General features: G+C 44.7%; 1 long non-coding RNA gene across 1 annotated transcript; it reads right to left on the bottom strand.

The window, feature by feature from the left end:
- Positions 1 to 37617: 37617 nt before the first annotated feature.
- On the bottom strand, positions 37618 to 39039 carry LOC127326303 (uncharacterized). Its single transcript, XR_011745871.1, has 2 exons — positions 38578 to 39039; positions 37618 to 38456 (listed from the first exon to the last, which is right to left on the bottom strand). It is a non-coding gene; the product is annotated as an uncharacterized lncRNA (long non-coding RNA).
- Positions 39040 to 72089: the final 33050 nt, after the last annotated feature.

The following is a 72089-nucleotide window of genomic DNA, read 5'->3' on the forward strand; positions in this document are numbered from 1 at the left end:
TATGCGTTACCCTTTAAAACTTGGTCGACCCTGTACGGCCCGTGCCAATTTGGAGACCATTTACCATACACTGCATCCTTAGTCCCCAATGGCAATACAGCTTCCCATACCAAATCACCAACGTGGAACTCCTTTGGTCTCACCTTCTTATTATATGCGCGAGCTACCTTGGCTTTGTTCTCTTTAATTTTCTCAAGCGACCAAAGTCTAAGTTCCGTTAGATCCTCAATACTATCACTCATCAGGGTTGCATATTCTTCAGTTGTTAGATCATTCTGAAACGTAACACATCTCGACCCAGCCGTGATTTCCCAGGGCAACACGGCTTCTTGCCCATAGACCAGATGGTATGGTGAGGTTTTTATCGCTCCATGACATGACATGCGATAAGCCCACAAAGCCTCTGACAATACCTCGTGCCAACGTCTAGGGTGCTCGTCGACTTTCCTCTTAATCAGCTTGATAAGGCTCTGGTTGGACGCTTCAGCTTGCCCATTTGCTTGAGCATAGTATGGAGATGATCGGATCAACTTAATTCCCATGTCCTCGCAGAACTTTCTAAACTCGCGAGAAATGAAGACCGAACCTCCATCGGTCGTGATCGTCTGGGGAATCCCGAATCTATGAATGACATGTTCCTTCACGAAATTGATAACACCTTGTGATGCCACTGACTTCATAGGGACGGCTTCCACCCATTTAGTGAAATAATCTGTAATGGCCAAAATCCAATTATGGCATTTGCTCGATGGAGGATTGATTTTGCCGATCATATCCATACCCCAACCTCGAAATGGCCAAGGCTTGATGATGGGGTTCATTGCTGATGCGGGTACCGTCTGAATCTTCCCAAACATCTGACACGCTTGACACCCTTTATAGTACTTAAAGCAATCCTCAAGCATGGTGGGCCAATAAAACCCCGATCGCCTGATCAACCATTTCATCTTATGAGCCGATTGGTGAGTTCCACAGGCGCCTTCGTGTACCTCGTGTAAGAGCCGATTTGACTCGGCTGGTCCCAGGCATTTGAGAAGTAACCCTTCCAAAGTCCTGTAGAACATGTCATCTCCTATAAGGACATATTTCATGGCCTTGTACCTTATCCGTTTAGGTGCCCCCCGAGCCGGATCTGTCAAGTAATTGAAGATATCGGCTCTCCAGTCATCCGGTTCCAGGAACTGTACCTGAACATCGGCTCCACCTGCTACGTCCTTGTGGCCTGATGCCATCTGTGCGAGATCGTTGGCCTCGGTATTTTGCGACCTCGGGATCCAACTGAAGTTTATGTACCTAAATTGTGCCATCAGCTCACGGCATTGCATCCATAATGGGAAGAGCGACTCGCTCTCGCACTTGTATTCTTCCGTGAGCTGGGAAATCACCAATTTTGAGTCTCCAAAAAGTTCCACTGCTTCTGCCCCGGCCTCCAAAAGCAACTCCATTCCCTTGCGTATTGCCTCATACTCAGCGACATTGTTGGTGCAAGGGGTAGGTAGCCTGATGGAGAAGGAATATGTTGCCCCCCGGGGCGACACAAGTAGAATGCCGATGCCGCAACCCTCATCACAAGCCGATCCATCGAAAAACATGGCCCATGCACGCACAGACAGTGCTGCTATATCAGTGTTGATTCGTTCAGCAATAAGATCGGCCAACGCTTGTCCCTTGACTGCTTTCGCAGGCTGATACCGGAGATCAAATTCCGATAATGCAAACATCCACTTACCGAGTCGGCCTTTCAACACAGGAGCCGACAGCATATGTTTGATGACATCTGATTTGCATATGATGACAATTTCCGCTGACAGCAAGATATGACGAAGCTTGATTGTATTGCTCAATGAAGGTTTACAACTTATTAGTGCTCTACTACGGGAGGGGGTCTCCCCACTACAACTACGTGACATGCTTGAGGCGAGATCATTGCTTTTTATTTTTTGGGGCCGATCGCAGGGATCGGCCTTGCCACGTACGTCCATTGACTTTGCTCTTGCTACTCTGTCAGGCCGGTGGATAAGACCAGCCTCACCCCATTTTTTGTAGCTTCGATGCGCTCACATCCGTCCAAACTGACTCCGGAGATTGGCTCTTGGTCGTGTGCGTCCCAAATATTCATGCCAGCTATTGAGATCTCGACTGAGTCATCTGCATGAACGACCTCCACTTCATCTCCATCCCACTGTATCAGGCATTGGTGCATTGTGGATGGAATGCAGCAGTTGGCGTGAATCCAATCCCTCCCTAGCAGGACAGCGTAGGTGCTTTTGCTGTCGACGATGAAGAATGATGTAGGGATGGTTTTTCGGCCCACGGTTAGATCCACGTTCATAACGCCTTGCATTTCTGATGCTTGGCCGTTGAAGTCGCTTAGCGTGACGTTGGTTTTGATCAGATCTGCGTTAGAGCGTCCCAAACGCCGTAGCATGGAGTATGGCATTACATTGACTGCCGCTCCCGTGTCAACCATCATCTTGCTGACAGGCTGCCCGTTGATATAACCTCTTAGGTACAGGGCCTTCAAATGTTTGTAGCTCTTCTCTCGCGGCTTTTCAAAGATAATTGGTCGTGGGCCGCAGTCAAACTGTGCCACCGGCGCTTCTTCGATTCTTGGAGCACAAAACTCTGACGGAAGAATGAACACCATATTTGTGCCAGCCGATGCCTTCGCATCGGTTTTTATTTGTTTGGGGCGCCATTCTTTCTTCTGTGGACGCATCTCCGTGTCCAAGGTTTGCTGAATTTTCACGGCCAGATCGGGCCGCGCTTTCCTCAACGTGCGCAGGTATTGCGCCTCGGCTTCCTCCAAGCTACGTAGCCGCTGAACCCTACGCTTTTGGGAGTGACTGAGTCCATCAGGGCACCACCTTGGCCGGTGGTATCTATCTTCTTCTTCATCTTCTGAGTCCTCGAAATCTTCCCCTCGAGGTGACTCAGCTCGTCTATTCTGAGATGGGAGAGGCCCTAGACGTTTGAACACTGAAATCTCACCTGTGTCCTGATGTCTACGTTCCTACTCCTTTCCTGTAGACAGTGTTGGGCCTCCAAGAGCAGAGGTTTGTAGAACAGCAGCAAGTTTTTCCTTAAGTGGATGACCCAAGGTTTATCGAACTCAGGGAGGAAGAGGTCAAAGATATCCCTCTCATGCAACCCTGCAACCACAAAGCAAGAAGTCTCTTGTGTCCCCAACACACCTAATAGGTGCAATAGTTCGGCGAAGAGATAGTGAAATACAGGTGGTATGAATATATAGGAGCAGTAGCAACGGTGCCAGAAAAGTGCTTGCTGGCGCGTAGTGATGGATGGTGATATAGCAGGCAGTAGAAACGCAGTAAAACAGTAAACAAGCAGCGATAGCAGTATTTAGGAACAAGGCCTAGGGATTACACTTTCACTAGTGGACACTCTCAACATTGACACATAACAGAATAGATAAATGCATACTCTACACTTTTGTTGGATGATGAACACATTGCGTAGGATTACACGAACCCTCAATGCCGGAGTTAACAAGCTCCACAATTAATGTTCATATTTTAGTAACCTTATAGTGTAAGATAGATCAAAAGACTAAACCAAGTACTAACATAGCATGCACACTGTCACCTTCATGCATATGTAGGAGGAATAGATCACATCAATACTATCATAGCAATAATTAACTTCATAATCTACAAGAGATCATGATCATAGCATAAACCAAGTACTAACACGGATGCACACACTGTCACCATTACATCGTCAAGGTGAGGAATAGAACTACTTTAATAACATTGCTAGAGTAGCACATAGATAAATTGTGATACAAACACATTGCAATCATAAAGAGATATAAATAAGCACCTCACTATGCCATTCAACAGTGAATAAGTATTCTGTGAAATATAGCCTAAGAGACCCACACGGTGCACACACTGTCACCTTTACACACGTGGGACAAGGAGTCTCCGGAGATCACATAAGTAAAACTCACTTGACTAGCATATTGACATCTAGATTACAAGCATCATCATATGAATCTCAATCATGTAAAGCAGCTCATGAGATTATTGTATTGAAGTACATAGGAGAGAGATGAACCACATAGCTACCGGTACAGCCCCGAGCCTCGATGGAGAACTACTCCCTCCTCATGGGAGCAGCAGCGGTGATGAAGATGACGCTGGAGATGGCAGCGGTGTCGATGGAGAAGCCTTCCGGGGGCACTTCCCCGTTCCGGCGGCGTGCCGGAACAGAGACTCCTGTCCCCCAGATCTTGGCTTCGCGATGGCGGCGGCTCTGGAAGGTTTCTGTGGGTTTCGTCGAACGCATCAGGGTTTTCGATCCAGGGGCTTTATATAGGCGAAGAGGCGGCGCCAGAGGGTCGAAGGGGTTCCCACACCATAGGGTGGCGCGGGCCCCCCCTGGCCGCGCCGCCATGTGGTTTGGTGGGCCTGTGCCCCCTCCCTGGTGGCTCTCGGGTGTTCTGGATGCTTCCGGTGAAAATAGGAACCTGGGCGTTGATTTCGTCCGATTCCGAGAATATTTCGTTACTAGGATTTCTGAAACCAAAAACAGCAGAAAACAGGAACTCGCACTTCGGCATCTTGTTAATAGGTTAGTTCCAGAAAATGCACGAATATGACATAAAGTGTGCATAAAACATGTAGATAACATCAATAATGTGGCATGGAACATAAGAAATTATCGATACGTTGGAGACTTATCAGCATCCCCAAGCTTAGTTCTGCTCGTCCCGAGCAGGTAAAACGATAACAAAGATAATTTCTAGAGTGACATGCCATCATAAACTTGATCATATTGTAAACATATGTAATGAATGCAGCGATCAAAACAATGTATATGACATGAGTAAACAAGTGAATCATATAGCAAAGACTTTTCATGAATAGCACTTCAAGACAAGCATCAATAAGTCTTGCATAAGAGTTAACTCATAAAGCAATAATTCAAAGTAAAGGCATTGAAGCAACACAAAAGAAGATTAAGTTTCAGCGGTTGCTTTCAACTTATAACATGTATATCTGATGGATAATTGTCAATGCAAAGCAGTATAACAAATGCAATATGCAAATATGTAGGAATCAATGCACAGTTCACACAAGTGTTTGCTTCTTGAGGTGGAGAGAAATAGGTGAACTGACTCAACATTGAAAGTAAAAGAATGGTCCTCCATAGAGGAAAAGCATCGATTGCTATATTTGTGCTAGAGCTTTGATTTTGAAAACATGAAACAATTTTGTCAACGGTAGTAATAAAGCATATGTATCATGTAAATTATATCTTACAAGTTGCAAGCCTCATGCATAGTATACTAATAGTGTCCGCACCTTGTCCTAATTAGCTTGGACTACCGGATCATCACAGTGCACATGTTTTAACCAAGTGTCACAATGGGGTACCTCCATGCCGCCTGTACAAAGGTCTAAGGAGAAAGCACGCATTGGATTTCTCGCTATTGATTATTCTCAACTTAGACATCCATACCGGGACAACATAGACAACAGATAATGGACTCCTCTTTTATGCATAAGCATGTAACAACAATTAATAATTTTCTCATATGAGATTGAGGATATATGTCCAAAACTAAAACTTCCACCATGGATCATGGCTTTAGTTAGCGGCCCAATGTTCTTCTCTAACAATATGCATGCTTAACCATAAGGTGGTAGATCGCTCTTACTTCAGACAAGATGAACATGCATAGCAACTCACATGAAATTCAACAATGAATAGTTGATGGCGTCCCCAGTGAACATGGTTATCGCACAACAAGCAACTTAATAGGAGATAAAGTGCATAAGTACATATTCAATACCACAATAGTTTTTTAAGCTATTTGTCCCATGAGCTATATATTGCAAAGGTAGAGGATAGAAATTTAAAGGTAGCACTTCAAGCAATTTACTTTGGAATGGCGGAGAAATACCACATAGTAGGTAGGTATGGTGGACACAAATGGCATAGGTTTTGGCTCAAGGTTTTGGATGCACGAGAAGCATTTCCTCTCAGTACAAGGTTTAGGCTAGCAAGGCTATTTGAAACAAACACAAGGATGAACCGGTGCAGCAAAACTCACATAAAAGACATATTGTAAACATTATAAGACTCTACACCGTCTTCCTTGTTGTTCAAACTCAATACTAGAAATTATCTAGACCTTAGAGAAACCAAATATGCAAACCAAATTTTAGCATGCTCTATGTATTTCTTCATTAATGGGTGCAAAGCATATGATGCAAGAGCTTAATCATGAGCACAACAATTGCCAAGTATCACATTACCCAAGACATTATAGCAATTACTACATGTATCATTTTCCAATTCCAACCATATAACAATTTAACGAAGAAGAAACTTCGCCATGAATACTAAAAGCTAAGAACACATGTGTTCATATGCAACAGCGGAGCGTGTCTCTCTCCCACACAAGCATGATGTAATCCAATTTATTCAAACACAAACAAAAATAAGAAACATACAGACGCTCCAAGCAAAGCACATAAGATGTGACCGAATAAAAATATAGTTTCAAGAGAAGGAACCTGATAATTTATCGATGAAAAAGGGGATGCCTTGGGCATCCCCAAGCTTAGACGCTTGAGTCTTCTTGATATATGCAGGGGTGAACCACCGGGGCATCCCCAAGCTTAGAGCTTTCACTCTTCTTGATCATAGTATATCATCCTCCTCTCTTGACCCTTGAAAACTTCCTTCACACCAAACTTCTCATAAACTTCATAAGAGGGGTTAGTACATAATCAAAAACTCACATGTTTAGAGGTGACACAATCATTCTTAACACTTCTGGACATTGCTCAAAGCTACTGGAAGGTAATGGAACAAAGAAATCCACCCAACACAGCGAAAGAAGCAATGCGAAATAAAAGGCAGAATCTGTCAAAACAGAACAGTCCGTAAAGACGAATTTTTAATAAATACTTCCGTTGCTCAGATCAGAAAACGCAAAACTAATGAAAGTTGCGTACATATCTGAGGAACACGCACGTAAATTGGCATATTTTTCTGATTTTTATACAGAGAAAACAGCCCAGATTCGTGACAGATAGAAATCTGTTTCTGTGCAGAAATCCAAATCTAGTATCAACCTTCGATTAGAGGCTTCACTTGGCACAACAAAACACAAAACTAAGATAAGGAGAGGTTGCTACAGTAGTAAACAACTTCCAAGACACAAAATAAAAATAAAGTACTGTAGCAAAATAACACATGGGTTATCTCCCAAGAAGTTCTTTCTTTATAGCCATTAAGATGGGCTCAGCAGTTTTAATGATGCACTCGCAAGAAATAATATTTGAAGCAAAAGAGAGCATCAAGAAGCAAATTCAAAACACATTTAAGTCTAACATGCTTCCTATGCATAGGAATCTTGTAAATAAACAAGTTCATTAAGAGCAAAGTAACAAGCATAGGAAGATAAAACAAGTGTAGCTTCAAAAATTTTAGCACATAGAGAGGTGTTTTAGTAACATGAAAATTTCTACAACCATATTTTCCTCTCTCATAATAACTTTCAGTAGCAACATGAGCAAACTCAACAATATAACCATCACATAAAGCATTCTTATCATGAGTCTCATGCATAAAATTATTACTCTCCACATAAGCATAATCAATTTTATTAGTTGTAGTGGGAGCAAATTCAACAAAGTAGCTATCATTATTATTCTCATCAAGTGTAGGAGGCATAGTATAATCACAACAAAATTTACTCTCCATAGTAGGTGGCACCAAAAGACCACTATCATTATAATCATCATATATGGGAGGCAAAGTATCATCAAAGAAAATTTTCTCCTCAATGCTTGGGGGACTAAAAAGATCATGAAAACCAGCTTCCCCAAGCTTAGAACTTTCTATATTATTATCAACAATGGTGTTCAAAGCGTTCATACTAATATTACTACCAGCATGCAAATAAGATTCCATAGGTTTATTAATTTTCGCATCAAACAATCCATGTTTTAAATAAGGAAATAGAATAAGAAGATCATTCTTGTCCATTATGCCAAACTAGTGTAAACAAGAAACAAAAAGTTGCAATTGCAGGATCTAAAGGAAATAGCTTTCAGTACTTACGGCGCCGGGAAATAGCTTAGTAGCCGAGATCCGGAGTGTGAGTACCTTTTACCTTTCCTCCCCGGCAACGGCGCCAGAAAATAGCTTGATGTCTACGTTCCCACTCCTTTCCTGTAGACAGTGTTGGGCCTCCAAGAGCAGAGGTTTGTAGAACAGCAGCAAGTTTTCCCTTAAGTGGATGACCCAAGGTTTATCGAACTCAGGGAGGAAGAGGTCAAAGATATCCCTCTCATGCAACCCTGCAACCACAAAGCAAGAAGTCTCTTGTGTCCCCAACACACCTAATTGGTGCACTAGTTCGGCGAAGAGATAGTGAAATACAGGTGGTATGAATATATAGGAGCAGTAGCAACGGTGCCAGAAAAGTGCTTGCTGGCGCGTAGTGATGGATGGTGATATAGCAGGCAGTAGAAACGCAGTAAAACAGTAAACAAGCAGCGATAGCAGTATTTAGGAACAAGGCCTAGGGATTACACTTTCACTAGTGGACACTCTCAACATTGATCACATAACAGAATAGATAAATGCATACTCTACACTTTTGTTGGATGATGAACACATTGCGTAGGATTACACGAACCCTCAATGCCGGAGTTAACAAGCTCCACAATTAATGTTCATATTTTAGTAACCTTATAGTGTAAGATAGATCAAAAGACTAAACCAAGTACTAACATAGCATGCACACTGTCACCTTCATGCATATGTAGGAGGAATAGATCACATCAATACTTTCATAGCAATAATTAACTTCATAATCTACAAGAGATCATGATCATAGCATAAACCAAGTACTAACACGGATGCAGACACTGTCACCATTACATCGTGCAGGAGGAATAGAACTACTTTAATAACATTGCTAGAGTAGCACATAGATAAATTGTGATACAAACACATTGCAATCATAAAGAGATATAAATAAGCACCTCACTATGCCATTCAACAGTGAATAAGTATTCTGTGAAATATAGCCTAAGAGACCCACACGGTGCACACACTGTCACCTTTACACACGTGGGACAAGGAGTCTCCGGAGATCACATAAGTAAAACTCACTTGACTAGCATAATGACATCTAGATTACAAGCATCATCATATGAATCTCAATCATGTAAAGCAGCTCATGAGATTATTGTATTGAAGTACATAGGAGAGAGATGAACCACATAGCTACCGGTACAGCCCCGAGCCTCGATGGAGAACTACTCCCTCCTCATGGGAGCAGCAGCGGTGATGAAGATGACGCTGGAGATGGCAGCGGTGTCGATGGAGAAGCCTTCCGGGGGCACTTCCCCGTTCCGGCGGCGTGCCGGAACAGAGACTCCTGTCCCCCAGATCTTGGATTCGCGATGGCGGCGGCTCTGGAAGGTTTCTGTGGGTTTCGTCGAACGCATCAGGGTTTTCGATCCAGGGGCTTTATATAGGCGAAGAGGCGGCGCCAGAGGGTCGAAGGGGTGCCCACACCATAGGGTGGCGCGGGCCCCCCCTGGCCGCGCCGCCATGTGGTTTGGTGGGCCTGTGCCCCCTCCCTGGTGGCTCTCGGGTGTTCTGGATGCTTCCGGTGAAAATAGGAACCTGGGCGTTGATTTCGTCCGATTCCGAGAATATTTCGTTACTAGGATTTCTGAAACCAAAAACAGCAGAAACAGAACTGGCACTTCGGCATCTTGTTAATAGGTTAGTTCCAGAAAATGCACGAATATGACATAAAGTGTGCATAAAACATGTAGATAACATCAATAATGTGGCATGGAACATAAGAAATTATCGATACGTTGGAGATGTATCAGCATCCCCAAGCTTAGTTCTGCTCGTCCCGAGCAGGTAAAACGATAACAAAGATAATTTCTGGAGTGACATGCCATCATAAACTTGATCATATTGTAAACATATGTAATGAATGCAGCGATCAAAACAATGTATATGACATGAGTAAACAAGTGAATCATATAGCAAAGACTTTTCATGAATAGCACTTCAAGACAAGCATCAATAAGTCTTGCATAAGAGTTAACTCATAAAGCAATAATTCAAAGTAAAGGCATTGAAGCAACACAAAAGAAGATTAAGTTTCAGCGGTTGCTTTCAACTTATAACATGTATATCTGATGGATAATTGTCAATGCAAAGCAGTATAACAAATGCAATATGCAAATATGTAGGAATCAATGCACAGTTCACACAAGTGTTTGCTTCTTGAGGTGGAGAGAAATAGGTGAACTGACTCAACATTGAAAGTAAAAGAATGGTCCTCCATAGAGGAAAAGCATCGATTGCTATATTTGTGCTAGAGCTTTGATTTTGAAAACATGAAACAATTTTGTCAACGGTAGTAATAAAGCATATTGTCGTCGTGGCGAACGAGCAGATGCCATAGGATGGCTTAAGTTGGGGCCGAATGTGCGCTAGAGGATCCGGGGGAGGGTTTTGGTAAGGATGGGGTGAGTTCTGGATGAACTTGGCCTTGGCCAGAGGTGGAAGATGAACAGTATTAGGTCTCAATTGCTCATTGTCTATTGCTTGGTAAAACACACAGTACATCCATCCCGCGTATGGGGGATGCCCCCTCTCCTTATATAGGGGAGAGGGTGGCTTACAGGGGGAGAAACCCTAATGGCATCTTTGACTAGACAAACTACTTTTACAAAGCTACTTTAATCATGGATGACGCTGGGGACTTCTTTAATCAGGAACGCTGACGTCCTCCGGCTTCTTTCAGCGTCATCTCTCTCTTTGGCGCCAGGGCTCCGATTAAAGCCACTTTGCTTAGCTCATCCTTGTCTTCTTGCTCTGAAGGGAATCTTTGACCAGTCCTGCCGACGTGCTACAGTGGCCCTGGTACCGGTTTTCCGGTACCTTGCTCCGGTATCTTTGATCCGGTATCTTTGATCCGGTATCTTTGATCCGGTATCTTTGATATCACCGGTTGCCTTTACTCCGGTATACCCCTCATGGTATACCGGATTGTTTCATCCAACACTGTTGAACTCAGCCATCATAATCCGGTTTACTCTTCAATCCGGTATCTTATTCTTTTATCCGGTATCTTTGGTTAGAGACGACCATGTCCGGTATCAATATTAAACCGGTATCTTGATGGCTCATACCATCCGGTTTGGCATGCCTTTGGCATACCGGGGGTCATCCCCCCAACATTAGTCCCCGAAGCTGGTATAGTCCGGTGGATCCTACCCAACGGACCATGCCAGGTTCTATTTTCTCAAGGTACCGGTTTAAACCTTCCGGCGTCTAGTTGAAAACCTTCCGGCGTCTCTACTGAAACCATCTCATCACACCGAATTCAGCTTTGGTATACTTGCTCCGGTATCTTTGCTCCGGTATCTTTGCTCCGGTATCTTTGCTCCGGTAGCTTTGTTGTCAAAAACTTTCTCGGTGAAGTCGAGAATATGTGGGGAGCAGTGCCTGTCAGAGACATACGCACTGTTTCTGACGCGTCATGCCAGGTTCCCATTCCAAACGTACCGGATTAATCCTTCCGGTTTCCATTTAAACTCATCCGGCTCCTTGCTGAACCCACTTAGCTGAACAACCATCATTGAACACCTCCGGCTTCTTTCTGTCGGTTCCTTGGTCTTCAATGCTTGTCTTGACGAAGTCCAGAATACCCCGAAACTTGTGCCTGTGAGAGACATGCGCACCGTACCTGGCGTGCCAGCGTCAGGCTTCAAATCCTTCGTCTCCCTCGCGCAGTTAATGTGGCGCACCGGATCCATGTGACCCTTCCGGAACTCGGGCCGCCGGTTCCGGCTATGATGACAACGACTGTGTTGTGCTTGAGGTATTTACATCACTTACGTTATCTTGTGCTTTCTTTGTGGCGCCGATTTCAGCCGACTGGTAACCCTCGGTGCTATAGCACGTGACTTCCATTGGTGCCAAAGTCGGGGATCCTCCGGCTTCCATAGTGCAGAAGGCTTCGGCTTTTGATGCCGTAAGCGCGTGGCTCCGGATGCCAAGCGCCCTCAGGCCGAAAGAGGAAGAACCAGATTGCGGTCTCCTTCGGGTGAACCTTATCATCACAGCCTTCCGGTTTGCACCCTTGCATTTGCCCATACTGGCGCTGTCGCAAGGGAAGCCGGCGAGAAGGTCTCAGCGCAGCCGGGCCGGATCACTGAGCTCAACCGCGGCGAGGTCAACCTGGGCCCGCTGCTAGAAAACGCTGAGAAGTGGAACCAGGCGGAGTTGTCTCCGGCTACCCGCGGCCCGGGCAAGGACAAGCTTCCGGTCGTTGTTACTTCCGGTTCGCGGAGCACGGCGCAGCACTTGAGCCGGCTTACGCGCGTCGTCAAGGAGTTTGACACCACTTGGCACGATGCCAGCGGCAACGTGGTGGTAAGCCGCACACCTTAAACTTCAAAGCTTCATCTTTCAAATCTATGCCGGTTTTCAACTTCCCAGCTTATATGTACATCCTCCCAGTCCCCGAGTTTCGGGTTGAGAACGCAGTTCTTAGCGCGAAACTTTGCTGGAAACAAAAAACCGGCATAGCCAGTCCCCGAGTTTCGGGTTAAGCACACAGTACTTAGTGCGAACTTGCCAACTTTTTTTTTTTTTTTTTTTTTTTTACCGGTATATAGCCTTCTTGGGCGTTTACCGGAATAGATTTTGCCATCTTGGGCATGTTTGACATTTTGCCTTCTTGGGCTTGTCACATATCGGTGTATAGCCTTCTTGGCGTATGCCGGATTGAAATTTTGCCATCTTGGCATGTTTGACATTTTGCCCTCTTGGGCTTGTCACATACCGGTGTGTATAGCCTTCTTGGCGTATACCGGATTGAAATTTTGCCATCTTGGCATGTTTGACATTTTGCCCTCTTGGGCTTGTCACATACCGGTGTGTATAGCCTTCTTGGCGTATACCGGATTGAAATTTTGCCATCTTGGCATGTTTGACATTTTGCCCTCTTGGACTTGTCATATACCGGTGTGTATAGCCTTCTTGGCGTATACCGGATTGAAATTTTGCCATCTTGGCATGTTTGATATTTTGCCCTCTTGGGCTTGTCACATACCGGTGTGTATAGCCTTCTTGGCGTATACCGGATTGAAATTTTGCCATCTTGGCATGTTTGACATTTTGCCCTCTTGGACTTGTCATATACCGGTGTGTAGCCTTCTTGGCGTATACCGGATTGAAATTTTGCCATCTTGGCATGTTTGACATTTTGCCCTCTTGGGCTTGTCACATACCGGTGTGTATAGCCTTCTTGGCGTATACCGGATTGAAATTTTGCCATCTTGGCATGTTTGACATTTTGCCCTCTTGGGCTTGTCACATACCGGTGTATAGCCTTCTTAGGCGTATACCGGATTGAAATTTTGCCATCTTGGCATGTTTGACATTTTGCCCTCTTGGGCTTGTCACATACCGGTGTGTATAGCCTTCTTGGCGTATACCGGATTGAAATTTTGCCATCTTGGCATGTTTGACATTTTGCCCTCTTGGGCTTGTCACATACCGGTGTGTATAGCCTTCTTGGCGTATACCGGATTGAAATTTTGCCATCTTGGCATGTTTGACATTTTGCCCTCTTGGGCTTGTCACATACCGGTGTATAGCCTTCTTAGGCGTTTACCGGAATAGATTTTGATGAGTCATGATAGTTGGCCATCCGAGACATGCCGTGATTTGATATGGTAGCCAATGCCAGGATATTTATGATATGATGTAGGTGGTGATGCCATGATATCTTGGCTAGCCAGAATAAACGACGATCTGAGATATTAGATGATTCTATGATATTTTGGCAAACCAGAATAAATGGTGATCTGAGATAGTAGATGATGCCATGATAAACGGCGATCTTAGATATTAGATGATGCCATGATAAACGGCGATCTGAGACAGATTGTATGATGATAGTATATATGATGAGCTTAGAAGGTTAAAGGCTGTGATGAATTCTCATCCGAAAATAGTCATGCTAAAAGACAAGATTAGTCAATGCATATATATCATAAATATTTAACCTTAATAGCAATACTACGCATAGAAATGTCGGCCCGGCTTTGTCAGAGCCCCGAGTTATTTTTGAGGTTACTCTCGTGAATGGTCTGAATGTATACACGATAAATACTTACGTTGTATTGCTTGGAGAAGAGTCGAAGAAGATGTAGGCAAGCTCGGATTCTCCGCGACCAGGATGAGCCATATACCGGCTTTCATCTGCATAGGCTATGTCGGCAAACATATGCCGGTTTTTATATGTCTGCGGACATATGCCGGATTTGTATCTCGGGCCTTTTTTGGCCTGTCTACCTCGGCAGTGTATGCCAGATCTTTATTTTGGTTTATACCTCAGCTGACATGGTTATGTCAGTAATTGATATGTATCTCTTCTCAACCAGGATGCCCATATCGGTAGCTATTTTTTACTTTGCAGTGCAGCAACTGAAAGACACGCTCTGTTTCTTGCATTCATCTTTCTCTTCGTCACGTGGCCGAGCAGCCATCTCCCTTTAACCAGCTGACCTCCTTAATCGGTCAAAGAGCATAGCTGAACTCTAATTATTTTCCTCTTGCTGCTACTACTTGTCACGCAAGCCTTTTGTTGTTCTAACAAGCAACCGACAAGGCACCCTTTTCCTCTCTTTTTCTTTTCTCTCCGATTTCTCCAGCAAGTGAAAGCGAGCAGCTGAACTGAGCATGGGTGATTAACCCGCGCGGAGGAAATGGGAAGAACACGCGAGCCTCGGTAGCAGCAGCTTCCACCGAGGACGCATATGGCGACCTGGAGGGTGAGCTCGCGATGGACAGCTCAGCTGCGGACGACGCGGACGAGGCGGCAAGATGCCGCGGACGTCGGCACGCTTGGCCGGAGACGCCGGTTTGGAGCGGTGAAGGCGGCTCGCGCGCCGGGTAGGCGTGGACGTCGGCCGAAGGCGAAGCCGGTCACGCGGACGCCGGACACAGTCGTTGCCGGAGGCGAGGATGCCGGGCGACCTGGCACAGGCGATGCTCGACACGGTTGATGCCGGTGCGAGGACGCCGGGCGGCCTGGCACAGGCGATGCCGGACACGGTCGTTGCCGGAACGGCGAAGCCAGCAAGGTTGAAGATGTTGACTGCGGCGGACTTGGCCAGGGCGAAGCTTGGAGAGGGCAACGCCGGCAGGGGGCGCGGCCAGGACGGAGCTGCGCGGATGCCGGCGGTGATGTTGGCCGGGCCCGGATGCGAGGATGTCGGTGGCGAAGACGACACGAGGCCGCTTACGTGTTTGCCGGTCGCAGGCGAAGCTGGATGTGGTGAAGCCGGTCGGGGTGGAGCCGGTTACTGCAAAGCCGGTCAAGGCAAAGCTGGCGAAAGCGAAGTCGCCTACGGCGAAGCCGGCAATGGCGTTTACCGGCAGGGCGAAGCCGGTTGCAGCGGGAGCTAGGCAGGGGAAAGCCGGTCGCGGGGAGACCGGCGGCGGTGACGCCGGAGACGGCGATGCCTGCGAAACCGCGCGGACGCCGGGAGCAGCGAACAGTCACGGCCGTGCGAGCTGTTCCTGTCCATGAACGGAGAGAGCATCCTCTTTACCTTTCTTTTTTCTTTCCCCGGACGTGAGGCCCACCACTTAGCTTTTTCTCTTTCTTTTTCCATACTTTGACCGGTTGTCTCCAGTGAGATACGTGAGGCTGGCAGCGTGGCACTACGTGGCCACACCACGCCTTTCGTTTTTTGTTTTCTTTTTTCCTTACAGCAGGGCCCGCCACTTCCTTTTCTCCTTTGACTCTTCTTCCTTCTGCTAGTTTCAGTGTGGCGTGACAGGAGTGCAGGGCATCCGATGCCTGCTCTCTTTCAGTCAGGCCCCACCTCTTTATTTCCTTTTTCTTTCTTTACTTTTCTACCCACTTTTCGCCACAGCGCATCCGAGGAGCGCAGGACGCGGACCTGACTAGCCCGCCGGAGCGCGGCGGCGCCGCCATCAGCAGGGATCGATGCTGGGACAGGGGCCGTACCGCGCCGGAAAGAACGCCATGGACGCGGGCGAGACCAGCTGCGTGGACGATGTCGCCAGCGTGGCTGCCGGGGATGCGCACTGACGACTGAAATAGCAACGCCGGTGCCCTCGCGAGCCGTACGGGCGCGCCACGGGAGATGCGCAGATCGAGGGAGACTCGGAGGGGTAGACCGCGCAGGGGCCAGCAAGGGCTGCCGGAGGAGGGCGCAGTGCCAAGGCTACTTCGAGCCCGGGAGGACGACGCGCATGGAGCAGCATGGCTCGCGCATGGAGCATCATGGCTCGACGCGGGCCGCGCAGATGCTGCTAGTGGAGAACACAGGAGGAGTGCCGGCCGCACTGCCGATAGCGAGCCCCCGAGTCTATGGAGACATCAGCGAGGCCAGGGTGCACGACGGTAGAGTTGGTGCAGAGCCGACGGGCAAGCTAGAGGGATGGCGTGCATGCTGTAGCCCCCGCCCCCCGGGATTCGTTGGCGACGCTGCAGCCGGTGAGGAAGAGCCTGACGAAGCTGCCCGGCGAGCGGAACACCGCCACTCTACGCGAGGTGCTCGCCGGAGTTGGTGAAGAAGGTCCCGTCCGGATATGAACCCAGCAAGCGCAGCTGCTGGCCCCACGGTGGGCGCCAACTGTCGTCGTGGCGAACGAGCAGATGCCATAGGATGGATTAAGTTGGGGCCGAATGTGCGCTAGAGGATCCGGGGGAGGGTTTTGGTAAGGATGGGGTGAGTTCTGGATGAACTTGGCCTTGGCCAGAGGTGGAAGATGAACAGTATTAGGTCTCAATTGCTCATTGTCTATTGCTTGGTAAAACACACAGTACATCCATCCCGCGTATGGGGGATGCCCCCTCTCCTTATATAGGGGAGAGGGTGGCTTACAGGGGGAGAAACCCTAATGGCATCTTTGACTAGACAAACTACTTTTACAAAGCTACTTTAATCATGGATGACGCTGGGGACTTCTTTAATCAGGAACGCTAACGTCCTCCGGCTTCTTTCAGTGTCATCTCTCTCTTTGGCGCCAGGGCTCCGATTAAAGCCACTTTGCTTAGCTCATCCTTGTCTTCTTGCTCTGAAGGGAATCTTTGACCAGTCCTGCCGACGTGCTACAGTGGCCCTGGTACCGGTTTTCCGGTACCTTGCTCCGGTATCTTTGATCCGGTATCTTTGATCCGGTATCTTTGATCCGGTATCTTTGATATCACCGGTTGCCTTTACTCCGGTATACCCCTCATGGTATACCGGATTGTTTCATCCAACACTGTTGAACTCAGCCATCATAATCCGGTTTACTCTTCAATCCGGTATCTTATTCTTTTATCCGGTATCTTTGGTTAGAGACGACCATGTCCGGTATCAATATTAAACCGGTATCTTGATGGCTCATACCATCCGGTTTGGCATGCCTTTGGCATACCGGGGGTCATCCCCCCAACACATATGTATCATGTAAATTATATCTTACAAGTTGCAAGCCTCATGCATAGTATACTAATAGTGTCCGCACCTTGTCCTAATTAGCTTGGACTACCGGATCATCACAATGCACATGTTTTAACCAAGTGTCACAATGGGGTACCTCCATGCCGCCTGTACAAAGGTCTAAGGAGAAAGCTCGCATTGGATTTCTCGCTATTGATTATTCTCAACTTAGACATCCATACCGGGACAACATAGACAACAGATAATGGACTCCTCTTTTATGCATAAGCATGTAACAACAATTAATAATTTTCTCATATGAGATTGAGGATATATGTCCAAAACTGAAACTTCCACCATGGATCATGGCTTTAGTTAGCGGCCCAATGTTCTTCTCTAACAATATGCATGCTTAACCATAAGGTGGTAGATCGCTCTTACTTCAGACAAGACGAACATGCATAGCAACTCACATGAAATTCAACAATGAATAGTTGATGGCGTCCCCAGTGAACATGGTTATCGCACAACAAGCAACTTAATAGGAGATAAAGTGCATAAGTACATATTCAATACCACAATAGTTTTTTAAGCTATTTGTCCCATGAGCTATATATTGCAAAGGTAGAGGATAGAAATTTAAAGGTAGCACTTCAAGCAATTTACTTTGGAATGGCGGAGAAATACCACATAGTAGGTAGGTATGGTGGACACAAATGGCATAGGTTTTGCTCAAGGTTTTGGATGCACGAGAAGCATTTCCTCTCAGTACAAGGTTTAGGCTAGCAAGGCTATTTGAAACAAACACAAGGATGAACCGGTGCAGCAAAACTCACATAAAAGACATATTGTAAACATTATAAGACTCTACACCATCTTCCTTGTTGTTCAAACTCAATACTAGAAATTATCTAGACCTTAGAGAAACCAAATATGCAAACCAAATTTTAGCATGCTCTATGTATTTCTTCATTAATGGGTGCAAAGCATATGATGCAAGAGCTTAATCATGAGCACAACAATTGCCAAGTATCACATTACCCAAGACATTATAGCAATTACTACATGTATCATTTTCCAATTCCAACCATATAACAATTTAACGAAGAAGAAACTTCGCCATGAATACTAAAAGCTAAGAACACATGTGTTCATATGCAACAGCGGAGCGTGTCTCTCTCCCACACAAGCATGATGTAATCCAATTTATTCAAACACAAACAAAAATAAGAAACATACAGACGCTCCAAGCAAAGCACATAAGATGTGACCGAATAAAAATATAGTTTCAAGAGAAGGAACCTGATAATTTATCGATGAAGAAGGGGATGCCTTGGGCATCCCCAAGCTTAGACGCTTGAGTCTTCTTGATATATGCAGGGGTGAACCACCGGGGCATCCCCAAGCTTAGAGCTTTCACTCTTCTTGATCATAGTATATCATCCTCCTCTCTTGACCCTTGAAAACTTCCTTCACACCAAACTTCTCATAAACTTCATTAGAGGGGTTAGTACATAATCAAAAACTCACATGTTAGAGGTGACACAATCATTCTTAACACTTCTGGACATTGCTCAAAGCTACTGGAAGGTAATGGAACAAACAAATCCACCCAACACAGCGAAAGAAGCAATGCGAAATAAAAGGCAGAATCTGTCAAAACAGAACAGTCCGTAAAGACGAATTTTTAATAAATACTTCCGTTGCTCAGATCAGAAAACTCAAAACTAGTGAAAGTTGCGTACATATCTGAGGAACACGCACGTAAATTGGCATATTTTTATGATTTTTCTACAGAGAAAACAGCCCAGATTCGTGATAGATAGAAATCTGTTTCTGCGCAGAAATCCAAATCTAGTATCAACCTTCGATTAGAGGCTTCACTTGGCACAACAAAACACAAAACTAAGATAAGGAGAGGTTGCTACAGTAGTAAACAACTTCCAAGACACAAAATAAAAACAAAGTACTGTAGCAAAATAACACATGGGTTATCTCCCAAGAAGTTCTTTCTTTATAGCCATTAAGATGGGCTCAGCAGTTTTAATGATGCACTCGCAAGAAATAATATTTGAAGCAAAAGAGAGCATCAAGAAGCAAATTCAAAACACATTTAAGTCTAACATGCTTCCTATGCATAGGAATCTTGTAAATAAACAAGTTCATTAAGAGCAAAGTAACAAGCATAGGAAGATAAAACAAGTGTAGCTTCAAAAATTTCAGCACATAGAGAGGTGTTTTAGTAACATGAAAATTTCTACAACCATATTTTCCTCTCTCATAATAACTTTCAGTAGCAACATGAGCAAACTCAACAATATAACCATCACATAAAGCATTCTTATCATGAGTCTCATGCATAAAATTATTACTCTCCACATAAGCATAATCAATTTTATTAGTTGTAGTGGGAGCAAATTCAACAAAGTAGCTATCATTATTATTCTCATCAAGTGTAGGAGGCATAGTATAATCACAACAAAATTTACTCTCCATAGTAGGTGGCACCAAAAGACCACTATCATTATAATCATCATATATGGGAGGCAAAGTATCATCAAAGAAAATTTTCTCCTCAATGCTTGGGGGACTAAAAAGATCATGAAAACCAGCTTCCCCAAGCTTAGAACTTTCTATATTATTATCAACAATGGTGTTCAAAGCATTCATACTAATATTACTACCAGCATGCAAATAAGATTCCATAGGTTTTTTAATTTTCGCATCAAACAATCCATGTTTTAAATAAGGAAATAGAATAAGAAGATCATTCTTGTCCATTATGCCAAACTAGTGTAAACAAGAAACAAAAAGTTGCAATTGCAGGATCTAAAGGAAATAGCTTTGAGTACTTACGGCGCCAGGAAATAGCTTAGTAGCCGAGATCCGGAGTGTGAGTACCTTTTACCTTTCCTCCCCGGCAATGGCGCCAGAAAATAGCTTGATGTCTACGTTCCCACTCCTTTCCTGTAGACAGTGTTGGGCCTCCAAGAGCAGAGGTTTGTAGAACAACAGCAAGTTTTCCCTTAAGTGGATGACCCAAGGTTTATCGAACTCAGGGAGGAAGAGGTCAAAGATATCCCTCTCATGCAACCCTGCAACCACAAAGCAAGAAGTCTCTTGTGTCCCCAACACACCTAATAGGTGCACTAGTTCGGCGAAGAGATAGTGAAATACAGGTGGTATGAATATATAGGAGCAGTAGCAACGGTGCCAGAAAAGTGCTTGCTGGCGCGTAGTGATGGATGGTGATATAGCAGGCAGTAGAAACGCAGTAAAACAGTAAACAAGCAGCGATAGCAGTATTTAGGAACAAGGCCTAGGGATTACACTTTCACTAGTGGACACTCTCAACATTGATCACATAACAGAATAGATAAATGCATACTCTACACTTTTGTTGGATGATGAACACATTGCGTAGGATTACACGAACCCTCAATGCCGGAGTTAACAAGCTCCACAATTAATGTTCATATTTTAGTAACCTTATAGTGTAAGATAGATCAAAAGACTAAACCAAGTACTAACATAGCATGCACACTGTCACCTTCATGCATATGTAGGAGGAATAGATCACATCAATACTATCATAGCAATAATTAACTTCATAATCTACAAGAGATCATGATCATAGCATAAACCAAGTACTAACACGGATGCACACACTGTCACCATTACATCGTGCAGGAGGAATAGAACTACTTTAATAACATTGCTAGAGTAGCACATAGATAAATTGTGATACAAACACATTGCAATCATAAAGAGATATAAATAAGCACCTCACTATGCCATTCAACAGTGAATAAGTATTCTGTGAAATATAGCCTAAGAGACCCACACGGTGCACACACTGTCACCTTTACACACGTGGGACAAGGAGTCTCCGGAGATCACATAAGTAAAACTCACTTGACTAGCATAATGACATCTAGATTACAAGCATCATCATATGAATCTCAATCATGTAAAGCAGCTCATGAGATTATTGTATTGAAGTACATAGGAGAGAGATGAACCACATAGCTACCGGTACAGCCCCGAGCCTCGATGGAGAACTACTCCCTCCTCATGGGAGCAGCAGCGGTGATGAAGATGACGCTGGAGATGGCAGCGGTGTCGATGGAGAAGCCTTCCGGGGGCACTTCCCCGTTCCGGCGGCGTGCCGGAACAGAGACTCCTGTCCCCCAGATCTTGGCTTCGCGATGGCGGCGGCTCTGGAAGGTTTCTGTGGGTTTCGTCGAACGCATCAGGGTTTTCGATCCAGGGGCTTTATATAGGCGAAGAGGCGGCGCCAGAGGGTCGAAGGGGTGCCCACACCATAGGGTGGCGCGGGCCCCCCTGGCCGCGCCGCCATGTGGTTTGGTGGGCCTGTGCCCCCTCCCTGGTGGCTCTCGGGTGTTCTGGATGCTTCCGGTGAAAATAGGAACCTGGGCGTTGATTTCGTCCGATTCCGAGAATATTTCGTTACTAGGATTTCTGAAACCAAAAACAGCAGAAAACAGGAACTGGCACTTCGGCATCTTGTTAATAGGTTAGTTCCAGAAAATGCACGAATATGACATAAAGTGTGCATAAAACATGTAGATAACATCAATAATGTGGCATGGAACATAAGAAATTATCGATACGTTGGAGACGTATCATGTCCTCCTTCTGCCGTCTACATTCCGGGCAGTTGTCGATCGTAGGCAATCGGCTCATACCTGAATCCCAGCAGTGCTTAAAGAAAGGACAATCCCAGTGTATGTCCATGTCTTCCTGCTCTCTTGACTTCCCCTTCACGCGACGCTCATACCCTTCGTCGTCTCTATCATACCGACGGTATTTTCCATTGTCTACATCAGACCGACGATATCTTTCGTCATCTATATCGTACCGCCGGCGTTGATCGTACTGACGCTCATATTTGTTAAGGAGATGCTCGGAGAGTGGTCGTTGATACCGCACGTTTCTCACTTGTCCCTCGGTGATGTACCGTCTGTCATCATATCGGGGCCGGTCGCGTGGGCCGGCCTCCTCCCTTTCCTTGCCACGGGGGTGGCCGCTTCCTTCTTTATCCCTGCTATGGTGGTATACAGGCCCTGCCATGTTAACACTGAATGAGAAGTCTAGCTGACGCCTCGTGGATTGATTGTGCTCCACCATGTTGACGCCAGGAAACGGTTGCGTGTCCACCTTCATGGCAAACTGACCAAAGATCAAACGGCCTTGTTCTATCGCCGTTTGGATCTGCCGACACAACTCCTTGCAGTCATTGGTGATATGGGTGAACGAGTGATGCCACTTGCAATACGGTCTCCCGTTCATCTCTTGCGCCGTAGGGATTTTATGGCCTTCGGGTAACTTCAGCTGCTTTTCTTTAAGCAATAAGTCAAATATTTGCTCAGCTTTGCTTACATCAAAGTCGAACCCTTTTGCAGGCCCTTGTTGTTTCACCCATTTGCAGGACACGGGATCTGCCCCCCGAGCCCATTCAGCCACGGCTACTTCCTGGTCTTCTGCAGAGTCCCCAACTTCTTCTGCCTCGACCAGGCCTATCGGGCGTTTGAACTTGTCTTGGTACAATTCTGGGTGGCGCTGCTCATACAATGTTAATTTCTGAGCCATGTGCGCCAGTGAATTGTATTCCACTTGAAAAGCCAGATCCTTGATCGGCGCCGCGAGGCCCAACACTGCCAGATCGACTGCTTCTTTCTCAGTTAAACGAGCCGAATAACATCGGTTCTTGACAGTCCTGAAACGCTGGATATATTCCGACACCGTTTCTCCACGCTTCTGCCGCACCTGCGCCAGATCGGCAATGGCAGCCTCGGTAGCTTCTGAGTGATATTGAATATGAAATTGCTCTTCCAGCTGCTTCCACGTCCGGACTGAATCTGGTGGCAACGAGGTGTACCACCCAAAAGCTGGTCCTGTGAGGGATTGCACAAAAAACCTTACACGTAACGGGTCTGATGCTGAAATCATGCCCAACTGTGCCAAATATCGGCTCACATGCTCGATTGAGCTAGACCCTTCTGATCCATTGAACTTTGAGAACTCAGGGAGCCGATACTTGGGCGGCAGTGGAATCAAATCGTATTCGTTGGGGTACGGCTTGGAATAGCCGACTGTTCTCCTCTTTGGCAGGATGCCGAACTGGTCTCTCAAGATTGTACTGATTTGTTCCACGGTATTGGCTGCAGGGGCTGAGCTTTCATGATTCATTCCGGTGGCATATTTAGCTAGCCACGCCTGTTTATCGGCGTCCGCTCCAGAAATCCCTCCTGTTGCAATCTAGTTCGTGCGCGCCAAGTTATTGCAGTCCGGCACGTATGTGCACACGTATCCATGTGGGATCTCTTTAGGCGGCTCTTGCAGGAACTGGCAATCGCCAGGATCGCCTCCAATCTTGTAGACGACGTATGCCGGTGAACCCGGCGGCTCTGGAGCTGCAAACGCGAATGGCAGCTGCGGTCTGGTTTGGAACGGTATCTCTCCTTGGTGAGTTCCTAGGGCAGGCCCTGACGGAGAGTACTGATGCTTCATGATTTCCTGAACCACACGAATCGCAATGCGCTCGAAAGCGTTTACCAGGCTCTCAGAATGACGGTGTAGAGAATGAGCCACCATGTAATTAACTTCCTGGCGCAGAGCTCTGGTGCGTTCTTCTGAAGGGGTAGACAGATCCACTTCATCGAGAACGCCATCAGGTGAGAACCCTTTCCACCTAATGCCATGTGTACGGGTCCTCTCGAAAGAGCTGATGAGATCGGCTTCGAAGACAGCTTTAATCTCATCATATTTCTTCTTGTGCTCCTCAGGCAGTTCTTCGTACGTGATTAGTGCGTCCGCCATCTCAGCTGCAGATGTCGACGCAGTGGCTGTAGAATCTCCCACCGGGCGTGCCAGAATGTGTTGCCTGCCAAAACCCACCGGCGAGCAGCGACGAGCAACACGAAGAGCCGGGAGGCTCCCAGGACTGCTGGTGGGCCCTGGTCCCTCGGGCAACGGCCCGCAAAACTCCGGCACATGTCCTGGCATATGCGGCGTGCCACCTGACCTATACCTGGTCAGGAAGGTGATGGATTGCTTCAATTATTTCCTGCATGGCAGACACGTAAACATTAAATCCGAGCCTCGATCGGCTCTCAGGTTGCCCTGTGAATCGGCTCAAGGAGCCGATCGACCCATGGTTCGTATTGGATCTACAGTAACATGGGGGTCCTGCTTAATCAAAACCAAGTTAAATCGACCTACGACAGTCTAGGGTTTTCACCGCATAAACGGAACGTCCTACACGTAGTTGAGCCTGGTAGATACGAAAGATAACAGAAAACTGGTCCTAGAAAAGGCCTAAAAACCAACATAGAGTCGATTCTCGGAATATCTCCTCTAGGATCGGCAAACCATACCTTACGCACTACTGGATCATTCAACCCGTTTGCAAGGCCTAACCATGCGGATATCAAACTAATCCTTGGAGAACAAGGAACAACCATAACAGATCAGATCTACTAAATAAAGACCAAGCAAGTTGCTACCTTTACACCTAAGACAGGTGCCAAGGCAGCTAGATATGTAGGGGTAGCCTAAATAAGCAAACATATCAAAATAAGTATCGATGTTAGTCCCAACATATCTATGATAACAGTGTTACTCGCCATCAACAAGGCTTCAGTACGAGCAACACAAAACAACGAATAAACTGATACTGCCCAGATCGCAAGATGCGATCTGGGCAGCACGGCGCTTACCCGGAAGAAACCCTTGAAACAACGGGTGGCGATGCGCCTAGGTTGTGTTTGTTGTGAACGTGATCGTCCTCCTTTCTCAATAACCCTAGGTACATATTTATAGTCTGTGGACTTTCTATCTTTGGAATAAACCTAACTGTTGTACGAACCAAACTCTATCTCTTAATTCTAACTGAAACGTAATCTACCATAATGTACAGATACACGGACAATCTAGCCCAAACTCTCGCAGGAGGCCGATTCCGAAATACTTCATGTGCATATCCTCTAAGCCCATCTCAATTACGGCCCAACTCCCAATGTGGCTAAAATCCGGCTATAACAGGTATGGACCTGAGTTTGCTCGAGGCGTTCAGAGCAGGGATGGACCTTGATGCAGATGAACCACCTCCAGGTTTCATTGATGATTATTGGTTCGCCGAGCCTGATGACGATGACAAAGCATGCGGTCCAATTATGGATGGCGACATAGGCTACTGATCTATGTAGTAGTAATTGTGAGGCTAGCCTATTTGTAATAACTCTGTGTAATAGTGATTGTCCAGCTAGGTTATTTGTAAGAACTCCGTGCTATGTTTGAGAGAACTCTATGCTAGCTATTTGTTGCTTCCACTAATGTTCATATATTTGCATTATTGTTGCTTTCAGTAATATTCATCTACTTATATCTTTCTTGCTTTCAGTAATATTCATCTACTTATATCTTTGTTGCTTTCACTAATATTCATCTCTTTACATTGCGTACTAATAAACCACTCTCTTCATTTGTGTTTGTAGGTGATTGAAACATGCCGCCAAAAAAAAGGGGTGGCGGTCTTAAAAAGAAGCTCACGGACTTTGTAGGTGCAGGGTCTTCTTCGAGGGGGAGACGCCGTGGTGATGCCCCCCCTCCTAGCGCTCCTCCACCGTGGCCATGTAGGAAGAATGCGACGCGGACACTCACTCCTAGTCCTAGCCCCCCTCACGCAGCCGAGGATGATGATGAGGTGGAGGATGGGAGTGAGGAGGACCAGGAGCACCACGGGGGTGGGGTGGAGGAGGAGGGTGGGGAGTGACAAAGTATCAACTTGTCAATGCCTATGGATTATAGGCTAGGGTTTAGTTGGAAGTAGAGGGTAAGTAGATCTCGAAGGTTTCAGCCGAAAAGTACTCGACGATTATGAAAACTAGGGTTTGCAGACAATGATTCGATTGATTCTTCGTCCCTCGACTCCCCCTTTATATAGGAGGTGGAGCGAGGGATTCGTGCTATACAAGTTTACAGAGTCCGGGACGGTTTCTAACTCATCTCGCCAGATTACAAACAACACTTCCTATTACAACTCTATCTTTCCTTAGTAAATCTTGGGCTCCCGAATCTTCTTATTCTTCGGGTATTGGGCCTCCAGTAAACCCCGGGTACCATCTTCGGCAGGCCCATTTGGGATGCCTATGTCAGTAGCCCCCGAGATTTTGCTTGAATCGTAGAGTCAGGGAAAATCTCCACTGTTTATTTTTATTCGGAAGCTTTAACTTTTTTATACTTCTTCACATAAAATTCTATATTGTACAGGGATAATGGTAGTTGGGGCTAGTTCATCTGACGGATCAGGTACTAGTTAACTGCTCTAGTGGCAATCCGCAAAAACCTACTTCAAAATCACGTCCCTGGACATGATCTCGGGATACTGGTGTAAACTTCGACAGGTGCCGCTTAAGGTCTTACCATTCTGTCGAGTCCCAGTCAAATTTATCGGGTACCTAACGCGTCCGTTAGGATTTTTCTTCGTATCTGCTGATACGGATAAAGGTAGCAGAGCGCAGTCTTTGGCGATGCCACGCCCAGCAGAACGGATCTGGGGTCTTACCTTCGCAGATTTGCGGCATTCAGAAATTGATCGCAACTTCGGCGTTCTGAGAATATATTGTCGAGTGCTTTTCCGGCTGTTGGAATGGCACATTTTATCGAGTCACATATGACTTATGTTACTCTCCCGATGGGAGTATATGTAGAGTTAACTATAACTCGAAATATACTCTCTTGCTTTTCTATTTTTCCTTTGTTAACTTCATCGGGCACGCGAACAGCGTTCCCGATGGGAGTAGCCCCCGAGGCTACAACCAAGAACTTGTGCTTGGTTGTAGGCTCAATATTTTAGTCCACCTTGTCGCTATATTGTCATTATTTCCCAATATGATCTCTTTCTTCTTCTTCCCTTTTTTTTTAATCTCTCGGGTGCGCGAACAGCGCTCCCGATGGGAGTAGCCCCCGAGGGTTTCTTCTCCTTCTTTTTTGATTTTGTCGACTTAGTAGATCTCTCTGTTATCTCTTCCCAGAATACACCTGGCGGGACTGCAAGGCATTGCGACCCGATGTTTGCAAGAACGTCGGCTTCGTCGTTGCTCAATCTACTAACATGGTTTACTTCGCATCCATCGAACAACTTCTCGAGCTCGTTGTACACCTCCTTGTATGCCATCATGCTATCATTGATTGCGTCACATTGGTTCATAACTTGCTGTGCCACCAACTGTGAATCGCCAAAGATTTTCAGTCGAGTTGCTCCGCAGGCTTTCGCCATCTTCATCCCGTGTATTAGAGCCTCATATTCTGCTTCATTGTTAGATGCGTTAGGGAACGTCATCCGAAGGATGTACTTCAATTTGTCGCCTTCAGGTGATATGAGTACTACTCCTGCGCCAGCTCCTTCTAGTCTTTTGGACCCGTCAAAATTCATGGTCCAAGTTCTCGACAAATCTGGAGGTCCTGTATTTTGCAACTCCATCCACTCTGCGATGAAGTCCGGCAGAACTTGCGACTTGATTGCTTTTCTTTTTTCATACGTGATGTCCCGAGGGGAAAGTTCTATTCCCCAAAGGGAGACACGACCCGTAGCTTCTGGGTTGTTCAATATATTTGACAAAGGAGCTTCATTGACCACTATGATCGGATGTGCCGAAAAATAGTGACGCAATTTTCGTGCTGTCGTGAACACTCCGTATGCTATCTTTTGGTACTGCGGATACCTTTGTTTTGAGGGCGATAAAACTTCGCTAACGAAGTATACTGGCCTCTGCACGCCGTGGAGCTTTCCTTCTTCTTCCCTTTCGACAACTAGCGCCGTGCTCACTACTTGGGGCGTGGCTGCGATATACAACAGGAGAGGTTCCCTTTCTTTTGGCGCCACCAAGATTGGTGGTGTCGAGATTGTACGCTTCAAATCCTCGAAAACTCTGTCGGCTTCTTCGTTCCACTGAAATTTATCTCCTTGTTTTATCAAAGCGTAGAACGGCAACGCTTTTTCTCCCAACCTTGCGACGAATCTGCTCAAAGCTGCGACTCGCCCAGTTAGCTGTTGTATTTCTTTCAACTTTGTTGGCTTCCTCATTGTTACGATAGCTTGTATTTTATCGGGATTTGCTTCAATCCCTCTTGCTGAGACTAGGAAACCCAGAAGTTCTCCTGCTGGGACGCCGAAAGAACACTTCGTTGGATTCAGTTTGAGGCAGAATTTATCGAGGTTGTCGAAGGTTTCCTTGAGATCCTCAATCAGCGTTGCCCCCTTTTTTGATGTTATGACGACATCATCGATGTATACTTGCACGTTCTTCCCAATCTGTGTCGCCAAACACTTCTGCATCATCCTCTGATATGTTGCTCCCGCATTTTTTAGACCAAAGGGCATTGTTCTGTAGCAAAACACGCCGTAAGGTGTAATAAACGCAGTTTTTACTTCATCTTCTTCTTTCAATCTGATCTGGTTATAACCAGAGTATGCATCCAGGAAGGAAAGACGTTCACATCCAGCCGTGGAGTCGATAATTTGATCGATCCTCGGGAGGGGAAAGTGATCCTTTGGACAATGTTTATTGAGACACGTAAAGTCGACGCACATGCGAAGGACCTTAGTGTTTTTCTTCGGCACCAGCACGGGATTTGCTACCCATGTGGCTTCTGTAAATATCTCTTTTATAAATCCAGCTTCTTGTAGTCGATTGATTTCTGATAGCATGGCTTTGCGGTTTGGTTCCGAAAAACGCCGCAAAGGTTGTTTGATTGGTCTCGCTAGTGGATCCAAGTTTAGGTGGTGCTCGGCAAGTTCCCTGGGTACTCCTGGCATGTCAGCTGGACACCATGCGAAGATTTTCCAGTTCTCACGGAGGAACTCGACGAGCGCGCTTTCCTATGCGATATCCATGTCGTTTGCGATAGATGTCGTCTTTTTTGGGTCTGTCGGGTGAATCTGCACCTCTTTTGAATTTTTCTCAGTACTGAAAGTTGATTCTTTGTTTGGCCTCCCAACGTCTGGCAGTACGTCGTAATCAGTCATGCTTTTTGACGCCAAGTACTCAGCTTGCATCCCGAAAGTTTCTGACAACCGGTGGAAATCCTTGTCGCACTTATCGGCTAAGGCAAAACTTCCTTTGACTGTGATTGGTCCCTTTGGTCCAGGCAACCTCCACAACAAGTATGTATAGTGCGGCACCGCCATAAATCTAGCATATGCTGGTCGTCCCAACAGAGCGTGATATTGCGACGGGAAATCCACGACTTCGAACTCAAGCCTCTCGATTCTGTAATTTTCTCGGGTCCCAAACTGAACGTCGAGATTGATCTTTCCCAATGGATAACTTGGTTTCTCTGGTGTGATGCCGTGGAACCTTGTGTCTGTTGGTTTCAAGTTTGCTAAGGATATGTTCATCTTCCTCAATGTATCGGCATACATAAGGTTTAAGCTGCTGCCGTCTATGAACACTCGAGAAACATCAAATCCCGCGATAACTGCTGGCAAAATAAGTGCTGATTGCCCTGGTCGAGGAACTTGCTGCGGATGATCTGCTATTGTGAAGCCGATGTCTTGTCCTGACCAATTAAGGTACTCAACTGTTGGTGGAGGCATTTTCTCTGCCATAAACACCTGTCGTGAGATTACTTTCTGAGCTCTATTGGACGGCCTTCCCTTCTGAATCATCGACACCGCTCCGTTGGAGTTAGGATCAACATAGGGTGGTGGTGCAGGTGCTGCCGCTATTCTGAGCTGATGCCGATTGTCATCTGTAATCGCAGGAGGCGGCGGCAAGTGGATCTCACTCCTGGGTTCCCGAGGATTTCTCTGTGCTGCTCGCGCATTGGCGTTCTCTGCATACCGCAACATTGCCTGAAAATTTCGACAGTCCTTCTGCAAGTGCCCTGACTGTCTTTTGCCGTTCTTTGTCGAGGAAAAATGCATCTGGCACGGTCCGTTCATCATCTCTTCAGGGGACACGAAAGGTCTTGGGAACCTAGGCCCGCTATTTTGCCTGTTGCGTGAATCATCCCTGTTATCACCTCGCTGTTCACTGCTTCTCTGGTAATCATCTCTGTTGCTTCCTCCTGTATTTGTCCGAAAACCTGCGAAATTTGTCCTGGAGCGTCGTAGTTACGAGTACGTCCGAGGAAATCTTCGCCTTGGTTGATAGTTTCGACCGCGGTCCTCCTGCAGCGACCTGTGTCGTTTGTTGTGGACAGCGTCTTCTCCATCATCTGCCCATTTATTTGCTATCTCCATTAACGCGGATATTGTCTTTGGATTGGTCCTTCCCAAGTCCTCGACAAAATCTCCACGCCTGACTCCTGCAACAAACGCATCTATTGCTCTCTCGTCAGATATATTTTCTGCCGAGTTTTTGATGATATTCCACCTCTGGATGAACTTCCTCATTGGCTCATCTGGCTTTTGTCGACACGCTCTCAATTCCTCTAACGACGCGGGTTTTTTGCACGTGGATCTGAAGTTCTTGACGAACACATCCTCGAAACTTTCCCAGCTGTCGATGGATCCTGGGGCGAGTTTCTTTATCCAAGATCGTGCGGCTCCACTCAAGTGCACCTGGATGCTTTGCATGGCTGTTGCCCTAGTTCCTCTGTGAGCTTCACCGTTTCCAGGATAGTCGACTAGCCAATCCTCCGGATCTTGGAGGCCGTCGAACTTCTTGAAGTTATCGGGTAACTTGAATCCCGAGGGACTCGAGTTTTCGGACTCTCCTCGTAAAGCATGGCAAGCCACACATATCTTCGTCGTTCAACTCCGGAGATTGCCGATGATCCCTTCTGCTCTGCCGCGCTCTGTCGACTCTTGCTTGTGCGGCTGTGTCTCTTGCTCCACTTGGCCCTTCAGGTGCTGCCGCTGTTGCTGCTGCAGGTCGTGGACTATTTTGTCTTGCCGCTCCTTCGGGAGGCGTTGATACAAACGCTGTCCCCATAGCTCCAACTCCTGCTACCGCCATATTGTACAGTGTTTCCCTTGGATCACCTGGAGGTGGTTTAGATGCAAGGATAAAAGCATGTGTCGCCATATACCCAGCCTCTGGTGTCTTAGGGATGATGTTTCCTCTTGTATCTATCGACATAAAGGACATGTCGAGGTTTTGGACCAAGTGCTCTCTTTCTGCTTCGGGTATGTGTTGCAGCCTTGATCTTGCTCTGTTTCGCGCCTCCCGATGGCTATCACCCGTGGTTCTAGATTGTCGACTTAGATCTGCCCTTCTCCTGCTGGATGCAGAGGCTGCCTCCTTTCTCCTGTCCAACTCAGCTGTCTGTTTTTCCAATTCCCTGGCAGCTCGTGCGAGCCTATATTGATATGCTTGCAGTTCTTCTGGTGTGGCCGTGGTAGCCATTGGTTCTGTGCCGTTCATAGCTCTCGTGGCTCTGTCCCACGCTGCTTGTGACAGTTGAACTCTATCTCGCGGCTCTGGCCCGACGTATTTGTTGCCCAGGCCTTGTCGCAGATTGGAGGGATCAACGTATGGGTTTCCCAGACTGTCGAAAGCCTCAGATGTCTCCTCTTGATCTTCAATGGCGTAAATCTGATGATATTTTGTACTCAGATCTACGTTGGTTTGGTGACATCATCGTTGAGATTGATGAAGACCTTGCCCACTGTGAGAGATTTGTCGATGAAGTCGCAACTGTCGACATCGCTTGAGCCATCGCTTATATATGAGTCCGCAGATGACTCAAACGACATGTCGTTGAAGATCTTGGCGAGTTTCTCTCTTGCTCTGGTGCTGACGTAGCATGTCGCCGAGGTTTCTTCTTCTCCTGACTCGGTTGACGATGCATAGTTTGAAAAATCGGAATCGACCGCCGACGATCCCGACGAAATCGGAATCTCGACACGATACGATCCTTCCTTCTCGACGCGAAAGTGGAACCTTCCGAACGTCATCTCCATGGGCTCCGCCAGATACGCATATGCATCCAAACGGGAGGGTGGGTGAGGAACAAAATCGACAAGACCAGCAGCGATCTGTTTACCTCGATCCATTGTGTTGCTTGCGGTTGACGATGTCGAAGATCTTGAGCGTGCCATCGAGATCAGCTCCTTACGCCTCTAGTTCCCACAGACGGCGCCAATTGACAAAGTATCAACTTGTCAATGCCTATGGATTATAGGCTAGGGTTTAGTTGGAAGTAGAGGGTAAGTAGATCTCGAAGGTTTCAGCCGAAAAGTACTCGACGATTATGAAAACTAGGGTTTGCAGACAATGATTCGATTGATTCTTCGTCCCTCGACTCCCCCTTTATATAGGAGGTGGAGCGAGGGATTCGTGCTATACAAGTTTACAGAGTCCGGGACGGTTTCTAACTCATCTCGCCAGATTACAAACAACACTTCCTATTACAACTCTATCTTTCCTTAGTAAATCTTGGGCTCCCGAATCTTCTTATTCTTCGGGTATTGGGCCTCCAGTAAACCCCGGGTACCATCTTCGGCAGGCCCATTTGGGATGCCTATGTCAGGGAGGAAGAGCAGCACGGGGGTGGGGAGGAGGAGGAGGAGGAGGACCTCTCGGAGGATGAGGGTTTGGGGGACTTACCGTACGAGCCTAATCCAAACCTAGTTTGGGAAGCGCCGGTGGAGGAGCAGAACGTTGCAGCTGTGGAGAGGCTGAGGCCACGTGATATGAGGCCATATCAGCGTGGGAAAACACAGCTCCCCGCGCCGAAGGAGTGGCCCTACAGCCATGTTGTTCTAGTGCCCGCTAGAAGGAGGTACATGTTAATTTTGGCATTTCGTTATCGCAATTTTATCATTATCGAAATTATTATCACATACATATTGATGTTGTCGTTTCATGGTGCAGTTCGTTCACGTATGAAGACCCGTTGCAGAAGCCGCCACGTGGGTACGCGAACATCCTTGGGGGCCTACTTAGAAGGTATTTCCCTGGGCTAGTCGAGCTCCCTACTGGTGGCCGCGACGTAGCTTGGAGGTGGGCGCACTACAGGCTCGCGCCAGATCCTCTTGGGAGGTACCCCAGCTTGCAGGACGTGGTTGTTCACAAATTTTGGGTACGTGAATTTTGACTTCTTACCATTCATACACTCTCCTTGGTTGACAATAATTGCACTAATGCCCCTTGTTTTACCTATGTGCATGGTTGCAGAAATACTTCAAGAGGGCCGAGGGTAAGGAAATTGTGTGCGATGATGTCCTACACCAGATGGCAAGGACGAGGGTGACTAGCATGCACTACGAGGCACGTGTTCAGTGCGTCTGCAACTGACACGCCGACCGCTTCGTTCATATGACTAAGGAGGACGCTCGCGACACGCTCTTGCAGCCGTGGCAGTACCTGCAGGTATTTGCATTTATGTGTTATTGATTTCTTTATCGCCATGTAGTTTATTTTACCATAATGGGTTTATCTTGTGTATGTAGAACCCTCCTTAGTACGTCGGCAATGACGAGAAGTGCTTTCTGGCGATGGTCATGTGGTGGACATGCCCCCAGTACCTCAAGAAGCACGAGGAGGGCAAGCTGAAGCGGCAAGAGATGCGAGGTGGATCGCATATCCAAGGCAGCATCCCATCCTCTCTTCACATGCAGGTCGAGGTGAGCAAATTGTTCCTTCATTCTTTCAATTCACGTTATATATTGTTAACTCCGCAAGGGTGTGCCACTTCACTTAATTACATGTTCTCTTTTGCAGGAAGTCAGGACAGCAGCGAAGCCAAACATCTTTAGCTTGCTCAAAAAGATGAAGCAAAGGAAGACGCCGCATCCTGAGTCGGGGTCCATATGGGTTAGCCCGCAATCCGAGACCCAGTGTACGTCGTATGTCTCGAAGTTCAAGCAGAAGTACGGCGAGGGCGCCAACCCAGAGGCCGAGGACTTTGACCCTGAGGTTGCGGTGCTTGCGGGAGAAGGCATGAAGCATGGCCGCCTATGGCTTGGTGACGGGTGCGTCGACCCAGCGATTGTTCCCTCTCTTTGCCAGATCCGTCGTGGTTGTAAGAGCGGCCAGCCTCAGGCAGAGACCCGGCCACGGGCTTCGGATCTAGCTGTCGAGCGGTTACGGGTATGTTCTTCCTCGGGTCTCTACCTTTCCTTTACATACTTTCCATTGAAATGTTAATGACATCGCGGCAACACAACGTAGGCGGAGATGGCAGCAAAGGAGCAGGCGGCCCAGGAGCAAAGGGCGTAGATGGAGCAGCAGATTCTGGAGTACCAGCAGCACCAGACACAGATGATGCAGCAGATGCAACAGCAGCAGCAGATGATCCAGCAGCACCAGGCATAGATGAACTGGCTAATGAGCCAGACCAGTCTGTCTTCTCCACCGGGGAGTCTTCCTCTTCCTCCTTACTCCTTGCCGTGGATGCTGCCACCGTCCACTCAGAGCCCGGTGACCACACCTTACACCGTGAAGAACACGAACATCATCCGAAACCTGATCCCCGGTGAGTCCTCCTACACTTGTGCCCAACCCGCTTCTTGTACTTGTTCAAGTGTAGCCATGGATCCATGCTTGTTCAATTCCATGTCAACATGCAAATGCTACTACTTGTTCAATTCCATGTCAATATGCAAATGCAAATGCTAATTCCATCAACCTTGTAGGAAGAGGACAAGACAATGACGATGATGCCATGGGAAGCAATGGAGGAGGACAAGGTTGATGGCATCGATTCTATGAACTCGTCGTTGTTGTAATGGATTGTATGCACTTGTAATGGATTGTAATAATAGACATTGCTATTTAACTTGTAATGCATTGTATGCATGGATATGTGCGTTCGATGTATTTGTGGTGTTGTCGATGTGTTTGGTGATGATATGTTGAAGATTATATGTTGTATATGCTCTATTGTCAAATGATATTTTTGAAATGCAGGGAATTTTGAAAAAACAGCAAAAAAATGAAAAAATAGGGCCCTTTGCCGTGTGTATGTGTCAACACCCGAATTTTTAAGTCCAGATGCCTCTTATGCCATACATCGCAATCCCAGGAAGATTGTTGTTGCAAGACATAACAGTTGATATCATAAGTCATCATCCATTACAAACCATAATCGTCTTTAAAAAAGGAGATCACATGATCCAATATTACACAAATAGTTGATCTACTGATCAACGAGCACATTACATAGCGGAAGCGGAGTAGTAGTGGACTATATAATTCCACAGGCCAACGCTTGACGTCAGAAGAACTCCTAGTTGTTGTAGACATCCTGCTGGCCGTCATCTTCATATTGCTGCTCCTCTTCATATTCTGGCCATTTGAATAGCCAGGGACACAGCCGTGAGTACTTTAAAGTACTCGCAAACTAATACTAGTGTAAGTACTACCAATTTTTGTAAGGGGGTGCTAAGCTCTAGGTTTCTTTGCATAAAGCCAATTTTATTTCATAAGCATTTATTAAAGGACTCTCCATATGCTAACTAACTCACGTGGGAACATTAGTGTCATTCCCCCAACTTAGTTGTGATTCAAATCAAGTCACCATTCAAATCATCAACCCTTTTTAAGAAAACCTCTGACAATGGAACAGTATGGCCTTTCCCATCATCCGTAACCGTGGACACGGCTATTCGAATAGGTTTACACTCTGCAGAGGTTGCACACTTGTGCCACAACATTTGATTTCATCCGTCAGGGAGAACCCTGAATCATCGTAACTCCAGTACGCGGATCATCAACCATAACCTTTCACTTACATATCCTAGTATAGGCACCTCTCCCCATGAGCTTGGCCTCCCAGTGAAGACCAACTGTCAACCTGGGAACTGCACCGGGCTTGGCCGTACAATTCTCCTCACTTCACATCATTTCTCAACAATGGAGGCAGCCTCGGCATAACCCCTATGATGCTTGTTCAGAGGGAACCCATACTAAGATGTATAAACTTCTAGTTAAGCCCTACCCATAATCAGGTATTGTGGGGGTACTCAAAAATTGGAAAGGTATCGCATCCAAACCAATATCAGTTTCATTAAAAATCACCATCTTCTCTTGGTCATATTCACCTTCAAAAATCATTCAATGGAATGACTCATCATTCCAAGGTTTCAAATTCAAAGCAAGTCACATGTTCCCATCTAGAGTAGCCACTTTTATTTGTTAGCACTAGCAACTAGTCTTGATGAGTGCTACTTAACTCATAAGCTTCTTAGGCTAAGTTTGATACTCTTGTTCTACTCTATACTTAGACCAAAGTTAACTATAAAAGTAGGCTTTAAATAAACCAAGTAAAAACTTGCAATGTAAAACTTGGGATGGAAATCTTAAACATAAGGTAACGTGGAGGGGTGCCTTGCTCATGAGAGCCTGGCACTTGCAAGAATATTAGCTTGCCTTGGTTGGTGTACTGATCAAAGTGGTCTTCTTCTCCTTGGAAGTAGACCTCCTCCTCCTCTTGGTACTCCTCGGTACTAGCGTCTAAAATACGAATACGGGGTATACAATCATCACACCAAACTTAGGTACTAGACTAAGCACACACATGAATCACACAACTTATGCTAGCATCACACATTACTATTATGTGGGTGGATTTGTTTTCTTATTTAGGAAAAAATAATTTCCTCTCATATTAATTTAGGGGTTACTTTAAAGTCCTTAGAGAAATAATTTCCTCTCATTATCTTATTAAGATTTAATTTCTTTCATGAATAATATATGACCTAGGTTGACCAAAGTCAACCTCTTCATACTTATCATTTAAGAAAATGATTTAAAAGAGGTGGAGCACCTCATGCAATTTAATCCTAACATGGTAATGACTTAATATCATCAACAAATCATATGAGACTAAAATGACCAGAGTCTCTATCTCATTTTGGAAATGTTCATGACAAGATTTAAATGAGAGAGAAACTCCCATGTGATTTTTAAATAGTTTTGGACAAGATTTTTGACTAGAAATAGCCATATAGTCCTTTAGAGAGTGGATTTGGTGACCGGGTGTATACGTGAGCACGCGTCTAATACCGTTGGATCTATTCCCGCACCGTTGGATGCTGCCCATGTCCGTTTGTCCACTAACAGCGACTTCACGGTTCTATTCCACGATTGCATGTGAGTGGGACCCGCTTCATGGAGAGAATAAAAAACGAAGCATCCCACGGTTGCGACAGATACACTTGATCTCTTCATATAATTTTTAGTTTGGTCAATAATTTTGAGGACGCACAGAGCACAGAGCACCTGCCGAGACTGCAACTTAGCCTATCCTCGTCGGCGCCGGAGATCCCATTGAGAATCTCGGACAAGCATCAGAGCGCCGACCTGGCCCGTAGGCTGTCGGGCACCTTCTCCCGTGCCGCCCCAGACCGCTGCCCTGGTGCTCTGCCTGCACGAGCAACAGCGCCGCGGCCCCGTGGCCCCGCTCCGCCTTCCCCAAAATCGGCCTCACGCTCGCCTCGTCGACGGAGCTCCTGCCGGGCGAGGGTGCGCGCGCCTGACATTGGCCGGCGGCGAGGTCCCGCGGGTCCAGGGAAGCACTTCGCTGCCCGCTCGGCGACGGCGAGGCAGGTTCCGGGCGATTCCGCGGCGCGCTCTGCGACCGCGCCTGCTTGGCACACGACGAAGAGGTAAAGGGTGGCCACAGGAGGCTGCAAGAGGAGAAGGCCGCGATGCGGACGGAGATGGCACAGCACTGGAGGGCATGGAGGAGCAGCGCGCCTACGGCCGCGAGGATGCCAAGGGACTGTCCGCCGCGGTGCGGGCTACCCCCACGATGTCATCCGCAGGCCTAAGAAAAACGGAACCGCCCCATGGACGCGCCCCCAACAAGGAGCTCGAGGTAGGGGAGGCCGGGGCTGACGCGGCGGCGGGCCGCGTGACCGAGCTCAGCGCCGCCGAGATTCACGAGTTCAGGTTCTAGGCGCTGAACGACGCCGGCGCACGCTGCTGCCTCGGCGGGGACTTCTTCGAGATCGACCTCTCCAGGGAGGCCTGGAACAACCTGTATTCATACGCAGTATACACGATCAAAATTCGCCAACAACTAAAGTGACGAACGAACGAACGACAAAGCTACTCTAACAAACGAAGACGATTGGCTCTGATCCGATCTGCTAAATTACCTGTGCTCCTCGCCTCCTCCTCGGTCCACGGGATGCCCTTCCTCCGCTCATGGTCGACGCGCCCGCGCTTGAGGCAGTACCCGCGCCGGAACCCGCCGCCGCCGTCCCAGTCCAGGGTGAACCCGAGCGAAGGCGACGACGAGCTGCTGTCGTAGTGAGGGAAGGGGACGAGGCCGGCCTCGATGAACCCGACTTCGTTATCCAGGGCCGCATCGCGTCGCTCCCTGCGCTGGAGACCTGCCGCGCTGTCGACTTCCGCCGCAACGTCTGGTCCGGCCGCTGGACGCGGCTCGCTAGGAACGACAACTGCGAGGATGTCGATGACGCCGGCCAGTACCGGTGCCTAGAGCCGGAGCACCCGTGCGAGGCGCCGTGGTGCGACGGGCCGTTGGGCGCGCTGGAGAGCAACGGCTGGGGCTACTCGCAGAGCGCAATCGAACGCGCCGTCGTGCGAGAGGTCGATTTCGCGCAGTAGCTCGATTACGCTCGACACCTTCTCGCTCGATTCGGGGTAGCATTGGAGAGAGTGAGTGAGTGGTGGAGATGAGCGGATAAGAACATGCGGTGAGTGGCTAGCCAGTTGCCTGTGTGTCGAGAAGGCTTATTTTTTAAGGACCGCGCGCTAGTAATCATCTCATGGCACAACTAACACCGTTGGACACGTGTCAGTCTGTTACCGCGTGCTCACGTATACACCCGGTCACCAGGCTTCTTTTGTAGTCCTTTAATTCAACTAGGCCATGATCATTCAAAGTAAGCATGGCATATTTTTGCAGAAACAATTAGTGCTAGTGAAATGTGATTTATAGGAGTTGGAATCAACTCAAAAGCATTTTTGGTTGATTTTTAATAATTATTTTAAGTCACAAAAGTCCCTGCCTTGTTTATTTTGCCACTTTAATTCTACAACAGATCTAGGGTTCAATCCAGTGGCATTGTGTAGATAAAATTCTAAGCTTTCCAAATATATAAAATTTGTAAAAATTGGCTAGGTAGATTTGTCCCTATTAAATTTTGAAAAAGGAACCAGTAATCAATTTTGGAAAATAACTGCAAACTCGAATTTGAATTAAATGGGCTGGCGGGAAAAGAGATGGGCCGGCCCAGCTTCGCGTCTAGCGCGAGTGGGCCGCCTGACAAGCGGGGTCCACGCGTCAGCGCGTTTGATTCAATGAATCGGTACGCGCAGCGTGAGCCGCACGATTAGAAGACAGATCAACGGCCGAGGGAGGTCGTCGTCTCCGACGAGAGGGAGACTCACTGGCGGTGGCGGCAGGGGGTCGGCGAGCTCGTCGGAGCTCCGGCGGTCGTCGGAGTTGTGCGCAGCGACCTTGTCGATGATGAGGAAGCGTCTGGTAGCAGTGGCGTCGTCTGGGGAGGCCTCCTTCTTCGGCGAGCTTCAGCGACGGTGAGCGGCGGCGATCTTGCAATTCGAGCTCTACGGTGGCTAATCGAGCAAGTGCGGTGGTCGAGGCGAGTCAGTGTGAGAAGGGGAAGCAGAGGGTGTGCTCGAATTGAGGGGAGGGGCGCTCCTTTTATAGTGGCGAGGGGTGGCCGTGGCGGAGCTGGCAGGTCGTCGATGGCGTCGTCGTTCCAGGGTGGCGAAGAGGCAAGGAATGGGCGCGTCTGGTTGCTGGTGTCCTGGCGATCATCACGCTGCCCTTGGAACAACAAACGGTGGTCTGATGCGACGGTGAGCTTGACGGGAGCGGGCAGCACCGTGGCGGACGGTCGTTGATGCAGTCGTCACCTGTGGCGTTCCCGCGGGCAAGTGGCCATGTCCAGGAGGTGCAGGGTGAGGTGCTGCGTCTACTGGCGCAGAGATTGAGTGCGGAGGTGACGCGAGGGCTCCGGGCGGCTGACGCTCTGGGCGTGCCAGGGTGCTCGCCGTGCGCGCACTGGCGCGTGCGTGTGCACGTCTGGGCGCGTCTAGCCACGTCGATTTCTACACGTTGTGAGGGATTCTCTCGTCGAGGCTGAGGCTGGGCATGGTCAGGAGAGTGAGAGGGAGTGGCTAGACATGGTGGAGCCGGCTGGAGGTGAGAGGTGAGGGAGATGGCACGGGGTGGCCATGCCATGCCACGGCATGGTCATGCTCTGGTCAAATGAGCAAGCTCCAGTGCTTGGCAAGTGGGGGAAACGGTGCAGGGTGGTGAGGTGATGCTCAAGGACAGCAGAGGTGGCCAGGGTTGGACCTGGTCCAAACCCAAACTCAGCATGGGCCTCAAGTTCCTCTCTGCCCACAAGGTGTTTGACATAATGCCCGAAAGAAAATTATTTTTGAATTTTGCAAATCTTTTTGGTGGGTTGTAATCATATATTATTTGAAGTATATTGGTGGTGGTGGTGGTCAAAATGAAGTTGAAATGCAAAATCACATATTGCATATGATCATGAATTTGTTTCAAAGTCTCCACTTGGCTTGCTTCTCATTTGAATTTGAGACAGAGTTTGGGGTGATGGTTTTGGGCAAAGTTGTTCTCCTTGATGGTGTCTTGGATGAGGTGCAAAGAGTTGGCCAAGTGTAGAAGTGAAATCTCAAAAACCAGGGGCTCAAAGTGGGTATCATGCTGAAATTGGCACAAGTGACCATACTCACATGTGAGCTCAAATTTGATTCAAATTTGATTCAAATTTGATTTGATTTGAGTTTCTTTGATTTCAAAAGTCCTAAAAAGTGTTTAGTAACCATTTACAACCAATGGTGCAAACCAAAATGGTCTAGGTTAAGTATTTGCAAAAATGGCATAAGCCATATGTGTGTGTTGAGAAGAATTTTATAATTTCTTTTCTAATTTCTTTTTCCTTGTATTTGGATGATCCAAAGATCAAAGTTAGGGTTTGGGTGTAAGTGTAATCACACAAGCACATATCATGGCCAATTGCACCCTTAATTAATAAACAAAGTGATCTATATGCATAGCACTATATGATGAGAAAAAGTTTTTTGTTGGTTCTCAAATTTGGGTTTTTGGAACTCTCTCTTTCTTCTTTATTGAAAAGTTGGGATGTTACAAACCCTTCCCCCTTACAAAAGATCTCGTCCCAAGATCTAAAGAAAATTAGGTATTAAAGATATCTGGGTATTCCTTCTTCATGTCCTCTTCGCGCTCCCAAGTGGCTTCGTCTTCAGTGTGATTGCTCCACTGAATCTTCAGGAACTTGATACTCCTGGTGCGGGTGGTCCTGAAAGCTTCTTCAAGGATGCGAATAGGCACTTCACGGTATGTCAAGTCTGTGTTGATATCTACCGAGCGGTGATCGATGTTCTTGAATACTTCAGTCTTCTCTGGCACTTCTAGGCACTTCCGAAGTAGGGAGATGTGAAACACATTGTGCACCGCGGACATTTCTTCCGGTAGTTCAAGCTGATATGAAACTTCTCCTCGGTGACTCAGAACTTTGAAAGGTCCAACATATCTGGGGGCGAGCTTTCCTCTGAGTTGAAACCTCTGCATTCCTTTGAGGGGTGAGACTTTGAGATACACAAAATCTCCTATTTCGAATGTCATCTCCCGGCGTCTCTTGTCGGTGTAGCTCTTCTGTCTTGACTGGGCGGTCTTGAGGTATTCACGGATCTTGTGCACCTTCTCTTCGGCTTCTCGGAGAACATCTGGGCCGAAGACTTGGCTATCTCCTACTTCCGACCAATTCAAAGGGGTACGGCACTTTCTTCCGTACAGGGCTTCAAAGGGGGCCATCTGTAAGCTGGCTTGATAACTGTTGTTGTAGGAGAATTCTGCATAAGGTAGGCAGTCTTCCCATTTGGATCCATACTCTAGCACACAGGCTCTCAACATATCTTCAAGTATCTGGTTGACTCTCTCGGTCTGTCCGTCAGTCTGCGGATGATAAGCTGTGCTGAAATTCAGACGGGTTCCTAGTCCTTCATGCACTTTTTGCCAGAATCTTGAGGTGAATTGGGATCCTCTATCTGACACAATTGACTTTGGGGTTCCATGCAGGGCGACTATTCTGGAGATATATAACTCAGCTAACTTGGGGCCTTGATAGGTGGTCTTGACAGGGATAAAATGGGCTACCTTGGTTAATCTATCTACCACTACCCAAATTGAATCATTTCCTCTGCTAGATTTGGGCAATCCAGTGATAAAATCCATTCCTACTGAATCCCACTTCCATTCCGGAATTTGTAACGGTTGCAACAATCCTGCGGGTCGCTGGTGTTCTGCTTTGACTCTCTGACAGATATCACACTTGGCGATGTAGCTTCCAATTTCTCTCTTCATTCCATGCCACCAGAATTGTTCTTTCAAATCTTGATACATCTTGGTTCCACCGGGATGAATGGAATAAAGGGTATCATGAGCTTCCTTCAAAATGACTTGCTTCAACTCTGAATCTGACGGCACACATAGGCGTCCGTTGTACCAAAGAACTCCTTCTTCATCTATGGTGAATCCCGGTGCTTTTCCTGCAGCTATCTGACTCTTGATTCCGTCAATGCTGGCATTTCCCTTCTGGGCTTCCTTTATCTGACTCATCAAGGTGGGTTGGAGCTCAATGCTGGCTAAGAATCCTTCGCTCACTAGCTCTAGTCTGAACTGTTCAAACTCTTGGTACAGGCTGGGTTGCTCTATTGCGATCATGGAGTTCAACTGACACGGTAGTCTGCTCAAAGCATCCGCTACCACATTGGCCTTGCCGGGGTGGTAGTGAATCTCCATGTCGTAATCCTTGATTAATTCTATCCATCTGCGCTGTCTCATATTCAGCTCCTTCTGGGTGAAAATATACTTCAAGCTCTTGTGATCTGAATATATCTCGCATCGATTACCCATGAGGTAATGACGCCAACCTTTCAGGGCTAAGACTACGGCTGCTAACTCTAAGTCATGAGTTGGGTAGTTCTGCTCATGTTGCTTCAGTTGCCTTGACAGATATGATATCACCTTGCCTTCTTGCATCAACACACATCCAAGACCAATCTTGGATGCATCACAATAGACGTCGAATGGCTTAGTGATATCGGGCATGATCAGGATTGGGGCTGTGGTCAATCTTCTCTTGAGCTGCTGAAAACTCTCTTCACATTTGTCAGTCCATTCAAACTTCTTATCCTTCTTCAACAGTTGGGTCATTGGTCTAGCTATGCTTGAAAAGCCTTCCACAAATCTGCGGTAATATCCCGCTAATCCAAGAAAAGCGCGGACCTCGGTCTGGGTGGTTGGGGCTTGCCATTCGGTAACGGTCTTAATCTTAGCGGGATCTACGGCAATACCTCCGGCAGACAAGATGTGTCCCAGGAATCCTACTTCCTTCAGCCAAAACTCACATTTGCTGAACTTGGCATACAACTGATGCTGTCTAAGGGTTTCTAGGATAATCTCCAAATGTTGCTCATGTTCTTCTTCGGATTTGGAGTAGATAAGGATGTCGTCGATGAAGACAACGACAAATTTATCCAAAAAGTCCATAAAGATCTTATTCATGAGATTCATGAAGTAAGCAGGGGCATTGGTCAATCCAAATGACATGACATTGTACTCGTACAATCCATATCGGGTGGTAAAGGCAGTCTTAGGAATATCTGTGGCACGGATCTTCAGTTGGTGGTAACCAGTCCTAAGATCAATCTTAGAGAACACTTTGGCACCGGCCAGCTGGTCAAACAGGTCTTCTATCTTTGGCAGGGGGTACTTGTTCTTGATGGTGACATCGTTAAGCTTACGGTAATCCGTACATAAACGAGTGGCACCGTCCTTCTTATCCACAAACAACACTGGGGATCTCCAGGGCGAGGCACTTGGTTGGATCAAACCTTTGGCTAGCATATCATCCAGTTGCTTCTTTAGTTCGACTAACTCTGCGGGGTTCATGCTATAGGCTCTCTGGGCTATCGGTCCGGTTCCAGGGATTAACTCAATGATAAACTCGATATCCCGATCTGGGGGCATACCAGGTAAATCATCAGGAAACACATCAGGGTATCGACAGACGACCCTGATCTGATCCAAGGTTGGCTGGGCTATACTGCAGTTGCGAGTAAACTTTCCGGCAGCCTTTCAGATACATGCTCTACTAATATTCCGGTGCTACTAGTCATGGTGATGGCCTTCTTGGCACAATCAATCAATCCATGATGTTTCGACATCCAATCCATACCCAGTACTACTTCCAAACCTTTTGTTCCCAGAACAATCAAATTTGCATAAAAATCTACTGCATGCATTCTGATAGGCACATCTTTGCAAATTTTTCTAGCTTTTGTAGTCGAACCAGGTATTTGGACTATCATGACATGCTTCAAACTGATTGGTTGAATTTTACTGGTGCATGCAAAGTCTTCAGTGACAAATGAATGTGATGCCCCGGAATCAAACAACACTCGTGCAGGTACTGAATTAACAGAAAACATACCCAGCACCACATCTGGTGCTTCCTGGGCTTCTTCGGCGTTCATGTGGTAGAGGCGACCGTTGCGGTTGTTGGGGTTGTTGGGGGTGAACTTCTTGCCGGTGGAGACACGGCGTTGCTGCTGAGCAGGTGCAGCGGCGTTGGTGGCATTCTTGGCTAACCTTTTGGGGCACTCATTGGAGTAGTGTCCCACGACTCCACACTCGTAACAAGTGATGGTGGACTTGTCCTTGGGGGTAACGGGGATGGCGTTGCTCCCAGTCCTCGGAGCGGTGTTGGTGTTGCTGTTGTTGTTGTTGGGGGCTCTTGGCGGAGCGCGGTTGAAGTTGTTGTTGTTGTTGTGGTAGTTGCTGTTGTTGTGGTGGTAGCCTCCTGGCCTGGGGTTTCCTCCACTCCGGTTCTGAAAACCCGGACATGAAGTCTGCATCTGGGGCTTGTTGTTTCTTGGGGCAAAACCTCCACTTGAGCTGGGGTGATACTTCTGAGGGTTGCTGGGCCCACTTTGGTGCATCATGCGGCGTTTGCGGTTCTCGTTGGCTTGGTGAAGTTTGCCTTCCATCTGGATGGCGGAATCCACCAGGGCTTCAAGGTCGGCGAAGGGGATATTGACCAAGACTGTCTGCATCTCATCATGCAGACCATTCAGGAATCTCTCCTTTCTCTTTTCTGTGGTGTCAGTTTCATCGGGGGCGTACCTTGACAGGGTGAGGAACCTGTCGCGGTATTCTACCACCGACATCCGGCCTTGCTTCAATTCACGGAATTCATCCCTCATCTTCTTTATCAGACCCGAGGGCACATGGTACTTGCTGAACTTGAGCTTGAAATCTGCCCAAGTCATGAATTGTCCTGCGTTCATGGCACGGGTGCTTGTCCACCAAGCTCTTGCTGGTCCTGCTAAGTAGTGCGTGGCAAATAGCACTTTCTCATTGTCCTCAACTCCCGCTACTTCTAGATTGTTTTCCATAGTCTGGAGCCAATCATCGGCATCCAGGGGTTCTTCAGTTTTGCTGAAAACACGGGGATTTGTGTTTTGAAAGTTCTTGAGTTTTGATCCTGGGTGATCATGGTTTCCATGGCCTTGATTGTTCTGAGCTAGCTACTGTAGTGCAGCAAGATTGGCCTGTCTTTCGGCTCTTTCAGCTTCTCTATCAGCCATCAAAGTCTGCAGCAGTTGCATCATGGCATCTTGACTTGCGCTGCGAGTTGGAGGGGCCATCTGAACATGGAAATAGATCATGAGATGAGAGGGAAATTTCTATGGCTTATTTTGAGTTGGTTCAAAAATTTAAATCTTGAATTCTTTGGATGGTAAACATAAACACGCATTCATTCATTCAAACATCACATATTACAAGCTGACACCTCCATGGTTTTAAGAACCATTTACTCGCGCTACGATACAAAGGACGGGATACAAACTCACACCTACTCACGTGATCAAGTGCAACTACTCATCATCCACATCGATCGGGATAAAGTCATCTTCTCCGGCCTCCAGGAACTCGTAGTACTCCTCCTCGGTGTTCTCATCCTCCTCGAAGTCATCATCATCACTCAGGAAGGCTTCTCCTCCCTGAAGGTCTTCACCGTCTTCTTCCATCTCATTCAGCTGGTCCTCTTGGGCCTTGACAGTGGCCTCCAAGGATGCTATCCTGGCGCGAAGGCGCGTGATGGTAGCGTTCTTCTTGGCACGCTGCAGGCGGAGGGTCTTGCGGTCCTTGGCAAGCATCTTGATTGCATCAGCATGATTTGCCAGTGCAAGGTGAGTCTGGTTGGCGTAGGCGCGGGCGTTGTCCAGATCCTGCTGAGTGTGGTATAGCATGAAGTCCAGGTGATCCACATGGTGCCTCATCTGGGGGTGCAGGGGCAGGTCCATGGGTTCTCCAGCAGTGTTACGCCTTGCGAGATGCGCAAAACATTCTTCTTGGAGGGCTGCCACGTTCTGTCCGCACAAACGGGCAAGTGCTTCCTGAAGAGCACGAGCGAGTCCGTCTAGCCAGTTGCTTTCCCTGAAAGAAAAGAGGATCCTCCCAGAGGTAGGAGGCTCCATCTTGCCCCTCAGATCAGCGGTGATAACCCACTGAAGCTTCCCTCCGGGCTGGTCGTTGACCTCGACTCCGTGGAACTCTAGGTGCGGGCGTCCAATAAAGTCAGACAGGGCATTCAGGTCCTTCTCGAAGATCAGGTCACCGTCATTGCCCAGCTGGTAAAACTTGGTGTTGGTTGGCTCCATCTGAAAGCGAAATGGATGAGTAAGTTAGAGATGCGTAAGTGTATCAAAATTTTATGTAGACTTGCAAGGTGAAGCATGAATTTCCTCCTTTGATAAAAGTCTTCAGGGTAAGAGAGTGAATAAGTTTTTCGTAAATATTCACTTCATTTGTTTTTGAAACTAAGTTTTCAGACGTCCATTCTAACTAGGGTCTCCTAAGGTCAAACAATGGCTCTGATACCAACTTGTCAACACCCGGATTTTTAAGTCCAGATGCCTCTTATGCCATACATCGCAATCCCAGGAAGATTGTTGTTGCGAGACATAACAGTTGATATCATAAGTCATCATCCATTACAAACCATAATCGTCTTAAAAAAGGAGATCACATGATCCAATATTACACAAATAGTTGATCTACTGATCAACGAGCACATTACATAGCGGAAGCGGAGTAGTAGTGGACTATATAATTCCACAGGCCAACGCTTGACGTCAGAAGAACTCCTAGTTGTTGTAGACATCCTGCTGGCCGTCGTCTTCATATTGCTGCTCCTCTTCATATTCTGGCCATTTGAATAGCCAGGGACACAGCCGTGAGTACTTTAAAGTACTCGCAAACTAATACTAGTGTAAGTACTACCAATTTTTGTAATGGGGTGCTAAGCTCTAGGTTTCTTTGCATAAAGCCAATTTTATTTCATAAGCATTTATTAAAGGACTCTCCATATGCTAACTAACTCACGTGGGAACATTAGTGTCATTCCCCCAACTTAGTTGTGATTCAAATCAAGTCACCATTCAAATCATCAACCCTTTTTAAGAAAACCTCTGACAATGGAACAGTATGGCCTTTCCAATCGTCCGTAACCGTGGACACGGCTATTCGAATAGGTTTACACTCTGCAGAGGTTGCACACTTGTGCCACAACATTTGATTTTATCCGTCAGGGAGAACCCTGAATCATCGTAACTCCAGTACGCGGATCATCAACCATAACCTTTCACTTACATATCCTAGTATAGGCACCTCTCCCCATGAGCTTGGCCTCCCAGTGAAGACCAACTGTCAACCTGGGAACTGCACAGGGCTTGGCCGTACAATTCACCTCACTTCACATCATTTCTCAACAACGGAGGCAGCCTCGGCATAACCCCTATGATGCTTGTTCAGAGGGAACCCATACTAAGATGTATAAACTTCTAGTTAAGCCCTACCCATAATCAGGTATTGTGGGGGTACTCAAAAATTGGAAAGGTATCGCATCCAAACCAATATCAGTTTCATTAAAAATCACCATCTTCTCTTGGTCATATTCACCTTCAAAAATCATTCAATGGAATGACTCATCATTCCAAGGTTTCAAATTCAAAGCAAGTCACATGTTCCCATCTAGAGTAGCCACTTTTATTTGTTAGCACTAGCAACTAGTCTTGATGAGTGCTACTTAACTCATAAGCTTCTTAGGCTAAGTTTGATACTCTTGTTCTACTCTATACTTAGACCAAAGTTAACTATAAAAGTAGGCTTTAAATAAACCAAGTAAAAACTTGCAATGTAAAACTTGGGATGGAAATCTTAAACATAAGGTAACGTGGAGGGGTGCCTTGCTCATGAGAGCCTGGCACTTGCAAGAATATTAGCTTGCCTTGGTTGGTGTACTGACCAAAATGGTCTTCTTCTCCTTGGAAGTAGACCTCCTCCTCCTCTTGGTACTCCTCGGTACTAGCGTCTAAAATATGAATACGGGGTATACAATCATCATACCAAACTTAGGTACTAGACTAAGCACACACATGAATCACACAACTTATGCTAGCATCACACATTACTATTATGTGGGTGGATTTGTTTTCTTATTTAGGAAAAAATAATTTCTTCTCATATTAATTTAGGGGTTACTTTAAAGTCCTAAGAGAAATAATTTCCTCTCATTATCTTATTAAGATTTAATTTCTTTCATGAATAATATATGACCTAGGTTGACCAAAGTCAACCTCTTCATACTTATCATTTAAGAAAATGATTTAAAAGAGGTGGAGCACCTCATGCAATTTAATCCTAACATGGTAATGACTTAATATCATCAACAAATCATATGAGACTAAAATGACCAGAGTCTCTATCTCATTTTGGAAATGTTCATGACAAGATTTAAATGAGAGAGAAACTCCCATGTGATTTTTAAATAGTTTTGGACAAGATTTTTGACTAGAAATAGCCATATAGTCCTTTAATTCAACTAGGCCATGATCATTCAAAGTAAGCATGGCATATTTTTGCAGAAACAATTAGTGCTAGTGAAATGTAATTTATAGGAGTTGGAATCAACTCAAAAGCATTTTTGGTTGATTTTTAATAATTATTTTAAGTCACAAAAGTCCCTGCCTTGTTTATTTTGCCACTTTAATTCTACAACAGATCTAGGGTTCAATCCAGTGGCATTGTGTAGATAGAATTCTAAGCTTTCCAAATATATAAAATTTGTAAAAATTGGCCAGGTAGATTTGTCCCTATTAAATTTTGAAAAAGGAACCAGTAATCAATTTTGGAAAATAACTGCAAACTCGAATTTGAATTAAATGGGCTGGCGGGAAAAGAGATGGGCCGGCCTAGCTTCGCGTCTAGCGCGAGTGGGCCGCCTGACAAGCGGGGTCCACGCGTCAGCGCGTTTGATTCAACGAATCGGTACGCGCAGCGTGAGCCGCACGATTAGAAGACAGATCAACGGCCGAGGGAGGTCGTCGTCTCCGACGAGAGGGAGACTCACTGGCGGCGGCGGCAGGGGGTCGTCGAGCTCGTCGGAGCTCCGGCGGTCGTCGGAGTTGTGCGCAGCGACCTTGTCGACGATGAGGAAGCGTCTGGTAGCAGTGGCGTCGTCTGGGGAGGCCTCCTTCTTCGGCGAGCTTCAGCGACGGTGAGCGGCGGCGATCTTGCAATTCGAGCTCTACGGTGGCTAATCGAGCAAGTGCGGTGGTCGAGGCGAGTCAGTGTGAGAAGGGGAAGCAGAGGGTGTGCTCGAATTGAGGGGAGGGGCGCTCCTTTTATAGTGGCGAGGGGTGGCCGTGGCGGAGCTGGCAGGTCGTCGATGGCGTCGTCGTTCCAGGGTGGCGAAGAGGCAAGGAATGGGCGCGTCTGGTTGCTGGTGTCCTGGCGATCATCACGCTGCCCTTGGAACAGCAAACGGTGGTCTGATGCGACGGTGAGCTTGACGGGAGCGGGTAGCACCGTGGCGGACGGTCGTTGATGCAGTCGTCACCTGTGGCGTTCCCGCGGGCAAGTGGCCATGTCCAGGAGGTGCAGGGTGAGGTGCTGCGTCTACTGGCGCAGAGATTGAGTGCGGAGGTGACGCGAGGGCTCCGGGCGGCTGACGCTCTGGGCGTGCCAGGGTGCTCGCCGTGCGCGCACTGGCGCGTGCGTGTGCACGTCTGGGCGTGTCTGGCCACGTCGATTTCTACACGTTGTGAGGGATTCTCTCGTCGAGGCTGAGGCTAGGCATGGTCAGGAGAGTGAGAGGGAGTGGCTAGACATGGTGGAGCTGGCTGGAGGTGAGAGGTGAGGGAGATGGCACGGGGTGGCCATGCCATGCCACGGCATGGTCATGCTCTGGTCAAATGAGCAAGCTCCAGTGCTTGGCAAGTGGGGGAAACGGTGCAGGGTGGTGAGGTGATGCTCAAGGACAGCAGAGGTGGCCATGGTTGGACCTGGTCCAAACCCAAACTCAGCATGGGCCTCAAGTTCCTCTCTGCCCACAAGGTGTTTGACATAATGCCCGAAAGAAAATTATTTTTGAATTTTGCAAATCTTTTTGGTGGGTTGTAATCATATATTATTTGAAGTATATTGGTGGTGGTGGTGGTCAAAATGAAGTTGAAATGCAAAATCACATATTGCATATGATCATGAATTTGTTTCAAAGTCTCCATTTGGCTTGCTTCTCATTTGAATTTGAGACAGAGTTTGGGGTGATGGTTTTGGGCAAAGTTGTTCTCCTTGATGGTGTCTTGGATGAGGTGCAAAGAGTTGGCCAAGTGTAGAAGTGAAATCTCAAAAACCAGGGGCTCAAAGTGGGTATCATGCTGAAATTGGCACAAGTGACCATACTCACATGTGAGCTCAAATTTGATTCAAATTTGATTTGATTTGAGTTTCTTTGATTTCAAAAGTCCTAAAAAGTGTTTAGTAACCATTTACAACCAATGGTGCAAACCAAAATGGTCTAGGTTAAGTATTTGCAAAAATGGCATAAGCCATATGTGTGTGTTGAGAAGAATTTTATAATTTCTTTTCTAATTTCTTTTTCCTTGTATTTGGATGATCCAAAGATCAAAGTTAGGGTTTGGGTGTAAGTGTAATCACACAAGCACATATCATGGCCAAATGCACCCTTAATTAATAAACAAAGTGATCTATATGCATAGCACTATATGATGAGAAAAAGTTTTTTGTTGGTTCTCAAATTTGGGTTTTTGGAACTCTCTCTTTCTTCTTTATTGAAAAGTTGTGATGTTACAGTATGCACACGGCAAAGGACTTTTGGTCACTTTGCCGTGTGCACACGCACGGCAAAGGAGCCACATGGCGCTCACCTGTGCTCCTGGGAGGTCCTGGGGGGTGTGCTGGAGGGGTCTTTGCTGTGCGGGCTTGCATGCGGGCGCACGGCAAAGCAAGCAGCACGGCACAGAGTTGCCGCACGGCAACGTCGTTGCGCACGGCAAAGACCATGCCGCACGGCAACGTCACCGCGCACGGCAAACACCACGGCGCAAGGCAAAGCACCTGACGCACGGCAGCCCAGCGCACGCACGGCAAAGGCCTTTGCCGTGCGAATTGGCGATGCGCACGGCAAGGTGCACGTTGCCGTCGGAACCTTTGCCGGCCGTTCTTTGCCGTGCGTCCACGCACGGCAACGCCTTTGCCGGGCGTACAGGGTCCTTTGCCGTGCGATTCTTCGCACGGCAACATGTAGTTTTCCCGTAGTGAGTGTGTTTCGGGGTATGTGATTGTTCCCGGTCCTGTCAAGTTTGAAGGTGTTGTGTGGTGTCTTCAGGTTTTGTGACGTATGTTCTTTGTCCGTTATTTGTTGTACGTTTTAAAAAAATATAATAAAAATCGTATGTATCGATTGTGCAGAGGCCAGGACTTCTTCATTTCGAGAAAAAAATTAAAACCAATACATGCATGTACTTTCACAGTCCTAATACAATTATAACATTTAAAACGAACATCAAACATCGAGGAACATCAACCATATTGACATGTGAGTTCAGAACTCAGATAATTGTATCCTATACATATGTGATTGTTGTTCTTCAACTAGCGATACATGTTTTGAGTTTGGTCACATGCACACATATATAGTTTAATTAAGTTTCATAGTCACCTACTGAATAAATAAAGAGTAAGATAACCAAGATGACACGTCGACCGAGAGAGTGGTGGGCTGGCTTGTTGGATAGTGTGCGGGTAAAATACTAAATTAGTGCGAGAGAAAGCAAATCTTTTGGCTAGATCTAGGAGTGTGAGAGAGATTTGGTTAGATCTATGAACGAAAGTTTATTTAATTCGCTAAAATGGGGGGTGGAGGGACTAAATGGTGGAAATAAGGTGGGGAAGAGGAAGAGAGAGAGAGAGAGAAATTAATGGTGAGAGAAGGAAGTGCGGTGAATGTCGATTGCGGGTAGGTGGGACTATTGGTCGCGTAGTAAGTAATGTTGAATATTACTAGTCGCCGGCCAAACTATGGAGCGCTACTAATAAGTGGTGACTTGCCGCGTGCGCCTGTGCGGTACGCTTCCAGTATTTGAGCCTCACCCACGCCCGCCGGCCAAATATATTAGAAGCGGGCAAGGAAACAGACATGCGGCCGATATTGACAGTCACGTGCGTCCTTGGTTACACGCGGCGGGAACTTTCTGGATCCGAGTGCAGCCGGGGCCCTCACGGTCGGTACTCTAATGTCCTCTACCAGTAGGAGCACACCAACCGCGTGCTTGATTCTGGCCCACGACATATAGTAGCAGTCCCGTGTGTTCATAGGTGTGCACTTCTAGTGAGTGCGCTAAATGTGAAAATATGACCTCGTTAGAGACGGTTTAGATTTTGAGCCGTCTAAGGCCAATAATTTGCGCCAAAAATCTGAAATTTTTTGGAAAATTTTGACGGGCAGTGCCACTTCTCCTTCATTCTCCGCAGCGTGTCCAACATTTCAGAGCCACCCCCCCCCCCCCCCCCTCCGCTCCTCCTAGCCGGTTCGTAGCCGGTCCTGATCCCCGACGTTTTATTGTCACGCGCTCCTCCCCGCCGCTCCTCCACCCCCGCCGCCGGTCCAGTGATGTGAACTATCCCCAAAAACCCTAACGCACGCGGCGCCACCGATCCATCTGGTGCCTAACTGTAGCAATCATACTAGCCCGGATATCCAGAGAAGACGCGTAATCAAAAAAGTAAATCTCAAATCCAGACACATAATGATAGACAGTTCGTGTATCGCTGTCTAGCGAGGACAGTGACTTTTGCAGCTGTGAGAATGATGATTCCATGCCATCACTTGAAAAGCCCAGTACTATGAAGCTTATGCTTAGAGATATGAAGAACATGAAAATGTGAACTATTTTATATATGTTGTAGTATAAGATTGCATGTCTTAATTTGCTCCGAAATTTGAAAAGTTTGAATATTTTAGCAAGTTAACATAAGATGAATATGATCACTTCTCTAATATGTGTCCTACTTTACTTCCCAATGATACCATATTTCTATTCGTTGCATCATGACCTCAACACAAGGGTAGTACCAAAGAATTTGATTAGTAGTGTCTGTTTGGAAATGACATGTATCTGACAGAAGATCATGTGAGCTTTGTTTTAGATTGGTGTGATCTCGATTTTCCACCAAAAATCAAGTACTATGTGTACAAAATGACCTATTCATCTGTCATGAGAAGAAAGTGCAAGCTCGTAAGATGATCATGATATTATCATAATCATGAACAAGCTTATAATATTTAATTACTTAATAAGTAGAAGTATGCTCATTCTTCAATTATCCCTGTACCATAGAAATTTGGATCTGAGTTCACAATTCGGTACCTGAAGAATTTCCTTATAGACCCTGTTGATGTCTATGTTTCGTGCATGACCAGCAAGAGGCCATGGAAAGTTAGGATGAAGATGGAAGCTGGGTCAAACAATGCAATCTTGATAGTTGGATGGGGCAATGTTGTGAGGAAGTTCAACATACATGAGGAGGACACTATCCTTTTCGGCTTCCATGAAAAATATGGAGAGCTGCATCTTGTTATTCACACCCTTCCAGGTGGTGACTAATGCAATGTGTTGGCTAGAGTAATAATTATGCTAGTTTGACGCACTGCAGTATCTATGGATTTTAATAAAAGTTTGATGTAATAATGCACTTCTAGATATATGTGTGTATGGATTTCCCCAACTATATATGCATGGCTCTAATATACTTTTAACGGTATGGATGGCTATTTCAGCTAATATGTGTATATTTATGGCTGCTGAATCATGACTGTTATACTGCTATTAAATTACAGTACGTTTAAATAAAGAAAGTGTTCCAAGCGGTCTAGTATAATATGCATCTCAATTCAACAAAGATTGCAGGTGGTCTCGAGTAATAGCCGTCTAAGGACATCATCATTGTTAAGACGGTCCGGAATTGTAGCCGTCTGAGGGTTCAAAATTGTTGCAACCGGTCTGGAAAACAAACCGCCTCAGGGCCTCTAAAGTTTGGAGACGGATGTTATTAATGCACGTCTGAGGGTGCTGTTCTTTGATCTGGAACGAGAGCCGTCTTAGGATGACATGCTGGTAGAGACCGAGACTTTGAGACGGATAGCAGAACCGTATGAGGACGAAGGACCAAAACCGGCTCTAAGTAGCAGGTCAGTACTAGTGGCGTGCTCCTATAGCGTTTTGCCTACTAGTGGAAGAAGTATCACGATTGGAGGTTCCAGCTGCAGCGTGGTGCAAGACGATGATGATCATGGATAAATGGAGAAATCTCCATTTGTTTATTTTTGCAAGGTACATCACCATCAACGAGACAAAAATATAACCAGATTCTCATATTTTGTGTATTTTTCTCGTTTGTAGAGCTACCACATGAAGCTATGTCGCGAAAGTATGTATACATATGAGTATCAGATGTGCACTCGTATATAATAGAGATTTGATACTGTATTTTCATTAGTATTGAGCTGAGCATGCATTTGCTAGTATCATTACTCTACAGGTACAACTAGTTAGTTCGCAAACAATTTTTTTTGCAATATTTCAATCAGCATACGAGGAAACATAAAAGATCATGTGCGAAATAAGGTTAACACATGCTACCAAAAAAAAGATGTTTGCAAACATACCAAATGCAAACGGTTAATGAAGAAAAGTCATTTGTGACAGCCCTCATATTCGACGATTGGTGTGCCAAAATCGTTTGCGAAAATTTTACCACATCGCACACGGTTTCGGAAACCGTGTGCGCCGTAGAGTCGCATCACATACCCTTAAATAGCGACAATAAGATTTATCGTGTGCGACATACCGGTTTAGTCACGTGTGAAGGCATGTTCTGTAATAGTGAATGGGCACTACCGTGCTAACTGTTGTGCCCATGTCTGCCACGCTGGCGGAAGAGCAGCATTGACCGAACTACATAATTATACGGAGTACATGTTTCTTGTCATGTCCGTTACACTGCAACCTCAGGAAAGATGACGCAGCAAGCTAAGATACGTACGTGCCGGCGTAGGAGCCGTGTGTCTTTATGTGGTGTAACAATCGGCGTAGACGACGGTAACAATCGGCAGAGTCCACTTTCCAAATTACACAGGGAATACTTGTAACAATCGGTAGTTTTTTTTGAAGATTCTGTTAGAGTATCTCCACTCGTCCCTCTCATATGGCTCTGGCGCAGCTATTTTAGAGCACATATGAGAAGCGCTCGCGGTAAAACAAAAATAGGGGGCCGGGCGGCTCCTAGTCGCGTTCCCTATTCTAAAAAACTTTAAAATTTGAAAATATAACACAATTTTTAGAAATAGTAGATTCATAGATAGTTCAGCCATACTTGGCCAATATTTGTACAAATTTAAAAACATAGATAAAAAAAACATGCGATGTCCAGGTTGATGATGAGGCCGAGGCGACGGCGGCACTCCTCCTCCGCGCGGCGGTGGTCGGCCGCGCTCCACGCCTCGGCGAACTCCTCCGTCGCCGCGAAGGTTTCGAGCTTGGCTTGGCGCAGCCCAGGGAATTCCTCTGGGTCGTCCTCCACCTTGACGATGGAGGCCGCCGCCTTGTACTCCGGTCGGGACCGGCGGGACCGGCATGCCGCCGCGGCTAAGCGCCCATCCCCCCGGACATCGCATGTCCGGCGGGACGGAGTAGCGCGCGTTCCAGAGGGCGCGCGCCTCAGCGAGTTGAAGCGACCGTCGACCGAAGCCGTTGGCGGAGGCGCCTTCTCTCTCTTGGCGGTCCATGTTGACGGCGTTTGAGAAGATTTGGAGGAGGAGGAGATGGCGAGGCCACTGGTTGGAATGTGCAGTGAGGGAGCGCGCGCGAGGGTTTATATGGTGGCGAGGGGGCATTGGCGAGCATTAACGCCGCCGCTGAAGACAAGCAGGCGCTGAAGATGAGCAGCACTAACGCTGACGCGGCGCGGAAGGCGAGCAGCCTTTGACGGACGCGGAAGGCGAGGAGGAAGACTACTCCGCCGACACTAACGGGGCGGGTCCACATCCGGCAGGCATTTTCCGCGCCTTCTTCATGCGTCGTTCCCGCCAACACGCGGCGCGCCGGCGTCCCCGCTAGCCTCCCATTCCTACTGGATTCGGCCTGGGGGCACCGGATGGATAGTTGGGCCGCGCCGGCTGAAAATCTATTTTGGGAGCCGTGGCTGGGAGTGATTTTGAATGCCGATGCAGGAGACTTTGGGGGGACGAGTGGAGATGCTCTTACGGCGAGCTAAAGTTCCTGGTTGACTAAGCTCTGTAAGTGAACCGTGTGCATTCCTTCGAACTGCATGCTCAAGTTGGCGTTTTCGTATATACGTGTTTCTTTTTGCCAATTGGGCGAATATAATGTATGGATTAGGTGCATTGTGGGATTTTTTTTTGAAAGCGGTGCATTGAAGGATTGGTACTTCCTGACTAATATTTTTTCGTAAAAATCGATAAATTCAATTTGCAGTTGACCCTTATGCATACATAAGGACAACTATCTTTTATAAAACCCTAAAATACTAAGTAATTATAATATGCTTGATCAATACAGATGTTTTGATTTATCATGCTATATACTATTGATTTCCTAAGTTTGTATAAGAACAATTGTTTCCATTATGTGGTGTACTGTTATTTTAGAACTTAGATGCATTATATCATTCATGGAGTTTAGATAACAAACTATCAGCTAGAATCAGAAACAACATATTTATTGTCATCATGTATGTGATCGTTGTTCTTCCCTTAGCATTTGAGCTCTAAGGAACTAGTCAAATCTAAGCTTAGCTCTAACAATAGGTCCATTTATTTTAAACACTGAAATAGAAGAAGTGGACCAATCGACAAACAAAGTCAAGTTGGCATTTCGGAGAATAAAATTAATTACCATTTGAAAGTTTCTCTATCAGCTCATGAAGCATCCTAGACTTTAATACATTCAAGTAAATTTATAGCCAAGTAATTTTAATCCAGCGGAGGAGCAAGCGAGGCATGAGCACCACCAACAACAGTTACAACAGATTAGGTGTGATAGGTGAATTAGGCATGGTAGATACAGAGCGAGAGAGAGGTGCAAGAGAGAGAGATGATGTCCTGGGCAAACAAAAATAAGGAAAATATAACTCAAAGTTGGCTCTATTTCAAATTAAAACATGTTGTACTTTCACAAGCCCATTTCAATTCAAACAGCCAAAGAAATCACCATACTTAGGTATCTTTTTCTAGTATGGAATACTATTGGGTTAGAACTGAGATGCATTGTACCCTACACGTAGAAATCAATAATAACTATTTCAATACCCGGATGCATTGCATCATACATGGACATAGAAAACCAAACATAAGATAGCATGACAAATGAGAACAACTGTATTGATGATGCATATATGATTGTTGCTCGTCTATAACAAAAATATTGCACCACGAGAGAATTAGTGAAGTCTATCCTTAGGCCTAAATTTAAGTAAATTTGACATAAAACCTTAGAATAAAAGAAGTGGAACAATTGTTAAAAGTCAAGTGTGCCGGACATATATAGACATGGACAGTTGCAAAATTAATTTCCTTACTCCATATGAGTAGGTTTTCGTTTTGGTGCACCCACACAGATCTGATTGATGTAAGTACGAGTTTTTATAGTATTATTGGTTCCATCGCTAGACAAAGTCCGATTGAAGTACCAGTGACCTTGCTAATTACATAATGAACATGCATTATGCACACAAAAACTAGCAATGAAGAAATATTTAGTAGTGGTGGTGATTGGTAAATCTGGCATATACGAGAGAGAGAGAGAGAGAGAGAGAGAGAGAGAGAGAGAGAGAGAGAGAGAGAGAGAGAGAGAGAGAGAGAGAGAGAGAGAGAGAGAGAGAGAGAGAGATGGTGTCCCTCCAAATATATCAACCTATTAGAAATTAAGACATGGTTTACTTTCACAAGCCCAATTCAATTCTAGCATCCAAATATATCAACCTACATAGGGATTTTTTCCTACTATGGAAAACTATTAGTTTAGAACTCGCATGCATTGTATCCGACACGTAGAAAACAAGAACAACTATTTCAATATTCGGATGCATTGAATCATACATGGACATATAAAACCAACAATAATATAACATGAGAAACGTGAATAATATATTGTATTGATGGTGCATATATGATTGTTTCTCATCGATCTATAACAAAAATATTGCGCCACGAGAGCTGGGAGGAATTAGTCAAGTATATCATTAGTCCTAAATTTAAGTAAGTTTGACGTAAACCTTGAGAATAAAATAAGTGGACCATTTGTCAAAAGTCAAATTGGCCTTACATGTACATGGAAATTTGCAAAATTAATTTAATTACTCCATATGAGCAGGTACTTGAGTTGTTGCACCCACGTAGACCTGATTTGATGTAAGTACTCTTTTTATACTATTTTCTGGTTCCATCGCTTGCCGAAGTCCGATTGAAGTACCAATCACCTTGATAATTACATCATGAACATACATGAAAACTAGGGATGAAGGAAGATGGAGTCGCGGCTATTGTTAAATCAGGCATGTAAGAGATAGAGATAGAGAGAGAAAAGATGGTGTCTTTCCCAAATAAAAATAACAAAAATATAACTCATCGATCGTAGGCTCTATTTGAAATTAAAAGATGTTTTTATTTCACAACCCAATCCAATTGTACCATGCAAGAATATCACCATACATATTGATTTGTTTCCTACTATGGAACACTATTTGTTCAGAACTTAGATGCATTGTATCCTACACGTGGAACACAAGAACAAATATTTCAATATTTGGATGCATTTCATCTTACATAGACATAGAAAACTAACATAAGATCGAATGAGAAACGAGAACAATTGTATTGATGATGCAGATATGATTGTTGTTGATCTATAATAAATATATTGCGCCACAGGAGCTGCGAGGAATCAATTACTTCTATCCTTAGGGAAAAATTTAAATAAATTTGACGTAAATCATAATAATAAAAGAATTGGACCATTACATATGGACATGGACATTTGAAAAATTAATTTACGTACGCCGTATGAGCAGGTTCTTTAGTTGGTGCACCCATGTAGACGAGATTTGGTGTATGTACTATTTCTATAGTATTATTTGATCCGGCGCTAGCCGAAGTCCGATTGAAGTATCAATACCGTTGCTAATTACATCATGAACCTGTATTATGAGCACATAAACTGGCAGTGAAGAAAGATGTAGTGGTGGTGATTGATAAACCAGGCATGTGTGACAGAGATATGGTGTCCCTCCCAAACAAAAATAAAGAAAATATAACTCAAAGTGACCTCTATTTGAAGTTAAAACATGTTGTACTTTCACAAGCCCAATTCAATTCTAACATCCAAAAATATCATCATACATAGGGATTTTTTCCCTAGTATGTAATACTATTTGTTCAGAACTCAGATGCATTGTATCGTACACGTAGAAATCAAGAACAACTATTTCAATATTTGGATGGATTGGATCATACATGGACATAGAAAACCAACCATAAGATAGCATGATAAACAAGAACAATTTTATTGATGGTGTCTAAATATTTTGTTTAGCTCATCTATAAGAAAAAAATATTGCGCCACAAGAGCTGCGAGGATTCAGTTAGTTCTATTCTTAGCCCTAAATTTAAGTAAATTTGACGTAAATCCTGAGCATAAAAGAAGTGGTCGATCATTACCTATGAGAACATGGACATTTCGAAAATTTATTTACTTATTCCATATGAGCAGGTTCTTGAGTTGTTGCACCCACATACACCTAACTTGATGTAGGTACTCATTTTATTGTATTATTGGTTCCATAGATAGCTAAAGTTCGATTGAAGTACCAATCATCTTGCAATTACATATGAATATGCATTGTGAGCACAAAAACTAGCGATGAAGAAAAATGTAGTGGTGGTTATTGATAATTTAGGCATGTACGTGAGAGATAAAGAAGAAAAAGAGAGAGAAAGATGGTGTGCTTCCCAAACAAAAATATGCAAAATATAACTCAAAATTGGCACTGTTTGAAATTAAAACATGGTGTAATTTCACAATCCCCATTCAATTCTAGCATCCAATAATATCATCATATATTGGGTTTTTTTGCTGCTATGGAAAATTATTAGTTCTGAGCTCACATGAATTGTATACTACACACAGAAAACAATAACAAATATTTCAACGGATGCATTGCATCATACATGACCATAGAACACAAACAATAATATACCATGAGAAACTAGAACAATTGTATTAATGATGCATATATGATCGTTTCTCATCTATAACAAAAATATTGGGCCACAAGAGTTGCGAGGAATTGGTCAAGTATATCATTAGTCATAAATTTAAGTAAGTTTGACGTAAACCTTGAGAATAAAAGAAGTGGACCATTTGTCAAAAGTCAAGTTGGCCTTGCATGTACATGGAAATTTGCAAAATTAATTTAATTACTCCATATGAGCAGGTACTTGAGTTGGCGCACCCACGTATACCTGATTTGATGTAAGTACTCTTTTAATACTATTTTTTTGGTTCCATCGCTTGCCGAAGTACGATTGAAGTACCAATCACCTTGCTAATTACATCATTAAAACTAGCGATGAAGAAAGATGTAGTGGTGGTGATTGTTAAACCGGGCATGTACGGGAGAGAGAGATAGAAAGAGAGAGAGAAAGATGATGCCCTTCACTAACAAAAATAAGAAAAATATAACTCTAAGTAGGATGTTTTTTAATAAATTAAAACATGGGGTACTCTCACAAGCCCAATTCGATTCTACCATGCAAAAATATCACCATATTCATTGATGATTTTCCTACTATGGAACACTATTTGTTCAGGAGTCAGATGCATTGTATCCTACACATGGAAAACCAGAACAAATATGTCAATATTTGGATGCATTTCATCATACATAGAAATAGAAAACCAAGCATAAGATCAAAAGAGAAACGAGAAAAATTGTATTGATCATGCAGATATCATTGTTGCTCATCTATAATAAAAAGATGTTGCACCATAGGTAAAGGCAGATCTTATGATCGATAGAGTAAATACTAGAGACCTTATGCGTCGCAAACAATGGCACTTGGACTCCGGTTCTGATTGTGTTCTTTGTCAAGACACTCTGTTAGAAACATAGGTTCATCTCCTTTTCGGATGTGCTTTTGTCAATCAATGTTGGTGCCCTCTAAACATACACTGGAGCAGAAGCCTGGTGTTTTCTGATAGCTTTCTTGCTGCAAGATCTGCTTTTACTGGACCTTGTTTCATGGAGATTATAGCGTGTGCAGCTTGGAAAAATCTGGAAAATCTGAAATGACCTTATTTTTGAAGTGTTGTCGATCTCTTTCAATATATGAAAGGTGGGTTTCCATAGTGACTTGGTACTGCATAGATACAAACTGAAGGCAGAACTAGTTCAACTCCTTATTGAATGGCTGCTTGTTGTCTTTGTGTAACTTTTTATCTAATGCTCTTTCTAAAACGCTTCTACCCCCCTTGATGCAACTCCCTCCTTTCTCTCCTCTTTTTGTACAGTGCTCGAGTTATAATATATAAAAATACACCGTAGGGGCTCCCCCTACGGTAAACGTGTTAAAAAAATATTGCACCACAGGAGAGAGGAATCAGTTACTTCTATCCTTAGGCAAAAATTTAAATAAATTTTACGTAAACCATAAGAATAAAAGAACTGGACCATTATATATGGACATGGACATTTGAAAAATTAATTTACTTACTCCATATGAGCAGATTCATTAGTTGGTGCACTCATGTAGACATGATTTGATGTAAGTACTATTTTTAAGTATTATTTGTTCTGTTGCTAGCCGAAGTCCGATTGAACTACCAATAACGTTGCTAATTACATCATGAACATGCATTATGAGCAACAAAACTGGCAATGAAGAAAGATGTAGTGCTGGTGATTGATAAAATGGGCATGTGTTAGAGAGAGATGTATGGTGTCCCTCATAAACAAAAATAAAGAAAATATAACTCAAAGTTGGCTATATTTGAAGTTAAAACATGTTGTACTTTCTCAAGGCTAATTCAACTCTAAAATCCAAAAATATCAGCATACATAGGGATTTTTTCCTTCTATGGAATACTATTTTTTCAGAAGTCAGATGCATTGTATCCTACACGCATAAATCAAGAACAAATATTTCAATATTCGGATGCATTGCGTCATACATGGACATAGAAAACTAACCATAAGATAGCATGATAAATGAGACTAATTGTATTGATGGTGTATAAATGATTGTTTAGCACATCTCTAATAAAAGTGCCACAAGAGTTAAGAGGATTCAGACAATTCCATCCTTAGCCTTAAATTTAAGTACGTTTGACATAAACCCTGAGAATAAAAGAAGTGGACGACCATTACCTATGGACATGTACATTTGGAAAATTAATTTACTTACTCCAGGTGAGCAGATTCTTGAGTTGGTGCACCCAGGTACATCTGATTTGATTTAATTACACTTTTTGTAGTATTATTGGTTCCATAGCTATGAAGTCCGATTGAAGTACCAATCACCTTGCGAATTACATAATGAATATGCATTATGAGAAAAAAAAACTAGCGATGAAGAAAAATGCAGTGGTGGTGATTGATAAATTAGGCATGTAGGTGAGAGAGAAAGAAGACAAAGTGAGAGAGAAAGATGGTGTCCTTCCTAAACAAAAATAAGGAAAATATAACTCATAGTCATCTGCGTTTGACACTAAAACATGGTGTACTTTCAAAAGCCCCATTCAATTCTGGCATCCAAAAATATCATCATAAATAGGGATTTTTCCTATTATGGAAAATTATTAGTTCAGAACTCACTTGCACTATATCCTACACGCAGAAAACAAGAACAACTATTTCAATATTCGGATGCATTGCATCATACATGGACATAGAAAACCAACAGTAATATAACATGAGAAACAAGAGCAATTGTATTGATGATGCATATATGATTGTTTCTCATCCATAAAAAAAATATTGCACCACAAAAGCTGCGAGGAATTAGTTAGGTATATCGTTAGTCCTAAATTCAAGTAAGTTTGGCTTAAACCCTGAGAATAAAACAAGTGGGCCTTTTGTCAAAATTCAAGTTGGCCTTACATGTACATGTAAATTTTCAAAATTAATTTAATTACTCCATATGAGCAGGTACTTGAGTTGGTGCACCCACTTATACTTGCGTTGATGTAAGTACACTTTTTATACTATTTTTGGTTCCATCGCTTCCAGAAGTCAGATTGAGGTACCAATCACCTTGCTAATTACATCATGAACATGCATCATGATCATTAAAACTAGCATTGAAGAAAGATGTGGTGGTCGTGATTGTTAAACCGGGCATGTACGAGAGAGAGAGAGAGAGGGAGAGGGAGAGAGAGAGATAGAGAGAAAGATGGTGTCCTTCCCCAAAAAAAACTCAAAGTAGGCTCTATTTGAAATTAAAACATGTTGTACTTTCACAAGACCACTTAAATTCTACCAAGCAAAAATATCACCAGACTTATTGATGTTTTTACTATTATGGAACACTATTTGTTCACAATTGAGATGCATTGTATCCTACATGTAGAAATCAGGAACAAATATTTCAATATTTGTATGCATTTCATCATACATGGACATCGAAAACAAACCATAAATCACATGAGACACGAGAAAAATTGTATTGATGATGCATATATGATTGTTGCTCATCTATAATAAAATATTGTTGCTCATCTATAGAGCAAACATAACTATAATTCTCCGCATGGTGTCCTTCCAAAACAGAAATAAGGAAAATATAACTCATACTCGGCTCTATTTGAAATTAAAACATGTTGTACTTTCGCAATACCGAGTCAATTCTAACATCCAAAATATCACCATACACAGGGATTTTTTTCCTACAATTGAATACTATTGGTTCGGACTCATATGCATCGTATCCTACATGTAGAAAAGAACATCAACTATATTAGTATTCGTATGCATTGCATCATCACATGGACATAGAAAACCAACCATAGGATACAATGAGAAACGAGAACAATTATATTGACGATGAATATGTGATTGTGTCTCAACTATTACAAAAATATTGCGCCGCAAGGGCTGCGAGGAATTAGGAAAGTCTATCCATTGGCCTAGATTTATGTAAATTTGACGTAAATCCTGAGAATAAAAGAATTGGATCAGTTGTCAACAGTCAAGTTGGTCTTACATACGAACATGGACATTTGCTAAATTATTTTACTTACTCCATATGAGAAGGTTCTGGAGTTGGCACATGCAAACCTGATTTTATGTAAGTATTTGTTTTATAATATTATTGGTTCCATCGCTATCCAAAGTCCGATTGAAGTACCAATAACCTTGCTAATTACATCATGTACATTCTTTATGCGCACCAAAACTAGCAACAAAGAAATATGTAGTGGTGGTGATTAATAAATAAGGCATGTATGAGAGGGAGAGAGGGTGGGAGAGAGAGAACTAGACCAACACATTAAGCTTAATGGTTCCTCGCGCTCCTTCAGTTGTGTTTCTCTCCTCCTTGATATCGCCACTGGCACTAATAGGTCGCGAAGTCGCTAATGTGTTCATCTATGTACATATCTGGATCATGTTGCATGGGCCCTTTATTAGACACCAAGCATTATGCATAACATAGATAATCAATGTCGTAAATAATGATAGTTGTAACTCTCGCAACTTAATTAAAATGATAATAGGCACATCACAGCTCACCAATCCCTTACGTCTCTCACACCTATGAGACTTTACACGTACATGAGTGGAGAATAACACATAGGCATATCCATTATGAGAATAGGGTTCATATCTATATTACCGTAGCAAGCAACAATAAGAAGAAAGATCAAACGAAATTCAGTCTCTAGGTCTCGACATGAATAGGTGTTACAACCTTAATCATTACAATGTTAAATCCCTCTCCCTATCTATCTGAAGATGATGATTGTAGAGTGGTGGACCTTGAGGAGGAGGATTAAGGTGTATGTCGATGGATAGATCCTTCTTATCCAGATCTTCTCTCCTCTGTTCATGAATGAATGGCGGCTGATGTGAATGTTTTTCGTCCCCTGGTGCCTTCATGAAAGTTGTCCCTTTTGATGAGCCAAAGGAGGCGAAGCACCACACGGTCATCATGAAAGTACCATTGGTCGTTAAAGTCTCCCGAGGTGCTGACGATGAGTCTTCCAATTAGGAAGTTTCTTGATTTCCTCCAAATGTCCACTTAAAGTTTTGATTTCCTCCCTAAAATGTCCAGTACCTAAAACTCACATGAAAATAAAGGTTTCCTTTTTGGTATAATACCGTTAGTTAGAAGGTGAAAACTATTGAAACCAACTAAAATCCAAATGAAAACACCTTTGAAAACAGTATATAAAATGGAGCTATCATTACCATGTTCGTGTATGCTATGTTCTGATCAGACTTTTATGCAAGAACCCATGTGCTGAAATTGTATGTTATTTTGATTTACTTCGTAATATGCATGTGAAAGTGACACAAATCCATCTGCTATTATGGTTTTTAACTTTACATTGGTTACCTCAATAGGGATAAAAATATTATGCATGCTATAGTTCATCTAGTGACAACATAGGTGGCCTTGTTTACTCAATATGGTATTATGATTCATATAAAAGTTCTTAAGGCAATACTATGTCTATTCTTAATCTTGGTTTAAGAAGTAAACTCCGGGAGTATTAGTGAGATGTGTTGCATTATCTTTATGATAGGACGTGATACCCATATAAATGCTTATCAATGTAATAATATTTCTTGTTATCACTGGTTATTTTCTATTAAGTGCTTGATCCATACCACGATGTTTATGAGAGAGAAATATCAAGGGAAATCATGAACCCCGATACATTTAAACCATAAGAACAACTTTTAAACTTGCTTTACTTACACTTTTACTTTTAATACTTATTAATTTTAAAAAATAATTCATTCACTTTACTTGCTTTATTTATTTAATTTTTGTATTAATTACACACCGTTATACCTGACAAACACCTCGGTGGAGTTGGGGACAAAAAATTATTTCATTTTATTAAAATGTCGCTTTATCCCTAGTGTGTCGCCATTCCAATATCCGAGTGTGACCCTTCCGAACAAAATAAACCATCGTAAAATATCTAAAAAATAACAATTTGCATATTGAACATAAAAAATAGATAGTTCTAACAAAAAATGATTTAGAGTTCTCTATCAGTTTTCCTAGAAGCTAAGGCTATCATCATCTGATACTGTCCACTCAAAGCTACTAGTGTTCGGATGCTGCTCGTGCGCCGGAGAGGGGTCAGCCTCCTAGTCGTGCGCGGGAGAGGAGATTACGCAGGAGGACTCAAAGAACTGACGGTTGTATGCCATCAGATCATGATCCTCGCAATAACTCCTCACCAAGGGGTACTCGTGCAGGTGTATCACAACTACGTTTAAGCCTTAGTGGAGAATCTAATATCCTTGGGCACGAGGAGTTCTAAAACATCTGAATCACGGGGAAAGTTGATCTTCGCCTTGTCCCCTTAGTGCTAGCCTCCTTTAGGTCCCTGAATGTGGCAGGATACATCTTCTCACTGGCAACAGCAACACCCCCCCCCCCCCCCCCCCCCCAGGGCACCTTCATCGGCTTTTTGTGTACACCATGAAAATGCCTCTCATCAGCCATGTTATGGCACCAGGAGCTAACAAATACTCCTTCCGGTCCCTTTTAATTGACTCGAATTTAGTATAAAGTTGTACTAAATCCGAGTCAATTCAAAGAGACTGGAGGGAGTAACAAGTAAAAACCTATTATTAGATTTTAAAAACGACATAACCTTACACAAAATCCACATATTTCTACAAATTCTACACAGATGTTCATCTACAAAAAATACACACTATACTACACAAATTCTACAAATATATGTACATCTATACACCGACAATGATCATCTAAATACTCTAACATTAATTTAGAAATGCATATACCCAAATATTTATCTACACAAATATGCATCTACACACTACACAAATTCATTTACAAAAATATTCGTTTACAAATCATCTAAATCTACTAACTAATAATATTCGTCTACACACTACACATGCATGTTTTACTATAATTAACCTACAACAATATGCATATACCCTAATTGGAAAAATTGTATACAAAAATATTCATCAAATAGCAACAAATATGCATCTACACAATAGGTAGAGGAGAGGGGCTCACTGATGGTGATGCGGATGGGGCGACGGTGGCTTCGGCGGGTAGGGGCTCGTAAGGGGCATGGCGTTGGCTGCTAGGGCGTGTGCGATGATGACTACAAGTGCACATATCAGTTGTACCTAGTTTTGAAATAAGAGTATTGAACCACGAGGAGCTACTAGTGAAGGTCTTTACGCCCCTTGCCACTATCTATTAAGGGACACTTGTAAGTCGCTCTTTAATCTCAAATAAAGGTGGTTTTAAAGATTTTTTAAATTGGTTGCAAGAAAGTAAATAAAGTAATAAGGCAATAAAGTAAACAAGCGTTGTGAGAAATGAAACCAAACTCAATAAGACGAATGTTCTCGGGGATTATTGGATCCACCTCTAGCATTAGGATTCATGTTAATCAAGATAAGTTATGCTTTTAATCATTTAGTGTGTGGAGAGAGCTCCATAACAAGATGCACCCAAAAAACTATCAGTCATCGCATCTCTAAATAAACCATTGCGGCTAGCCTTCTGCAAATCACATATCAACTAGCACAATTAAGGGTTTCCCCATGGTTATCGATATGAGATATGAGCTTAGTGAGTCTCCCTATATCCCCCTCTTCCATATTATAAAGTGCCGCCACGGTAATGTCACTTCTCGCCGTACAGTTGGCCATACTTCCAAGGGTAGTTCCCTCTTTAGTCCCTAAGGCAAATATTACATGGTGCACTTCATATAATATTAGGAGAGAGAAATAACAAACATTCATATATTAAAACCATAAATCATATTTGATTTATCTAGTATTCATGCTAGGGTTTCTCCATCTCCCCAAGAATGAATGGAACTACTCACACAAAGAGACAATCAAGAACATCATCATAATCTTATGGATGGAATGAAGATAGTAGTATGAATTTAAATACAAATCCACAATAGCGATCGAGATCACAACTATGGTTGAAGAAGAAGGATCGGTGATGGTGATGATGATGCAGCGGTTGATGATGAGGGGGATGATGCAATGTCCTCCAATGATCCGTGTAGCAGCTCGGATGATGTCTTCTCCCAAGTTCCTCCTCCAGATCAATCTCAGAGACGATGTATCAGTGTTTCTAGCAACAGTGTATCTCGGATCTCTCTCTCGTATGCGCCAGGTGAAAGTATTTGATGAGGCGGTGCTCCTAGAGATGCGTACGGGTGGATGGTACGGGCGGGGTCCCTGTACCTGTGTCTGCTAAACTCTCAGATGTCCGTCCTCACGTTCTCCTTTGACCCAGGTGCGTGGTTAAGTGCTTAGATGATGTTTTTATCACGTCAAATACCATAAAATGGCAGTTTTTATTGATATTTCATCATTGCCTTAATATTTTGAGATCCCGCGTAAACAAGCACAAAAGGTGCACAGAAACATAGTAAAATACAAAATCCTATTGCTCGTCCGCGAGCAAGATAGAAAAAATTAATGGATAGAGTCATCTTGTTGATGAAGTGTGAGTCGTGAAAATAAATGAGACATTTTTGAGAATGATGATTACAACATCGGATGTAGAATTAACCAATGAACTCCATCATACTATTCTCATATTCAAATGACTTAAAGGTCTCCACACCTTTCATATCTGATATCTTACATGAAGATTATTCACTTCACATATCATAAGATCATAAAGCTTAGCTTTCTATTTGAGAACTATGAGAAATTATTTTTCACCTCATTTGTATTTCTCTTGTAAATAGATAAGTTGATAGTACATAACTTTGCACAATTATTCTTTTCTTTTCCTTCTCCAATAGCTTAAAATTCTCATATAGTCAAACAATGATCATAATATGCTTTATCGATGATTCTCTTCTCATAGTCTATCAAAGCATATTGGTCCGGAAGACCCAAAGATCATTAACATGATGCAAGTATAATAATACTCATCCTAATTCATACATCTAATAAACTAATCTTGATTTAACCATACTTCAAATATAATAATAGCTCATAGTTCATTGGATAAGAATCCTTCACTCTCCAAAGGAGTTAATCACGCAACTAGTGCAAAGCTTGTGGAATTGAAAACTGAATGCAAGAAGAAAGTAAACATGCAAACTAGAAAGGTAGATTACAAGGCGTTATAGATCTCCACATGCTTGGAATCAAGCCAGGTGGGATCAAATACTCCTTGTGATTATTTGATATTGTAGCGGCCTTAAGGCAGAGGGGTGGCGTTGGAGATAGCCACTGATACGTGCATTTTGCATCATCATTATTCCTACATATAGAGTTAGTTTTCATTGTTATTTGCCTTCATACATTGTTATTTATGCATTTTTAGATGATTTCCGGGACTTTCCTACAAAGTCCCCTTCTTTGGTATTTAATTCCTAGGAGGCAGAAAACCTCCTATTTCGTATTTTATTTGTTTCGGGACTTTCTGGATCGCAAAAATTCGAGGGAAAATTACGTGATCAGTTTTTCACCCGAAGGAAGGCCGTGTGCGAAAGAATCACGCGAGAGGTGCCACGAGGTGCAAACGAGCACAGGTCGCGCGGCCCAACTTTCTGGCCGCACCACCCAACACTTGTTCGCACCTCGGACATTGTTTCGGCCCTCTTTTATTCCAGACTCTCCGTTTCGCCCAAAAACCTAAGCCATATTTTCCCCGAGATTTATTGAGGCGGCGGCGGAGGCGAAAGTCCTTTCCTACTCCGGGAGAGGGCAGATCCTGCTGCACCGGTGCCTCCGGTGAAGGGGAAAGCGATGCCATCGACATCCCCACTCCTCCTTGGCTTGGGAGGAGGAATCTCCATCAACATCTCCACCAGCACCATCATCACCACCATCTCCATCTACGAGATCGACGTCATCCCCTCATAGTTTGTGTTGAATTGAACCCCGGATATTGTTTTTAGTGTTGTTGCATGTTTGTCATTGGTACTTTGTCATCATTTGGTGGGGAGGTTATTTATTCAGATTGTGTTGGAACCATTATGCCTCTGGTCCATATTATGTTTGTCACTTGTCAGTAGTTCCCCACGTTCCTGTGGGCATAGGATGATCTGGCTATGATTCTATATGATGTGCAATGAGTATTTGGTCAAGTTTTCTATCTTTTATGTTGTTCTATGATGGTTGTATGCGAACGTAGAATGCATATTACTTCACCGATATGGGCTCATAGGGCTGCACTTTGATGTAATGCATTAGTGTTGGAAGGGTCGGAATGACAGAAACCGTCTTTCAACACTATGGGTTGCATTAGAGGGGTTTATGTTGGGGACCCTAAATCTTATGGCTATGATGGGACATATATGTCTTAATGATTCCTATACTTGCACATGAAAATGGCTCTAGGACCCATCATAAGGGGTGTATTTGCACATGCTTATGGCTGCAACTAATTAAGGCTCCGCCCCTAATTGAATAAAACTTGACGAGATATTTACCATGTTGTCTAGAACTCAAATGCTAGTGAATCCATGCCGCCCTCGGTAACCTTTGTCTCATATAAGCACACACACTTGAGCTTGTCCTCTTGCTGCATAGAGGATTGGGCTTTTCTCTCATTGAGAGCATTTACTTATTTGCTATTTACTTTCCGCACTTTATTTTTATTGCAAACTATATACCCAAAACACCAAAAACTATTACTTCATTGTTACTGCTTTCTTGTTATTTTGCTAACCAATACCTTCAGCTCCTCGTGGGTTCGACAACCTTTCTTTATTGAAAAGTACTACAATTGATCTCCTGCACTTGGGAACCATCAAGACACTTTTCTGGCGCCATTGCCGGGGAGCGTAGCGCTATTGGTAAGTGAATGGTAAGAAAGATTTTACTATTTTTAATATTTGCTATTTGTTTCATCATGGATACTAGCCATGATGAGGTTGGTTTGATTTTATATGATTATTCTTATATTCAATC

Source organism: Lolium perenne, chromosome 5 (assembly GCF_019359855.2).
Source record: "Lolium perenne isolate Kyuss_39 chromosome 5, Kyuss_2.0, whole genome shotgun sequence".
Classification (NCBI taxonomy): Eukaryota; Viridiplantae; Streptophyta; class Magnoliopsida; order Poales; family Poaceae; genus Lolium; species Lolium perenne.